A 71,122-nucleotide genomic window follows, 5' to 3' on the forward strand; every position below is an offset into this window, starting at 1 on the left:
CCCTTTATGCCTGAGGAGCTTCCTCCAAACATGGCACTTTCTGTGCTAAAACTGGGTGAGTTTCAGGCCAGTTGAGCTAGTGGGTCACCCGTGCTAGGTTCTGCCCTGGGTTGCTCATCCTGAGGAGGGAGATTGGAGTCATCTCTCTGCCTGTTAATACCTCATAAGGCTGGTGTGGGGACTAAGCAAGACAACGCATGCAAAAGAGCTCAGCATTATTGCCAATTGTAGTATAAAGAGCAGTGAAAATTGAGCCAATTCATTGGAAAAGACCGTGATGCTGCAAAGATGGAAGGCAAAAGGAAAAGGGGGTTGCAGAAGTTGAGATGGTAAGATAGCGTCACTGACTCAATGGACATGAATTTGGGCGAACTCCAGGAGATGGTGAAGGCCAGGGAAGCCTGGCGTGCTGCAGTCCATGAGGTTGCAAAGAGTCAGACACACTTAGGGACTGACCACCACCACCACCACCATCATTGGAAATATTCAGCCGTGTAATCAACTGCAGAGTCTTGATAATATTGTTGATAGTACCAAAGGGGATTTAAGATAACATATTTTATTAATTAATTTTTGGCTGCACCGAATGGCTTGTGGGATCTTAGTTCCCCATCAGGGACTGAACCCATGCCCTTGGCAGTGAAAGTACAGAGTCCTAACCTCTGAATTGCTAGGGAGTTTCCAGATATATATTTAAACACTTGGCATAATCTTTCGCGTACAATAGGCACAACCACAAATGGCGGTTATTATCAATAGATACATATGCAAAATAGGAGAGAACCCCTTTCCCCACAAAAAAGGCAAGGAAATAAATGTGAATAAATGTATTTCAGTTTAGATAGAATGGTGTTGATACAAATTTTTCATCATCTATTTGCAGAGCGGGGATTATAAAATTAAATAAAAAAGTAATATTCCTTTCTCTACTACTGTAACTGAAAATCTATTTCCTTGAGCAGGCTATGCAAAGACATTTGACCTTGAGACCTCGCCCAATTTAGAACTCTGTTGAAAAGCCTTTCACTTAAATGTAACATCAGTGACAAAGAAAGGAAGAGAATTAGTGGAATTCATAACAGATGATAAAAGAAACGTAGGTTGTGACCTGTTAAGAGACAGATGAAAGGAAATTATTGTGAAAGGAAATTATTGTGAAAGGAAATTATTTCTTTCTAGAGAAAAAAATAGAAGAGATTCATTATGTGAAAAACCCAAAATAAACATTGATTTTGAGAACAGGAGGCCGGAATCCTGATCTTATCATTATCCTGGTCCTTTAGCCTGCCTTTGAACCTCCTTGGATTGGTCATAGGAACTTGTTGAAGAATGTGAAAAATATGAGGATAAATAACAAATAATTAAAATGGTCATGATTTTATTTCTTCAAAATAGTTCTAAAGAAACATTGTAAATCTTTCTCAGTTACTTCCTGCAGAAGACTCTGAGCAATGAAACAACTCAAGGGTGATTAGTTTTTTCCATCTGGGTTTCTGGGATTTCCTTTATTGCTCATTCATATGCACATCATCACTGATATTAATTATTAGCTTTTCTTGGTAATAGTTTTACCATGACACAAGGAGAGAAAGGGGGTTGCTGATGCTGGGACCACTATCTTGGTGGGTGAGTCAGTTCAGATTGCTGTGTGTTTGCAGAATGTTACTAGAGTAATAAGGAACATCTTTTATTGGGAGAACCTGTTAGAGTTTTCAGTTTACTTTCACACATGTAAATGCATGTGGCTGTGGTTCCAGGGTCACAGTACAAGGGCCTGAAGCTCTGTGGTCTCAGCACTCAGCAGGTCACTCTGTGCCTCTCTTTTCCAGTTTATGAAATGGAGGTAACACTACTGTGTTCATCTATTGCATGGAGTTGCTCTGTTAGCTCAAATGAAAATATATGCCTTGCCAACTATATAGTACTGTGTCAATACAAACTATCACGTTAAAGATGAGGAAATCCAGGCTGTGAAACGTCCTTGCACTTGCTAAAGGTGTCTGGGTAGGTGATGGTGATGTTGGACTCCACCATTCCTCTTAAAAAAAAAAAAAAAACCATCGGGAGGGGCAGGCTGTTATTTTTTTGGCCACCCAGCAGCTGAACCCTCTTGCCTATGTTTTGAAAACACCCTCCCTCTCAGAGGCATACCCCTCCTCCCATTATTTAAATGCTCACTGATTAAACTGGAAATGCTACTGCTTTACCTGGCCTCACTTAAACTGGGTGGCAGACTGTGATCTGGGCCCCAAGGAAGCTGTCTTCACTGAGCCCTTCTGAGAACTGACTTGGGTTTTGCTCCTGATGTTAACATTCCAAATTTGGCTCTTCTGAAGGAGAGTCTGTGAACTACCCAGTATCTTTATTTATTTAAATATTACATATTAATATTAATTATGTATTAAATAATAATTTATTCATTTTAAAAAATGTATTTAGCTGCACCAGGTCTTATTTGTGGCACACGGGATCGTTCATCTAGTTCCCCCATAGCACTGGGATCTTAGTTTGCTGACCACTAATCAAACCCATGTTCCCTGGGTTGCAAGGAAGAATCTTGACCACTGGACCACCAAGGAAATCCCACACCTAGTATCTTTAAAACCAGTGAACCTCAAAGTGTAAAATGCACACAAATCTCCGTAGGTGTGTGCGCTCAGTTGTGTCTGACTCTTGGTGGGCCCATGGACTGTATGTAGCTCACCAAGCTCTTCTGATCATGGAATTTTCCAGGCAAGAATACCGGAGTGAGTTGCCGTTTCCTCCTCCAGGGGATCTTTCCAACCCGGGCATCAGACCATATCTCTTGAGTCTCCTGCATTGGCAGGAGGATTCTTTACCACTGTGCCTATCTGGGAAGCCCTACAAATCACTAGATTATATTAAAATGTAGAATGGGACTCAAGAGCTCTAGATGGAACTGAGATTCTGCATTTCTAACAAGCTCCCAGGTGATGCTGCAGCTGCTGAGGACCCCACTTTGTGCAGCATGCTTTTTCTATTTGTTTTCAGCTTAACAAATATCTTGACTAATACTTGTAGATTCTGTCATCAATAATGGGTGGAGGGGGCATGGTTTATATACAAATCAATACTGAAACACACAAAAAGGAAAATTTTCAATTTTTCTTGGATAACAGTTATTCTATTTATTCTATTGTTTTCTAGGGAAAAGGCTGGATGATGCTTAATTTCTAAAATTAAGGTGAGTCAAAATTGTGTTGAGTGATATTTTATTGTTCTGTAATAGCCTTTAGAATTAATTGAAGTGATGTATCCTAAAACTTGATTTGGAAACCATTCTGTGAGGTATTTACATCTTCAGGTGCATGATTAGAGTGGGGGTGTAAGGGGTGTAGGAGGCAGGAATGATAACTTCCTGACTAAATTCACTTTCCCAGAATCTTTTCCTCATGCACTGTCTCTTTAAATACTGAGACAAAGAGAGTTCAGCTAGATAAAGGCAGAAGCAGAGTGTGTGTATGCTGAGTCGCTTTAGTTGTGTCCGACTCTTTGTGACCCCGTGGACTGTAGCCCACCAAGCTCCTCTGTCCATGGGATTCTCCAGGCAAGACTACTGGAGTGGATTGCCAGGCCCTCCTCCAGGGGATCTTCCTGACCCAGGGATCAAACCCACATCTCTTGTGTCTCCTGCATTGGCAGGCAGGTTCTTTAGCACTAGCACCACTTGGGAAGCCAAGAAGCAGAGTAGCCCTCCCCAAATTATGGTAACAGGTATGGACAATAGAGGCCTAAAGACTACTGTCTAAGTCATCTCAAGCTGCCATAACAAAACACCGTAGCCTGGGTGACAGACAGACATATTTCTCACAATTGTAGAGACCAGCTGATTTGGACTTTGGTGAGGGACAGATGGCTGACGTCTTGCTATTTTTTCACATGATGGAGAACGACAGCTTTGGTGTCTCTCTTCTTATAAGGACATGAATCTCATTTTGGAGGCCTCACTATCATGACCTCATCTAAATCTAATTACCTCCTAAAGGTCCCCACCACTTAATGCCATCACATCAGCCGGGTTAGAGTTTCAACATGTGAATTTGTAGGGGGTGGGGAAACAGACATTTGGTCCACTACAACTAGATTAAGACTCTTCTAGATGAATGATTTAGCTTCGGTGCTAGGAGTCTGTCAGTTCTGGGCAGAGTTCCCTGTTACCAGCGGTGGCGTGTTTCTGCTGTAATGAACGTGCACCCTTGGTGAGCTCTGATCGGCAGCAGATCTGGGCAACACCTGCGTTCCTGTGGCGCCTGGAGGATGGCAACCTTCTGCCAGTTGGAGAAGGAGATGCATAACAAGCCCTGGGAGGCCATGAAGAGTATCTTAAACAGCAAACTGATGCTCTTGTTCTAGAAAACAAAGAAGGCAAGCTCCAAGGTAGCTCAGAACACAAAAGAGTGTATCAAAAGGACTTTAGGAAGAAAACCAGGAGTTGTGTGAACACATCGAGATTTCCCCTGGCTCATGCCAGCATCCAAAGAACATCTCACTGTTGGTTTCTTGGCTGCACATGCCTTTCCAAGGCAGAAACAGAAAGACAAAAATCTACAACACAGAGAAAACAGACATGGACAGAAAACTGAGTAGTTTTTGCAATAATTAAGTCAGAAAATGGCTAGTCTTCCCTTATTCACAGCTTCCATGAGCAATTCTCACTCTAGTATTGTAGTATTTAAGGAATTCTCCAAGATGTCTTCAGGAAATCTTTTCTCTTCAGATCTTTCTCCACTAACACCCCTTCTACAAAATTTAACGTAAATAAACTTGCATTTTAAATCTGAAAACATGCATGACTCACATACAAATTTCATATAGGTATCAAAATGATAATTTATCTTTAATGGAATAGAGCTAAAAAATAAATAATAGTGCTAATAATAAATAAATTAACAGCAAAATTTGTAGCTAAGGTGGATAGATCTTTGAGATATATTGTAGCATAAAAACAAATGGAAAAATAGTGCACATCATACAATTTTGAGGCAAACACACATACAATTTTTTTTTAAAATATATATGAAGATGTAAGGAAAATGGTCTGGAAGGGACATTTCCATCTGAGATGAGTAATTATCCTAGGCAAAGTATTAAACAATAACAACTAACACACAAAAATCCAAGCATGGACCTTACCTAGAGAGACCCCATTTGGGCCTCAGAGAGAGAAGACACCCCATCTTTGTGGATTTAACCAACTGTGTTAGGCAAAATCATACACCAATATCTTTATTTATTCTTAAAATTTTGAAAGCATCATACTTTTATTTCTATATATTTGGCTGTGTCAGGAGCAGCATGCAGGATCTTAGTTCCCCCACCAGGGATCAAACCTGTTCCCCTTGCAGTGGAAGCACAGAGTCTTAACCACTGGACCACCAGGGAAGTCCCACACCAATGTACTTAAATAACAGCAGAAGGAGGATTATCTCATTGCCTTCCTCCCCACTCATAATGCCTTGGATTCCACTCTCTCAGGCAAAAAGAGGCCAGAAGTAAAAAAGTGAAACAAAATAAAGATGAAGTTAGTTCTGGGCCGGGTCATCCCAGTCATTTGTGGGACCCGAGGCCCAAATACACATGGACATCCATGTGTAATATGTCTAAACATGTAAGTTATATGTCAAGCAAACATGCTGTTTGTTACATGAAATATACCATGTCTTCCTGCTTTGACAAATATTCCTGCCAAATGAATAACTGACAGGAGGGACGGGTCAAGCGAGAGCTGTCAGAGTCGTACACCCCGCAAGAGGCAGCATTTGGAGAGCCAGCTCGTGGTCCGTGGGTCTTGTTCTAGGTTTTCTGCTGCTGGCCTGGGTGGCGAGGGGCTCTGTGCATGTGTGGACCACTAGGCTTGCACAGACAATCTCCATCCACATCCCTTTAGACAGCTACATCTGGTCTCCCCTGGCCCTTCTATGTCCCAGCCTTGGAGAGCTGGAGCTGGTGAAGGTTGGACTGGGGAAAGGCCTGTTGTGGGCCCTGGAAGTGAGCTTAGGGCATTTGAAGAGGAATGTGGGATCTCTCCTCCCTTGAGCTTGGTTTAGAAGTGGAGACAGGACAAAAGCTATGGAAGGGCACATCCCTTGGGCCTCATGGACTCCTTAGCCCGTGGGAAGTGTGATTGGATGAGAGCTGTGGAAGGGTCCTCTGAAGCCAGGGTCCTGGGTTTGGGTCCCCTCTTATACTGGTCTAAAGTCAGTGCTATTCTTGATTTGGGGATGTTCTGGGCTCAGGTCCTGATGAGTTAAGGGGTTTCAAGTGTCATTTTGATTATCTTATATATATATATAATCTAAGTCAGTGAATTAACCTCATTCTTTCCACTTTGTGCAAAACATGGATATTTAAAAATACAGGCAACATAGCCAGTATCAAGACTTTGATCTCTGTGAGAGATACCCAGGAGTGAATCAGAGACTGACTGATAAAACCTGACCCACCTCTCTCATTCCCTCATTTCACTGGAGTAACAGGCAGAATTATTGACACTGAATTGTTTTCTCTCCCGCTTTTGCAGAGTGAATATAGTTAAATGTACCTTAAAGTGCAAATAGTGTGATTCTACTGCACTAACTATGGGATCTTATTTCCTTTGTATTATTTTTTTGCTGCATAACAAATTACCCCCCGATATAACAGCTTAAAACAAAAATATTTATTATTTCAGAGTTTGTGTGGGTCAGAAATCGGTAAATGGCTTAGCTGGGTGGTTGTGGCTCAAGGTCTGTCATGAGATTGTAGGCAAGCCGTCCACCAGGGCTTCGGGGGTCCAAAGACTCAGGTGAGGCTGAAGGATCCAATACAAGTTCACTCACATGGTTTTTTCAGGCTTTACTTCATTTGCTTGTCATATTATATGGGCCTCCTGGAAGCCAAAAAACTTCTGGAAGGTGAGAAGAGTCAAGTGACATAGTAACATTTGGAAAAGGGGACTTCAGATCTGGCAGATGCAAGGTAACTTCCAAAACCAGGATCTGCCAACAGGTGCTGTGTCAGGCCTCCTGGGGAGTTTATGAAAAATATACCAGTAGTATACACATCCTTATAGTTAATAATACTGTATTATATATTTGAAAGTTGTTTATAGAATATATCTTAAAAGTTCTTGGCATAAGAACAAAATTTTTGTAACTAGGTGTGGTGATGGATATGAACTAGACTTATTATGGTGAGCATTTCACATATATATACCTACCAAATCATTATATGGTACCCCTGAAACTAATAAAATGGTGTCTATCTAAATAAAAAAATACCTGTTTCTAGGTCTACTTTTTTTTTTTCTTTTGCAAGGAAGGTGAACTCAAGAGAGTTAAATGACTTGCTCAAATGTCCATAGCTAGAAAAGAACTGAGCTGGGGCTGGAACTCAGGCTCATCTGGAAGTGAGAGTTACTGTGAAAAGGTAGCATGCTGGCCTGACTCCCCTCAAACCCACGTGAACATGAAGCCTGCCTCTCTACTGACAGCAGGCAGCCCTGTGTGTTTGTTACATGATCTGTATGAACTCCAGTTAGCTTATATGTGAAGAGAGTGTAATAGTTACCTTGTGCTGTTATTGTGATGACTGAGATGTTTTTTAACGCTCCCTTGCCAAAGAACACTAGGAATATTTCCTATCGTTTAAAGAGTTGAATTTATTACTCATTGCACTGAGGGAAATGCATACCATGGGAAACCCTGGAGGTGTGTCAGTGAGAAGGTATTAGAAAATATTATTAAAGGATTTGTTTTTTTGTAAGCTGAGTGCAGGGGCGCTCAGGACACCAGAGTTCATTCTACAAATGTGTATCTTTGTAAATCTTATTCATAGTAGGGCAGACCAGAGGGAGACTAAGGCTGTAATTGGCAAAGAAGCTCTAACTGGCCAGAATGGCTGTGTGTCCACTGTGGTTTGGATGATGTTCATATTTTGTCTGTGTTTAGACATAATAAGGAGTCTTGCTCTTGTCTATATACATCGTGGTCATAGAGGGGCCTTGTTGGATGCTGATGTTCTGAGAACTTGTTCATGTTTATGTTCAACAGAAGAACCCCAAGGCCCAGTGATAGTACCAAGGCCATCTCTTTCCTAGGTATAAACCATCTAGTCATAGCGCTGGACTCAACTGGTGTTCCAGTCCCTGAGCCATGCCTCTTATTGTGCGCTCCCAGTCAGCACCGAGCCTCTGAGTCACAGTGAGACAGACAGGGGTCTTCTCAGGTGGAGACGTTTGGAGGAAATGAAAAGACAGATGTCCCTTCAAGCGCAATGATTCCTTTTCTTCCCCAGCTTCAGGCATGCTGCTGCTGCTAAGTCGCTTCGGTCGTGTCCGACTGTGCGACCCCATAGACAGCAGCCCACCAGGCTCCCCCGTCCCTGGGGTGCTCCAGGCAAGAACCCTGGAGTGGGTTGCCATTTCCTTCTCCAATGCATGAAAGTGAAACGTGAAAGTGAAGTCGCTCAGTCGAGGCTGACTCCTAGCCACCCCATGGACCGCAGCCTACCAGGCTCCTCTGTCCATGGGATTTTCCAGGCAAGAGTACTGGAGTGGGCTGCCATTGCCTTCTACGGCTTCAGGCATGATGCGAAGTCAATTCCATGAGGTCAAGGGTATTTCAGCCTGTGGACAATTTCAGAAAGAGCAAAGGGGGGGCTGCAAGGTAGAGGGCCCATCCTGGACTCTGCCTTTGCGTCCTTCCTGCAGTAGAGGTGTACTCCGCACTTCCTGTGAGCCAGACCTGGGCTTGATACTGTGTGACGCCCATCACTACATGGAAAATAGACAAGCAAAGGGTCACGCTGAGAATCGGGGTAAAAGAAAACGGTACCACGAGGACCACTGGCCGTCTAAGCAGTGGTTCCTATACTTTTCTGAATGTTGGAATCACCTGGATCTTTAAGAAATATGACTGACTGGATCCCACTGCACTGATCTAATTCATCTGGGATACCACTCGGAGCATCACAATTTAAAAACTCCTTGGGTAATCAAATGTGCAGTAAAGTTGGGAAACCACTGGTTTAGTCCATCCACCCTTACAGATTAGGGTTGGGGGGGCGGGGGTCACAAGGCTGTTTAACCGTATGAAAGCTGCGGTCCCTCATTCTAGACACTTGGGTTTAGATATAAAATCTGAAAATCAATTTCAGACCCTAGGAAGAGAATCTGGGAATTCTCGAGGGAGGCGGGTTGTCCCGTGAAAACCCCCCAATGGGGGTGATATGAGCTCCCTGCAGAATGGCGCTGGCCCTGCTCTTTCACAGAAGCCCCGGCATTAGTGACACCAAACCTAGCTCCCACAGAGAGGTAAGCAGCCCCCGAGCGGCCGGTGTGCGCACGTGTGAGTATGCCCGCCGGCGTGCACGCGCGGGCCCGCCGGCGAGCGTTCGTTTCCGTTCGGGAGCCCGGGCGGCCTCCGGCTGCGGCTGCAGCAGCGCGCCCGGCGCCCCCTCCCGCCCAGTCCCCTCCCCCGGCGGCTCTCGCTCGCCCTCGTCCCTCCCCCGGCAGCGTCCGCCGCCTCCGGGTGCGCAGGGCAGCGCGCGGCACGCGAACCCCTCCTGCAGGCGCCCGGGCGCTAGTTGAGCGCCGAGCCTCGGGCGCGCGTGGCGCCGCCTCCCAGACGCCTAACGACGATGAGCCAAGACGCGGGGGTCGCGGAGAGCAGGTGAGCGCAGCCGCGGGGCTGGGCGGGGGTCGGGGTTTGGGAAGGAGGACGGGCAGAGCGGGGGTGGGGTGCGGCTGGCCCCGACATCGCCTCGTGGAGAAGGGCTTTGCGGTCTTCAGCACCCTCCACCGCGGGCTCTGCTTTTCCCGTTTTCCGGACGGGGCGGGGGCTGCACTCCCGCCCCGGCATCCCCGCTCGAGCCGCACAAACAAAGCACCCTTCGGTGGCGGCGCCTGCCTGGCGAGGGCGCGGAGCTTGGGGGTGGCGACTCGCCCTCCAGCCCGGACTCCGATCCCCTACCGCCGGGAGGCCCAGGGCGGCTGCACCTGGGTCAGGCGGGCTGCGCCGGGGTCGCGCGCAGGTGCTCGCGCGGGAGGCGGTGGCGCGCGGCTCCGAGGCCCCGGGCGCTCGGCCCGGAGGCGGGGCTACGGCCGGCGCTGCTGCCCTCTGTCGTCGCGGCTTGCAGGCGCCCGCAACCCGGCCCCTCGGGAACCGCGGCGCAAAGGCGGCGGCAGGTGGGCCCGATTGGTCCACATCCACCCGGCGGCAGCGGCGCGCCGGCGTGGAGGGGGCTGGTCGCCCGGTGGCATCCGCTGTGCTCCCAGCGCGAGTGGACTCGCGCCCTTCCCGCCTCCGCGCTGACTCCCCGCCCCCCAGGCCGGCTTCTGCTGTCCTCGTGTGCTCCCGTCTCTCGAGCTTCAGCTCCCCGGATCCCCTGCGCCCACTGCACCCGGGTCGGGGAGGACTTGGGAAGTTTTTCTGAACACCACTGGCGTTTTGGCCCCTTGACTTGCAAATGGTTTGAGCCGAGAGCGGGATTATTCCCCTAATCCCCTTTTGCCCATGCGTGGAACACCCCCATCACCCCCCTGCGCCAGTCATCCCTTCTGCGCTTCCATGGGGCCCTACCAGTGTCTTTAGCACGGAAGGCACGAGATCAGCATTGCTTTTAGGATATCTGCTTTTACTGTAAAGGTACCAATGCCTCCGTTTGTCATCAGCGTCCCACAGACCTTTAAAGGCAGCCTCTTTTTACGTGGGAATGTGTATTCAGAGCTGGTTTGGGCTGTGGTGGTCGAGTTCTTCAGAGCTCTCATCTGCAGAAGCAGACTTTTGGCATTGGATGCAGTTTCAGCGCAAGACACGTGACGGCTTGTTTGTGAAATGTATCCTTTAGGTAATCCTCTCATTGCTGTAAGCACACGCAGGAAGCCCGCCCAAAGCAGTGCAGAAACGCTGGGCAAAGATTCAGACTCTGCAGAGAACTTGCTTATGGGACAGTCCCTGCCACATAACAGTTTCTGCACGATCAACTAGAGAATACGGAGCTTTAAAGTGTTCACGACTTAAGTGTTTCGTGGATTATTCGTTGAACATTAGGCTCATATTCTTTTAGGAAGGAGGGAAGGATTTTTTTGTTTAGTTTTATGTGTGATTTTTTCTTTTCTCCTCTGTTCTTTATAACACTGTTGCAATCAGGAAGACAGTGTCAAAAGGTTTGTTGTGGTTAGGTTCTGCTGTTGAATTTCTTGACATTAGCATTAATAAAGCCCCACTAGGACAAGAACTGGGTCCACTTGGGTCATCAAAAACACTTCCTTAGAGGTGGTCAGTTAGCAGGAAGACGTGCAAATAGTGGTTACAGTGAATTTTGAATCAATCAAATACAGCAAAAGTAAAGTTTTGTTCCAAAAGAAAAGGGAAGTGAATTGAAGTATAGTGTGTGAAATTAACATGCACTGTTACTTACACAAAGCAGAGCTAACTCAACTACTCCCTACCTACTCCTTCCTAGTTCAGTTCAGTTGCTCAGTCGTGTTTGACTCTTTGTGACCCTATTACTCTGAAATGTGGGTCCTCCCTACCTCTTCACATGAAAGTTTGCTAGCCCGCAATTACTGATCTTTCTGGTCTCTTCAGGAAGACTTGTTAATGAGTCATTTGCACATTTCGGTGTGGCAGCAAAGTCTGTATAATTGTGTGTCAAACAAGGGGGAGGTGTAATTCTCAGAAAACCCTAAAGCACCCTACAGATGTTTGCTACTGTTACTTGTAATTTTTAGTAGTTGCACAGTATGCCACTCTGATTCCCACATTTTTGGCCATTTAAAATGTTATTACTGATTTTTAAATACTAAGGGGGGCGAGGTCTCTATATCTAGGGACTTCCCAGATGTCTCAGTGGTAAAGAATCTGCCTGCCAATGCAGGAGGTGTGGGTTCAATCCCTGGTCCAGGAGAATCCCATGGAGAAGGAAATGGCAACCCACTCCAGTATTCTTGCTTGGAAAATCCCACGGACAGAGGAACCTGGTGGGCTACAGTCCGTGGGGTCGAAAAAGAGTTGGATATGACTTAGTGACTCAGCAACAGCAACTTTATATCTAATTACCACATTGTTTCTGTCATTTACCCAGTGAACCTTTTTTTTTTTTAATAGTGCAAACTATACGCCAAACAATGTGTTAGATGCTGAGGATGTGGAATCCTTTGCTACACACACACACACACACACACACACACACACACTTCTCTTATTCTTCAGTTCCCAGGAGTTATAAAGGACTTACAGAGTACAACGTGCATGCACGCTCAGTTGTGTCCAACTCTTTGCAACCCTGTGGACTGTAGCCTGCCAGTCTCCTCTGTCCGTGGAATTTTCCAGGCAAGAATACTGGAGTGGGTTGCCATTTCCTGCTCCAGGGGATCTTCACTATCCAGAGATTGAACCTGTGTCTCTTGCATCTCTTGAGCAGCACAATAAAGCCATTAATTTAGGTGTGCATCAGAGCAGGGATCAGGGAGGGGAGTAGAGAAGGGATCCCTTCAATTGGGCTGACTAATGGTAATCACCCCACCCCATCCATTCTCAGTCAGGCCAGCTCTCCTTCTTGCCTGCCCTGGGCACTAATGATTTCATTCTTTTCCCTCTTCTTCCTCCTCCCCTCCTTGACCCCTCACTGATAGAAGTGTTCCAGTTGCCTCCCTTCTCCCTTAAGCCAGCTCAGTTCCAACTGTTTTTCCTCCTGGTCCCACTTCCCTTTGGAGTACAGTATGCAGAGATTTCATTGACAGTTAGTTATAGGAGAAAGAAGGAAGTAAACCTTGAAACTGTTCACCCTAGTTCCTGTCACCCACAGTTGCCATTTGGGCCATATCCCAAATGCAGTCATGTCTTCACTTTTATCCCCCACCACCCGGGGTCATTCTCCATCCATAAATGTGGCCTGCAAAGCTAAAGTCCTATGTACTTTTCCTTTCCTAAGATGCTGAAAACCCTTCCCTGAAGTGTGTATGTACAGTCATACAGAAAACACAGCATCTTAAGTGTACAGCTGATAAATTATCACCAGGTGAACACATCTGTGTAACCACCACCCAGGTCAAGAAATAGAACATGGCATCCTAAAAGCCCCGTTCCTTTTCCTCCTACTTTCCTACCCCTGCATCCCAGAGGGACCAGAGATAGTGTTTCTAGTTTGTAAACTTTATAAAAATAGAATCACACAGCATATGCCCTTTTGTGTCTGACTTCTTTTGTGCTGTTAGGTCTGTGCTATTCATCCTCTCAGTCGTGTGTAAGCACTTTTTCATCCTCGTGGCTTACAGGACTCCATTTTATGACGGAATCACATTTTGATCATCCATTTTTCTCTTGATGAACATGGCAGTTGTTTCCAGGTTTGCCTGTTACAACTAATGATGTGTGAATCCTTTAGCTTTTTGATATCCAAAAACCTACCTGTTTGACCACTATTTTTTTTTTTCCTGCTGGTGTAACTGAAGAAAAGGAAGGGAGGGAATAGATGAAGGAGCCAGCCTGGAGAGCTAGGCCTGGGGATTTTTCACCGTTGCTGGCACTAAATGTTTTCCAAAGCATTTAAAGCTGTGCTCTCATTCTGGGACCTGAACGTAGAAGAAAAAGGTGATGGGATGGCTTACATCCCAGGTGAGCTGATTATAGGTGGTGGTCATGAGATGCTTAGAATAAAGGAAACTGGGTGATGATGGGAAACCTGCCTAGCTTGGGACGTGTCCCTTGGGAGAACTGACAGCTGCTGGCTCATGATGCCCACATCTCTCCTCCGCCTTCCCCCATCTGCCTGTCACTTTCCCCTATGGAGTCCTTGACCCCCCTTCCCCGACCCCATCCTCCCCCCACCCTCCCCACCCCCCTGCCCCAGGCTGGTCCCAGAGGGCTTGGAGTTCAGGAAATCCTTCTGTCCCTATGCAAGGGGCTGTGTAGTTGGCTTCCAGACCTCAAGTCTGTGAAGACAGTTTCCTTGGAATATGCTTTAAAGTTTCCTAGCCTCCTGAGGGGTGTTTGTCCTCTGGTACTACAACTTCTTGGGCAGGGAGGCCTGGCTTTTGTGGCCTGGACTGAGATTTTCTTTGGGGAAATGCTTGGACCTTTTGGGCTCAACGCAGGCAGTGTCTGAGCCTGTAGGCTGTCAGGGTTGCCCAGGGTCAGACACTCCCCATGAGAGATGTTGACGACAGCAGATTCTGGAACCCTGCGTTGTTTACTTCCTTCTTTGCACTCAAACGTCAGATCTTCCCAAGAGGAAGGATTTAGAGACCACTCGGTGGACCAGATGATCTGCATTTAGCATCCTGGGGTTGCCATCGGCTTGGTTACAGAGTTGGAGTTTCTCCACCTCCCTGTCTTTCCTCATCTCTCCCTTTCTCCCTCTGATGACACTTGCTTTCCTCCTGTTCCTGGATCTTGATCAGTTCCTTCCTGCCTCAGACAGAAGCTGTGTGACCTCAACTCTCCCTGCCCCCAATTCTTCTTTGGCCTATTCCTGCTTGTCCTTTGTGGCTGAGTTTAAAGGTCAGTTCCTCAGGAAGCTGCCTCCCCCCCCCCCCCCCCCCCCCGCCAATTCTTCAATCTTAGACAGCACTTCCTTTCTCAGATGCAAGTAGACAGTCCTCCCCATCAGGCTGATGGGTTCTTGAAGCCACAGCACCAGTTGCTTTATTCACTCATGCCTGGCACATAGTCCATCTGTGTTTGTTAAATGGATGAATTGATGGGTAAACTAGAGGACCTGAGACAGGTTGTAAGATTGTCTCTGCTTCTAACTTGCTGTGTGATCTTGGGTGTGTATTAGTTTCACCTCTCCTAGAGTGCATCTCTTCCTCTGTAAAATAATGCCTCAGACTGGAAGATCTTTATAGGTTCCTTTCCGTTTCAGTTTTTCCTGAGTCTAACAGTGCGAGGATCCTGTTTGAGGGGTGGTAGCTTTCTCTGAACCCACTCCAGTGTTCTTGCCTGGAGAATCCCAGGGACGGTGGAGCCTGGTGGGCTGCTGTCTATGGGGTCGCACAGAGTTGGACACGACTGAAGCGACTTAGCAGCAGCAGCCACAGCAGCTTTCTCTGAAAATGCAAAAGCTGACTTTAGCTCTGAGGTTTAAGTGGTCTTAAGTTTCATGCCTGTGTTCTTCGCGTGAGAGCTGCATTCTTCCCAGGTCACCATGGCCTGCTCTGGGCTAAAATGATAGCTTATATTGTTTTCATTGTGTTCGTCCCACATCACATACGTTTTATTTCCTGATCTGTCTTCTCTTCGGTTAGTGTGCCCCTGGGGACCAGGTTCCTGAGTCACGTGTCACTTTTATATCCCCTCCGCTTATCACAGCAACTGTGAGTTGATTTCAGTTGATGAAAAGAGATCTGTATTATAGGGAATAGTATTTTCATCGAGTTTATTCTCTGGAAAGTATAACTATTTTATGATTATGCAGATTAACTTCAGTTTGTGACTAACATTAACTCTTTTCCACTTTCTTAACCCATTTAACTGTTTTTGACCTATTTCCTGAAGGTTGATAGGGGCTAAAAGAAGTAAAACACTAGTTGGTTTCATTCTGGTGAAGAGTCAGAGGAGGATTTGGGTCTCATTACAGGTTTGTGCACATGCGTGCTCGGTCACTTCAGGCGTGTCTGACTCTTTGCGACCCTGTGCAGTGTAGCCTGCCAGACTCCTCTGTCCATGGGTTTCTCCTGGCAAGAGAATTGCAGCGAGTTGCCGTGTCCTCCTCCAGGGGATCTTCCTGACCCAGCGACTGAACCTGTATCTCTTGTGGCTCCTGCATTGCAGGTCAATTCTTTACCTGAATCGACCCATTATGGGTTTAATTATGCCTAATAACTTTTTATTATTTACTAAAAGGTGACTCTAGTTGAGAATTATCTTCACAGACAGTGGTACCTTAGGACCAGAGACTAGAAAGTATCAAGTGTTTTGTCTTTACCTGCTTGGCAGAATTTTAGGCTTTTTGTTGTGAAATGTACTGATAAAAGCTTGGGCTCTGGGTTTGTGGATAAGTTACCCAAGCCTTATTTCCTCATCTGTGAAATGGGGATGATACTAGTTCAGCATCAGGCACTAAAACGTTTGTTGCAAGGAGCCCATTGATGCCTGCCAGGTCCTTGGCTCGGGTTCAGGCACACAGTAAATATTAAAAAAAATTAGCTATTATATTATGGTTTAAATATAATAAAATACCATATTAATAATTATATTGATATATAATAATATATATATTATATGGTGTGCTGCAGTCCATGGGGTCGTGAAGAGTTGGACACAACTTGGCAACTGAACAACAACAACAATTATAGTTTTATTTTCATTTTAAGGACTGTTGAAATCTTTAGCTGGAGAATCATTACTCGTGGAGCCAGATTTGATTGAAACCCTTCTGGTGCCTACTATGCACCTGTCCACTGGCGCCTACTATGCACCTGTCCAGTCTGCAGTCAGGCCTCGGTGCAGAGGTGGGAGAAAGGCTCCCTCGGGTTGGGTGTGACAGCGCCAAGATGCAGCGTTTTTCTCCTCCCACTAAGGCAAAGAGACCTGTTCTAGGCAGGGCCTGGGAGCTGGTAGGCGCAAGGCAGCATTGACATTACACCTCGTCATCACGATTGAGTCGGGATGAAAATGTAAGGAATTTTAAGTGATTAAGTAAATGTCCACTTCCATTCCCTACTGATCTTCAGCTCCTAAATTACACTGGGAACATTTGGAAGGGGTCCTCCCTCTACATGATTACTTTCGTTTTTCCTTTTAACAAACCACATGGAAAAGCAGAAAGGAAGAAGATGTGGGGCACTTGCATCCATGTGGCATGTCAGAGAGGAAGAAAATCTTCCTCCACCCTTCTGGGTTCTTCTGGTCTAAGGATTAAATTGACACCTGTCAGATTAACAGGAGAAAATCATACATAACTGGTGTACATGGAAGAGGGGCTTCCCAGGTGGTGCTAGTGGTAAAGAATTCACCTACCAGCGCTGGAGATCTGAGAGAGCCGAGTTCGATCCCTGGGTTGGGCAGATCCCCTGGAGGAGGAAATGGAATATCTCCAGAGTTCTTGCCTGGAGAATCCCATGGACAGAGGAGTCTGGCTACAGTCCACGAAGTTGCGAAAGAGTCACACATGACTTAGGGACAACAGCCATACATGGGAGATACCAAGGAAAACTTGAGTAACTCTCCAAAATGGCCAAAGCCTTCACCTTCAATACCGTCCTCAGCAGGCAGACAAGGATGTTGAGGGTGGGGAGCGTCAGTTCTGGGAGGTTCCCAGGAAGACCACAGTAAACCTGGGTGAGGTTGTCCTGAGATTTCAGTCTGGGAGGTTCCCAGGAAGACCACAGTAAACCTGGGTGAGGTTGTCCTGAGATTTCAGTCCCTGCCCTTTCACTGATAAGGTACAGATTTGGACACCCTTACACATGGAGATTTCCCTTACAAATGTTAATGTTTCTTCCAAAAGGCCAACTCCTCCTGGGTTTTCAGTGTTTTTCCTTTGCCTGCTCTTTCTTAGAGAATAACCAGTTTGAAATAATTAATATGCCAAAGCGACATATTTTAGGGGAGCAGATTCTGCTGCTTCTAAAGCAGATTCCTACACAGCACAAGGGCCCTGTGGGTCCCCTGGGCTGCTTCCTCCACCGGGCTGTCTTTGGTGTTGCCCAGTGGGCGGCTCCTTCGCCGTGGCCTGAGCCCCTTCTCCCATAACTGTTGGTGTTTTGATACAGAGAGCTGACCCTCTACCCTGCAGCCTCACTACATGGTAAAAATAAAGGTTTTCCATAAAGGTTTTCTGGTTTTAGCAGAAGTTCTGATATCTATGCACATGCATACACGTCTGGAAATGAAGATTAACAGCTGTAGAAAGGGGACTGTGAAAGGGACAGTCAGAAGTTTGTCACTGTTTTAGCAGATATATTTTGTACAATAAGAATGTCTAACTCTTAATACATGTTCTCATCAGTCCAGAGCAGTTGCTCAGTCATGTCCAACTCTTTGCAACCCCACAGACTGCAGCATGCCAGGATTCCCTGTCCATCACCAACTCCTGGAGTTTGCTCAAAATCATGTCCATTGAGTCGGTGATGCCATCCAACCATCTCATCCTCTTTTGTCTCCTTCTCCTCCTGACTTCAATGTTTCCCAGCATCAGGGTCTTTTCCAATGAGTCAGTTCTTTACATCAGGTGGCCCAAATATTGGAATCAGCATCAGTCCTTCCAGTGAATATTCAGGATTGCTTTCCTTCAGGATTGACTAGTTTGATCTCCTTGCAGTCCAAGGGGCTCTCAAGAGTCTTCTCCAAATCACAGTTCAAAAACATCATTCTTCGGTGCTCAGCTTTCTTTATAGGTCAGTTCTACATCCATACATGACTATTGGAAAAAGCATAGCTTTGACTACATGAACCTTTGTTGGCAAAGTAATGTCTCTGCTTTTTAATATGCTGTCTAGGTTGGTCAGATTTTCTTCCAAGGAGCAAGTGTCTTTTAATTTCATGGCTGCAGTCACCATCTGCAGTGATTTCGGAGCCCAAGAAAATAAAGTCTCTCACTGTTTCCATTGTTTCCCCATCTATTTGCCATGAAGTGTCAGGCTTCAACAGTACATGAACTCTCAACTTCCAGATGTTCAATCTGGATTTAGAAAAGGCAGAGGAACCAGAGATCAAATTGCCAACATCTGTTGGATCATTGAGAAAGCAAGAGAGTTCCAGAAAAATATCTACTTCTGCTTTACTGACTATGCCACAGCCTTTGTGTGGATCACAACAACCTGGAAAATTCTTAAAGAGATAGGAATACCAGACCACCTTACCTGCCTCCTCAGAAATCTGTATGCAACAGTTAGAACCAGACATGGAACAACAGACTCGTTCCAAATTGGGAAAGGAAAATACGTCAAGGCTGTATATTGTCACCCTGCTTATTTATCTTATATGCAGAGTACATCGTGCAAAATGCCGGGCTGGATGAAGCACAAACTGGAATCAAGATTGCTAGGAGAAATAGCAATAACCTCAGATACGCTGAAAACACCACCCTTATGGCAGAAAGAGAAGAACTAAAGAGCCTCTTGATAAAAGTGAAAGAGGAGAGTAAAAAAGCTGGCTTAAAACTCAACTTTCAAAAAACTAAGATCGTGACATCCGGTCCTATTATATGTTCTCATAATTACTTTTAAAAGGCACAATGACTGCATTATAAGGGTATGAGTCTGGAGGAAAACGATGCAATGGCTGGCTTGTTCTTGTATGCATTTCATTGGGAACCATGTTTTAGTCTTTCTTAATGTCTTGAAACATTTCCTAATTTCAGGCTTACCACCACTGTCTGATCTGAGCCAGAAGTTAAGATTAAAAAATAAAAGGACTTGGGTCTGAAAATGAAAATGCATAGTTTTCCTAGGACATGGAGCTTGGGAAATACCAAATACTTGGGAATGTTTATCAGAAAAAACCGTGAGTCAAGGAGGTTTTCAAAATCGCGAGGCTCCTGACTAACTTGACTGAAGAAGAGAAAGGAAGGGACCAGCAGTTGCTCTGCTGCTTTCACTCTTTGCTTCCTCAGTTCACTGTCACTGCCAGGATTGGGGTCAGCCGGGGAAGTGGTGGGGAGTGGGGCTTTGAAGTCCCAGTGGCCTAGGGTCAAGCTCCTTTTCTGTTAGCTGTGTGACCTCAAGCAAGTTAATGAACCTCTCTTGAGTCCCAGTGTCTGCATTTGTCAAATGGCCTTCATAGGCTTATTGGGATGATTCAATGAGAAGATCCAGAAAGATTTTAAACACCCATAACTGCAAATAACACCATTGTTTTCTTCCTGGTTTTTCATTTATTCATCCAAGATTCTGATTTGATGGGCCCAGAAAAATGGTTTTTAGAAGGCACTCTGAGAGTTCTAATGTCAAGTCCACACCTTGTGAAATGCTGTTCCTGGGAGATCAGGAGCAGTTTGGGCATCATGGTGGAGGGCAGGGCTGCCACTTATATGCACAAAGTCTGCGTGTCGGTGGGGCACGCATAGCTGAGCTCCAGACCTGCAAGGCTCCCGGCAGTGACTGTTTTCGGGGGAGGGTGCAGAGGGTGGTGTGTATGTGTTTGTATGTTGGTGTTACGCAGGGTGTGCTTGGACACTGAAGAACATTCCCTCTGGGGGAGCACGAAAGGTGGGGGACAAGGGAGCAGGGTGGGGGTCCATGTGTGCGGTGCCAGGGAGCTCAGCCCAGGAAGTAGTGAGAAGCCCCGGAAGGGCAAAGACATGATAAGGTCCTGCAGAGGGGCAGACCAAGAGGGTGAGACAGTGATTGTGAGAGTGTGAGAACCAGTGAGAGAGCGAGCTTGCAGGCAGGCAAAAGCCGTGTGCGCTGAGGAGGGGAGAAGTTTGAGAGAGGGGTTGGAGGATGCGTGGAAGGAGTCTGATTGTGCTGCTTGCTGAGAAAGAGGCAGCAAGAGTTAGTGATGACTTGGAGGTTCCAGTTAGGTGACCTGATGATTCTCTGCAGAGACAGGTCAGGAGGAGCAGGTTTTCTTGGAGAGAAGAAGGCAAGGACTAGCTCCCGCTGACTGTATGTAAAGTGCTGAAGTGACCCTCGGGCCTTAAGTACCTGGAAGTCAGGGAGGAGGCCTGCGAAGGGGTCAGAGATCTAGGATCTGAAGCTTCGGCCTGAACGCGGGCCTGAGGCAGTGTGTGGAGGGCACACCGAGGTGGTCCTAGGAAAAGCCAATGATGAAGCTGGGAGATGAAGCACCTGGAGCGGGGAGAGGCCCCCTGAGACGAGAGGAGGGCGGAGACCAGGTGAGGGACACTGGAAGCCACCGCTGAGCCTGTCACCTGCTTCATCTAGAGGTGGTCCCTGAGGACGGAGCGGGCCCCTTGGGCTTGTTGGGCGGGGGTCCTCGGTGCCTCTAGCTCCAGTGGTTTCTATACGTGGGAAAAAGCAGAAGGCTGGTGGCTTTGAGTCTGGGAGAGGACGGGGAGTGGGAGGCTGAGATGGGGAGTTCTCCCTTGAGACCTCCCGTGAGGCTGAACAGGGCAGAGCAGGGGTGGGGATGCAAACACCAGGTCAGGAAAGTGGAGGACCAGTGAATTGAATGGGGGAGCTGTCCAGGCCCTTCATTTCCCGGAAGTGCTCTATCTGAGGGAGGAGGCTGGAGAAGCAGGTGAGAAGACCTTGGAGTGAGGGGGCGAGCAGCCTCTGTGGGAACCAGGAGGAGGGACGGGAGGCCAGCATGGCGGGGCGCGGTGGACGGACGGGCTGGAGACGTGCGGCGTGGGGATTCGGCGCGATGACCCTGTGCGCGGTGGACGGATGCGCTGGAGACGTGGGGCGTGGGGATATGGCGCGGTGACCCTGTGCGCGGTGGACGGATGCGCTGGAGACGTGGGGCGTGGGGATTCGGCGCGGTGACCCTGTGCGCGGTGGACGGATGCGCTGGAGACGTGGGGCGTGGGGATTCGGCGCGGTGACCCTGTGCGCGGTGGACGGATGCGCTGGAGACGTGGGGCGTGGGGATTCGGCGCGGTGACCCTGTGCGCGGTGGACGGATGCGCTGGAGACGTGGGGCGTGGGGATTCGGCGCGGTGACCCTGTGCGCGGTGGACGGATGCGCTGGAGAAGTGGGGCGTGGGGATTCGGCGTGGTGACCCTGTGCGCGGTGGACGGATGTGCTGGAGACGTGCGGCGTGGGGATTCGGCACGGTGACCCTGTGCGCGGTGGACGGATTTGCTGGAGACGTGCGGCGTGGGGATTCGGCACGGTGACCCTGTGCGCGGTGGACGGATGCGCTGGAGATGTGGGGCGTGGGGATTCGGCGCGGTGACCCTGTGCGCGGTGGACGGATGCGCTGGAGACGTGGGGCGTGGGGATTCGGCGCGGTGACCCTGTGCGCGGTGGACGGATGCGCTGGAGAAGTGGGGCGTGGGGATTCGGCGTGGTGACCCTGTGCGCGGTGGACGGATGTGCTGGAGACGTGGGGCGTGGGGATTCGGCGTAGTGACCCTGTGCGCAGTGGACGGATGCGCTGGAGACGTGGGGCGTGGGGATTCGGCGCGGTGACCCTGTGCGCGGTGGACGGATGCGCTGGAGACATGGGGCGTGGGGATATGGCGCGGTGACCCTGTGCGCGGTGGACGGATGCGCTGGAGACGTGGGGCGTGGGGATTCGGCACGGTGACCCTGTGCGCTGTGGACGGATGCGCTGGAGACGTGGGGCGTGGGGATTCGGCGCGGTGACCCATGGCGGGGCGCGGTGGACGGATGGCCTGGAGTTGTGGGGCGTGGAGATTCAGCACGGTGACCCTGTGCGCGGTGCTGCTGGTACCCGGGGTGTGAGCTGACCGGCAGGGCTTCACCTGCACACTCCAAAGTCCCCTCTATCCCTGTGGTTTTGAGTCCGGCTGGACTGGGGAGCGAGGGGGCAAGAATAGCCTTGAGAAGGGAGAGTTATCCCACCTGTCAACGTTTCTGGAGAAACATAGTATGATCATTTTGAAGACTTTCATAATTATTTGTATAAAATTATATGTTTATAAAACTGTTTTTCTTTTCTTGTTCTAGTGATGATCACAATGCCTCTTCAGAAGAAAAAGGTATGTACTCTAAGTCAACATTGAGTAATCGAAAAACTCAAGCTGCACTGTGTGGAAATTTGCACTTTTAGAAAATGATTTCTTTATTCATTTTATTTATTGGCTGCAACTGCTCATTACATTCATGCAGTCACCAACTTACAGAAATGGTGTTGAAATAATCAGTAGGTTAGGATGATGGGATAGTGACAGTTTTTCAGAATGTTCCTTAAGATTATTTGTCAACAGATATTTAAAACAATGAAATGTAAAGAATTCATACCTTTGTGGTTTTTATAACTTAAGAACAGAAAACAAATGCTCTTACATCTCTTTCCTTTTAAACTCTTGCTCTAATGTTCTTTTAACCTTATTTTAAATTCAGTAGAGTAAGAATGGAGAAGCATTGTCAACGGAATTCTCTAATTGTTCTATGCACGAGTAGATATTTTCTTTAATACTTGAGTGTTATCATCAATTATAGATACTTAATGAAAATAGCAACACCTAATTCTATCCCTGAAACTGGGTCAAGTAAAACCTCTGCTATTCAAAGAAGGTCATGGTCTAGGTTTAGGGGTTGCTGAGGCTTGAGTCCCTTCTCTCAATTTCTCTCTCTGACCAGCAAAGTACCGGCGCCTTCCTTACTTTCATATTGTCCTGATTTCATTTGTGTACTGCATGGTCCTTCCCTGTCCTCACACATGCTATTGGCTAGGACTTGGATTTCTCCTAATTTTTGCAGACTGCCCATCACACAGTGGACAGCAAGTCAGTGAAGGGACAGTAGTCTCTGCCTGCGCCAAGGGAAAGCAGTCAACCAGCAATCGAGCCCCTTCTGTTCACCAGCCTGGCGTGGGTGAATGTTCCAGACAGATGAAACGGAAGAGTGCTAGGTGCTGTTCCATGAGCCATCTGATTGAGCGTGGCATAAATACAGATGAGGGGCCTGGTAACTAAGTGGCCGTCCTTCCCTACACAGAAATACTCTTGCTCTAGTTGATATTGTTGGTAACTTCTGCAACAGTTACCCCTTCTTCTCGTTTTCTATAATATTTACTATAATATCTCCATTCCCATGCACCTACACTGGCCTTGGCTCTTATCACTTCGTAGCTGAATCTCTGCAGCGGGGTTTTAGACTCTCTGGAGTCTAATGCATCTTGAACAACAGTACCCACCGCCCCTGTCACCAAAGTCCACCAGCATCTAGGGGAACACCAAGGCCCATTTCAGCTGGAAGTACTCATGTAATTCTGCATCTCTGTGTCATTCCCTGTAGGAGAACCATCCCCCAAGGCCAGTTCTTCTCAATTTGCATTTGAGGCCCTCCCTAGTCTGGTGCCGACTTCTCTGGATCCTCACCTCCAACCTGTCTGTGTCATTTCACTAAATCGGTGGTGGTGGTTTGCATGAATTGACTGTTCAGTGGGAAAGGACTCTGACTCTTGTATAATAACACCATTGTCTGCTCTTCAGTTACAAAATCTAAAACCAGGTGTTTTTTTTCCTTTTCTGGTGTCAAGTTACTTAATCACCAGGGGTGTTTTTAGGGAGCGGCTAAGTTGATCAAACAAAGAGACAGTGCCACTCCTTTGGCACAGAACTGAGAGGTTGCCAGGGACCCAACCAAAGGTCGTTATAAAGTTTATTGGCTTTCTGTTTGCACTCTTGGAAAAGGCTTAAGGTTGCTTGGTCTAAATCTTTTTTCCTTTGAGAATATGGCCTTACTTACCATTTGTAACTGGGTTTTAATTTGACTTGCAATGCCGCTTTGGGTTTAAAGAGGTGATTCAGTTTATAGAAGAGGAAACTGCTGTTATTTTTGGTTTAGCAATTTTTTACAAAAATGAACACAATCTTCTATTTTATCCTTGTATTTATACTACTAAACTTGATTTCTTTCTCAAAATTTAGATTGCCCCAGCTCCAACCTAGATACTTCAGGGGACTCTAAATCAGGTAAGAGATATGATTAACATTGGTAAATGTCCAAATGAAATTTTTATGAAATAACCAATTCATCACAAGATAAATAACAATTTATTCTTCTGTTTTACTTCAAGCAATCTTCATGAAAGATAGGAGCTTTCATCTTTCTACTTGAAAGAGCTGATTAAGTTTTAAACTTTCATGGTTACCTAGCCTAGTGAAATCAGTAACTTAAACTTCAGTGATGAAGCTGTGCTTAATGAAACTGAGAATTTATCTGATGAGGCAACTGGACCATTTTCTAGATTGGTTTTGCTAACCTAATACAGGGTCCTGTACGAGTCCAGCCAGGTGGTGGATACTTGGCTGGGGTAGTCCTGGGAGGTTTTCCTGAGGAGGTGATGGTTGACTTGAACTCTGAAGGATGCATTGCAGTAACAGGGCAAAGGTGGGGACAAGGGTTATATACTTGCAGGTGTAAATGTCCCCATGTGGGGAAGTGCACAGTGCTTGTTTGCAGAGACTGAAGAAGGTCAGATGACTGGAATCAGCGAGGAGAGAGGTGGCAGGGCCAAAGTGCGTCTGTAGAGCAGGTGGGGCTAGATTGCATAGGACCTTTGGATTACAAAATCTTTACTCCAGAGTGGATGTACAAATGACCAATAAGTACTTGAAAGATGCTCAGTATTATTTCAGGGAAATACAATTCAAACCCACAGAAAGATGCCACTTCACAGCCACTGGGGTGACATGAAAAAGATCATAGCAAGAATTGTCAAGGATGCGGAGAAATTGGAAGCCTCATACACTGCTGATAGAGGGCTTCCCCGGTGGCTCAGTAATAAAGAATCCTCCTGCAGTGTAGGGGATGCAGAAGATGTGGGTTCAGTCCCTGGGGTGGGAAGATCCCTGGAAATGGCAGCCCACTCTAGTATTCTTGCCTGGAGAATCCCACCAGAGGAGCCTGGTGGGCTACAGTCCATGGGGTCCCAGGAAGTCAGACACGACTGAACACCCACACCCACCCACCGCTGATAGGAATGGAGATTGACACAGCCACCTGGGAGAAGAGTTTGGTAGTCCTCAAAGAGTTAAATATAATTGCCTCTTGACCCAGGAACTTCTCTCCCGTGTGTATAGCCAAGAGAAATGGAATCGTATGTCTCCCAAAGAACCTGTGCATGAATGTTCACAGCGGCATTATTCATGCTATTCAAAAGTTGGAAGCAACCCAAAAGTCCATCAAGTTTTAAACGCGTAAACAAAATGTGGTGTGCCCATTTGTTTGCTGCGACTGCTGTGAGAAAGTGCCCTAGACTGGGGAGCTTAACCAGCAGAAGTATGTTGTCTCACATTCTGGGGGCTAGATGTCTGAGTCAGGGTGTTGGCAGGGTTGGTTCTCTCGGAGGACTAGGAGGGAGGGTCTGTTCCAGATCTCTTTCCTGGCTTTGTAGGTAGCCATCACCGTGATCTCATGATGTTCTCCCTGTGGTGTGTCTCTGGGTCTGAATTTCCCCTTTTGGTAAGGACACCAGTCATCTTGGATTAGTGTCCACCCTGATGACCTCATTTTACTTAAAGGTAAATACTTCTATGAAGACTGTATCTACACATAAGGTCATGTTCTAAGGTACTGTGGGTTAGGACTTAAAACATGAAGTTTTTGTGGGGGGACACAATTCAATATTATAACACCACACAGTGGAATATTATTCAGCCATAAAAAAGAACGAAGTGGTGATAACATGCTACAACATGGTGGAACCTTGGAAACATGCTCAGTGAGAAAAGCCAGGTACAAAAGCCCATCTCTTATGTAATTCCATTTATGGAATTTATCTGGACATTTATGGAATGTCTAGAATATGCGAATCTATTCAGGCAAGAGATAAGAGTATTGGTTATCTAGGTCTAGGGGGAATGGGGAGATTGGAAGTGATAGTTAAAATGTACAGGGGATTTTAGGGGATGTTGAAAATGAAAAACTGATTGTTGTGATGGATGTACAGTTGTTGTTGCTTAGTCGCGTCCGACTCTTTGCGAACCCATGGACTGTAGCCCACCAGGCTCCTCTGTCCATGGTGCTTCTCCAGGCAAGCATACTGGACTGGGTTGCCAGGCCCTCCTCCAGGGGATCTTCCCAACCCAGGGATTGAACCCAGTTCTCCTTCATTGTAGGTGGATCCTTTACCGTCGAAGCCACCAGGGAACTGTGAATACATGAAAAGCCATTGAATTGTACACTTTGAATTATGTAGTGTGTGAATTAGATCTCAACGCGGGAGGCCTGGGTTTGGTCCCTGGGTTGGAAAGATCCTCTGGAGAAGGAAATGGCAACCCACTCCAGTACTCTTGTCTGGAAAATCCCATGGACAGAGGAGCATGGTAGGCTACAGTCCATAGGATGGCAGAGTTGGAAACGACTGAGCGACTTCACTCACTCAAGGTTGTTATAGAAAAATAAAAAAAGTTATATCAGAAGAAAAATACCTGAAGCTTGTCATCCAGAAAAAAAAAAATCCATGTCTTCTTGAAAAAACTTAAGCTCAATCATTTCTGTGCCCAGGGCCGTTCGTCCTGAACCATTTTCTGGGACTGTGGTTTTTGCATGCTTGATTTACTGCTGTGATTAGGTTTATGTGCAACAGAATATATTTAGGACAGACAAGTAGCGAAAGTTGTCCCTCTAGTTTGTTTTCTTGCCCTTGTCATTTCTGAAAACAGGGCCACTTGGCAATCTTGTTGCCAGGTGGGAGTTTTTATCTTTATATCTGGAAGTTTAAGTATATTTTCCCCTTTTTCATCAAGGTGATTTTGTGCTGGTTTGGTGATTACATCAGTTATCTTTATGAGTTTTCTGTGTTCCTAGTGACTAAAGAAGAATGGTCCCTAAAGTTGTGCTAAGTACCCTTTGGTTTTAACGTCCAGTAAAAAAGTAGGAGAACGATGGTTTCATAATATGCAACCAAAATGAAGATTAGAAGGAGATTATGCAAGGACCGCTGTCTACGAAAGGAGGAGAAAGCCTGCTGCTGCCAACAGTGTCTGAAATTGAGAGTTAAAAATGTTCGAATGCAGAGTATAGTAGATAATTCAGATTCTCGAGTGAGGGGAGAGACACTTCAGGTCAGAGTGGGGTGAAGCCTTCTCAGCTGGCTGAAGGGAGGCTGGTTAGGAGGTGTAGGTGGGAATCCCCTGGAGGTCCGGTGGTTAGGACTCCACACTTTGACTGCTGCGGACCGGGCTTCTCGACCGGATAAGGCATGGGACTTGGGATTTCAGTTTGCCTGCTGTCACATTCCTGCTGTTCCCCTTCTCACCTTTTTGTCCTTCCTTTCAATTTTTTTTTTTTTTTTAAGATTTATTTTAAAAAGTTTAGCCTATTTTTAGTGGAATAAAATGGGTCAAAGAAAGGGGTGTAGGTTTTCTCTGCATCTAGGCTGGCATTCAGGACAGCTGGGTGTGGTGAAGGTGGAACCCATCAGGATGAGAAAATGAGAGAAAAGAAACTCAGAGTCGGGGACTGTTTGCATGCTAGCTTCCCCAAACAGGGATCCTGCTGCTAGAACTCTAACCTATGCAAATGTGGGGAGGGTTTAGTGCTGGTGGTAGCATGCTTGGGCTGGCCTGTCACTGGAGTTTAGGGGTGTGACCTGTTAGTAAAAATCACTACCTCTTAAAAATCGTGACTACTGTGTATGAGGCCCCGGGCTGGTCACTCTTCACAGACTTCTTATTTAGTTCTCAAATAATGTGCCATGAGAAAGAAAAATGGTCCTGGGGGCTTGAGGGGGCTTGCAGGGCAGGGAAGCAGAAATAGAAATCAGGAGTCTTAGGCCCCAGACCAGAGGGAAGGTGAATTGAAGGGATGGCCCAGACTCCACTTCCCAGGGACCTGGAGCAGAAGGTGGGCCTCACCTGGGTCTGGTCCAGGCAGAATTACATCCCTGCAGAGATCCCAGGGGCTTCCTAGGTGGCGCTAGTGGTAAAGAGCCCGCCTGTCAATGCAGGAGACGTGAGAGGCAGGTTCGATCCCTGGGTCAGGAAGATCCCCTGGAGGATGGCACAGCAGCCCACTGCTCTGTTCTTGCCTGGAGAATCCCATGGACTGAGGAGCCTGGTGGGCTACAGCCCATGGGGTCTCAAAGAGTTGGACACGACTTGGCACGCATGCGCGCACACACAGACACGCAGAAGTCCCAGACTGCTAGAGGGAACTGGCAGAATAAAGACATGGTCGGGGCGGCTCGGTTCTTTAAGGCGGGGCAGAGCATTTGTCCGTTCACACATTCATCGTTCATGGAGCATCTATAGCAATGGGTGCCAGGGGGATCAGGGCGGTGAGACATGGCCTCAGCCCTGCAGGGTTCATCCACCAACAGCTCAGCAAGCAGCCACTGCTTGACAGGGGTAAACGGATGGACTGGAGAGAGGCATGGCTCATCTGACTTGGTGGGGCAGAGGGAGTCGGTCCGCAGAAGTGACTTTGGGCTGGCTTCTCATGGATACCTTGGGGTCTGGAGGTGGGGTCTGGGGAAGGGCTATCCAGGCAGTGGAATGGTGTGTCTGGGGACTTGGAGGAAGGAGTGGTAATCACGCTGGGGTGCAGCTTGGGGAATGAGGAAGTGATTACAGTGGGTTGGTTTTCAGCCATGGTTCTCAGCCCTGGTTGTACATTCCAGTTATCTGGGGACCTTTACCAAAAATGCTACCCCCGATTAGTCAGTACCCCCTAAGGAAGGGCAGAATCCCCGGCATGGGTGTGTGTGTGTGTGTGTGGGTGTGGGAAGCTCCCTCGGTGGTATCAGTGTGCATCAAGGTTGAGAACCACTGCTCTGTGCTTTGAGCCCTGGAGGACCAAGGCCACGTCTTATCACTTTTGATTTCCCAGCCCCTGTCTCAGTGCCTCGCCTTTCACTCAGGCATCATCTCATGTAGGAACCGCCTCCTGCTCCCCTTCTTCCCACTCATCCTGTCGATCACCAGCTCCTGGGTGTTAAACTGCTGAAGCAATAAGAAGCATGCTTGCAAGTGAAGCAACATGGTAAAGAATGCAAATTCAAGCTGGACTACCCAAGTTGATATCTTGGCTTCAGACTCCCTGGGTGGAGAATAGGAGGTATTGGGGTGGGTGGTAGTGGTGGTCTTACATAAGGAAATTAACTGACCTCAGCCTACCTCATCGGGCAGTTGTGAGGGCTAATGTGTTAACATATATAAAGCTCTTACATAAATATATGTAGATACATGTATGCACAATGAGTAATAAATGTAATTAATGAATACGTGTAAATGAGTAAGTATATATACTGTATAGTGCCTGGGACATAGTGAACACCCCAGAAAAACTGCTCTTAGCTGCTATATGATTGTTCTCATCTTTATTCTCAAATCTTTTTTTTCCTCCGTATGGCTATTGCCCATCTTTAGTTTTGGTTGTTAGTGTGTGTGTATGGAGGGAAGATCTGAGAATCGTATTAATAGCTTTCCATGTACTTATTCAAGGGATCCCAAGCAGGGTGAAGCAGGAGGAGCACTTGAAGGTGGTGGATGAGGGAGAGAGCGGTGCCTTGTTGCTTGTCTGCTCTGTCAGGAACAGGTCAGGGTGCCCTGGGAGCTGGGGGTTGGAATCTGCTTTGGGAGTAGGTGATAGGTTGTTGCAGGGCTCTCGAGATAGAAAGAAAGCTGGGTGTGTGTGGGAAGTAGGGCCTGGGTATTAGTGGTTGGGTGGGCTTCCCTGGTAGCTCTGATGGTGAAGAATCCCCCTGCAGTGCAGCAGACCGGGGTTTGATCCCTGGGTGGGAAGATCCCCTGGAGGAGGGCCTGGCAACCTGCTCCAGTATTCTTGCCTGGAGAATCCCCGTGGACAGAGGAGCCTGGCGGGCTGCGGTCCACGGTGGCAAACAGCCGGACACGGCCGAGCACCGAACACACACACAGGCAAGAGGGAAGGCACGCAGAGGTCGGTAGAGAGCCAGGATAGATGGGAGAGCTGTGTGGACAGGAAGGGCTGGTAGGTGCCTTTACCTGTGGGAACCATGGGTCTGTCCCATGGGTCTGGGGTTAGTGGGCCTTTGGGGACATCAGGGAAAGAATTCCAAGCTAACTGTGGGAACAGAAGCCTGCTTGCAGTGGACAGAGTTGGGGATGAGGAAAGGGAGGGGGGGCCACTCTTTGCAGAAGTAGTTGAATCGTGTAGACTCTCTGTCCTGTGGTTCAGGGAAACGGCACGTGGCATTACAGAATGCTGCACTGTTGTGTCATTGAACTTGGGTATGGAACCTTCTAGATGCACAAGTGCAGAGGCAAGATGGGAGCAGTAAGGCAGGTCAGGCTGGGCGAGACTTGGATGGCACCCAAATGAAGTGGTTACTGCAGCCAGAGTGTGATTTGGGCTCAAATTTAAGTAATTAAAGTGTATCTCATCCAGCTCCAAAGGATAAAGCCTTCTTTTTTCGTAAATCAGACTAGTTTGGGACTCAGTGAGAATGCAGTCAAAGGAGGAAATTAGTTGAGTTTGGGTCTGTTTTATTATATTTATAATTTTTAAAAATAGTTCCTACTTTCTTATTCATTGTGTGCTTCTCCTGTGTATCTTTTTTTTTTTTTTTTTTTTAAGGCGAGGACAGCAGTTCTGAGAGCGGTTCTGAATCTGGTGAGTTATCTGTGTATGTGTTTCTTTAATAACAGAATTCTAGTTAAACATGGACACCTTTATTTTTCTTTTAGTGTAAAGCCCATATCACTGATGTTGTTTAAGGACATAGTAGTTACAAGTGTCCTTTTTGTGAAGTACCGAAAAGTACTTACATGGTAAATAATTTCTAGTTGGCAAGTAAAGTGGCAAAACAGGATGAGCTGAGGAAGAAAGACAGGAAATGGTTGCTATTGGTGAGAGGCAAACACTTTACCTATTCCATTTGCCTGTGTGTTTTTTTCTTAGTTGTCATATGAATTTCATATGATATATGATTTCAACCTTTTTTTTTCCCCGTAGATAATGAGGAGGCAAAACCAGAAAAAACAAGTGAGTATATCCTTCCTTCTTCTGACTTTCTTTTTTGTTACTGAAAGGAAGAAAGAAGGATAGGCTTTGAGATTTTTAAGTTGCAAGTTGCTTGCTCATGATCTTTTTCTGTGTCAGATTGGGCTCAACACTGGGAAATGAATAAGCATTTTGAAAATTTGAGCTCAGTGCACTTGGAATACAAGGGGCGTGTTCCTGGTCTGCACTGATGCCGAGACTGCATGTGCGGCTTTGCTCTGCGGTTCCCAGCGGAGAAGAGATTGAGGGGCTGACCGAAACCTACAGCCACAGCCTCGGCTTCCTCTCGTGGTGGGCGCTGCTCACAGTTAATCACAGAGCAGACTGTTCACTGCTGAAAATGTGGTACCATTTGTGGTTTAAAGTTTCTGGCTTGCCGTTCTGGTTGTTGATGAACAACTTGAGTCATGAAACCACTGTAAAGATATAGATTCTAAATATAAAATTTGCTTTTGGTCTAAAGTTTTGTGAAGAACTTAAGTTGCATGACTAAGCTTTTATTTTAACTGGTTTTATTATTCTTTAGGATTTTTTTCCCCCTCCCAGTTCTTAGAATATAATCTGCTTATGAACACAAATACTATGACAAGGCAGTCAGGGGGTTTCTTTATAATATTTTAAAATAAATGAAGTCTTTTCACTCAGAAGTCCTGTATTTAATCTAATTCTCTCTGCAGTTTCCCAGTGGGGAACCCATGAAGGTAATCGTAAGCTCCTTGTGGTCATGTTGTGTATAGATAAGAACCTGTAGTTATTTTTGTATCACACGTGGAGTAGATGTCACCATCTGATACCCATAAGGAATAATGTATACTAGCCTTCCTACTTCCAATCCTCCTTATTCATAATAAGGATTATTTCATCCAATTAAATGCAATCAGAAGTCCAGCCTCCATAGATTGGACTGGAATAGAAATGAAGTCAGAGGCTGTGTCTTGGATCTGTTCTTTGTTGTCACTGGTTAATAACTGAGTAAATGGCCCTGGAGACATGGGCTCCAGAGACAGGGCCCCCAGGGTCCAGGCAGCCAGGCTTGGCCCAGGGCCTTGCCAGGGTGGCAACCAGGTGGAAGGCATTTGGAATCTGTGAGGCTCGATATAGGCTCGGACTTGAATGGGAAGCTGGAGTCAGTGCCATCAGACAGGGCACGTGTAGGAGATGGAGCTGCTGGACCTGGCCCTCGGCCATATGAGACACCTGGATGTCCAGGGCTATCCACAGGGCCCTGCCTTTCCCAAGGTTCTTCTCTTTGTTAAAAGACCTTTTATCCTCCACCTTGGGGAAGAGGTCAAAAAGATACCCCCCATTCACCTCCATTCTCAGGTCAGATGGGAGGACCAAATAGTCTACCCTGGGATGCTGGCTTCTCTGTGGATGGGCCAACTGGCCGTGCAGGCTCACCCATCATCCTTCTGATTGGATATACCTTCTGAGCTCCAGAGTCACCTGAATCGCATGGATTAAAGAGAAGCCGAGGGTTTTGTGTTAGAGAGAAGTGCGTCAGTTTCTCTGCTTTCGCTGGGAAGACCTAGTGGAAGACTGTGTGCTAGGCTTCTCTAACAACTTTCATTTTCTCAGCTCCCCAGGCAAATAGCAAGACACAAAAAACATGGGATGTGAATGAAATGCAGTGTAGATGATAGTCATTAAATATTTAGAATTTTATGATGCTTTTTAGGATAGCGACTGTGGAATGGGATTGAAATATTTTCCGGTGCAGGACTTGAATCGGTGTTTCAGAACCTTCAGATCTATGGTATTCTGAGTCCAGAATTCTGAATATGTTTAGTCTCTATTTTCTAGTTCATTTTAATGCTGTTTTTAAAGTCTGGTTCTGTCTTGCAACCCCTGGTCCCCGTGTAATGTCCTGAGAGCAGGCAGCTTATGTAGCAAGGACTGGAGCCAGGGTCCTGGGGCAACAGAGAGGGGGTCCACTCCTGGGCATTGGTGGTGGCCTGGACCTTCCACATGTGCTCAAAATGCCTGTCTTATTAATGGGACTCATCCTCCCAAAGGTTGTTCAGATCTTTCAAATCTAAAAGCAAGTATTCAACACATTAGGTCGTCTCCCAAGTGAAAGGTTATTGTCTGCTTCAGAATTATTAATGTTTTTGAGTTTCACACATCACCATAGCAAAATAACAGCTAGCACTCGCTGACTGCTTGCTGAGTGCCAGGCGCAATCCCTACCTATAATTTAATATTCTGTCTTTCTGGGCGGTGGTATTACATTAATTCTCATTTAACAGATGAGGAAAGTAATAGACAAAGATTTCATACATAACTAAAGAGCCTAAACTCATGCAACTAGTAGCCAGTGTAGATAATAGAAAAATTCACCACTGTTCCCCTTCATAATGTATTTTTGTATTCTGGGATTCTAGTCTTTTAGAAAATGAACATTTACCAGGCCCTGGGATTACAGTCCTTGTGAAACTTGCATTCTAATGGGGAGAGAGACAGGAAGCAGAAACATTGAGCTGATCATGTGTGAGGTGGTGAGCAGTGCCCTGATGAAAATGAAAGGGGGAAGAGATGTGTCAGGCAGGCCCTTGCTTTGGGAGAGGGGTGGAACATCAGGAAAGCCTCTCTGATAAGGTGACATTTGAGCAGAGACGGCAGGGATGTGACCGGGTAAGCAATGTGAATATTCAGCCCGGGAGACAGAGAGTGCAAAGGCCCTGAGGCAGGAACTTGCTTTGGTGTGGAGAGTGGTTCCGAGTGACTGGAGGGCAGTAAACGCAGGGAGGCTGGCCAGGGACGAGTAGTGGGGAGCCAATGGAAAGAGTCTCATGCTAAATCAGAGACTCTTAGACAATTCCACCATCAGTTCAGTTCAGTTCAGTCGCTCAGTCGTGTCCGACTCTGTGACCCCATAAATCGCAGCGCGCCAGGCCTCCCTGTCCATCACCAACTCCCGGAGTTTACTCAAACTCATGCCCATCGAGTTGGTGATGCCATCCAGCCATCTAATCCTCTGTCGTCCCCTTCTCCTCCTGCCCCCAATCCCTCCCAGCATCAGGGTCTTTTCCAATGAGTCAACTCTTCGCGTGAGGTGGCCAAAGTACTGGAGTTTCAGCTTCAGCATCAGTCCTTCCAATGAACACCCAGGACTGATCTCCTTTAGGATGGACTGGTTGGATCTCCTTGCAGTCCAAGGGACTCTCAAGAGTCTTCTCCAACACCACAGTTCAAAAGCACCAATTTTTCAGTGCTCAGCTTTCTTCACCGTCCAACTCTGACATCCATACATGACCACTGGAAAAACCATAGCCTTGACCAGATGGACCTTTGTTGGCAAAGTAATGTCTCTTCTTTTTAATATGCTATCCAGGTTGGTCATAACTTTCCTTCCAAGGAGTAAGCGTCTTAATTTAATGGCCGCAGTCACCATCTACAGTGATTTTGGAGCCCCCAAAAATGAAGTCTGACACTGTTTCCACTGTCTCCCCATCTATTTCCCATGAGATGATGGGACCAGATGCCATGATCTTAGTTTTCTGAATGTTAAGCTTTAAGCCAACTTTTTCACTCTCCTCTTTCACTTTCATCAAGAGGCTTTCCTTAAACATGCCTAAAACAGGCGTCAGTTCCTCTCTCACTGCTCCACTAATCTCTAACTATGCTAAGCTGAAGGGCTGATGCCAGTCAGGCTCTGTCTTGGGGATAACAGCTCCAGTTTAGTTCCCGACTTCTGGCCCCTCTGAGGGACTTTGCACTGGGGCCTGTAGCTGCCCTGCTGAGACACTGGTCTAGCTGAGGAGTGACTGGTGAGGAGCTCGTTCCTGACCACCTGTGCCCTGAGCTCGTTTTGTCTCCACAGATGGGGAGCTAGGAGAGTCTTCCGCCGAGGAAGCATCTGCTCAGGGTAAGAGCGAGGCGGTGCCCTTGCCCTCCTGTGTCCCCTAAGGTATCCTGTTCACCCTGCGCCCGTGCTATGAGACGAGGGGGGTGCGAGAGCTGTTTGCTTCAGCGTCCAAAGATCAGCTAAAGACTTAATGTGCCAAAGTGGGGTGCATGGAAGCTTTCACATTCAAGCTTATTTTCCTGCTTTATACCAGGGGTCCCCAACCCCTGGGCGACTGTCTGGTACCATTAGGAACCGGGCTACGCAGCAGGATGTGAGTGGTGGGCTAGCGAGCGCAGCCTCATCTGTACTTCCAGCCACTCCCCGTCGCTTGCATCACCGCCCGAGTGCCTCCTCCTGTCAGATCAGCGGTGGGACAAGATTCTCATGGGAGTACAGACCCTACTGTGAACTGCCCAGTCCTTATGAGACTTTAATGCCTGATGGTCTGATTCTGCCTTCTGATGTGTTGTATAATTATTTCATTATATATCACAATGTCATAAAAATAGAAATGAGGTGCACAGTAAATCTAATGCACTTGAATAATCCCAAAACACCCCCGCTCTCACCGCCCCCCGAGTCCATGGGAAAATTGTCTTCTGTGAATCCAGTCCCTGGTGCCAAAAAGTTTGGGGACTGCTGCCTTATACCTACAGCAAGACTCACAAACAGAATGTGTCATGTATCACCAAATCCACTCAACGAGATGTTTAATATACGTTTAAGGTTCCGGTTGGGCTTGCCCGGTGGCTCAGTGGTAAAGAGTCCGCCTGCAATGCAGGAGACACAGGTTCAATCCCTGGGTCGGGACAATCTTCTGGAGCAGGAAATGGCAACCCACTCCAGTATTCTTGCCTGGAGAATCCCACGGACAGCGAACCTGGCAAGCCTCAGTCCATAGGGCTGCAAAGAGTCAGACACGACTGAAGTGATTTAGCACGAAGTTCTTATTGGTTGTGAAGCTGGGTGTGGGGGGTGAGGTTAACTGATTTACCCTGTGACTGACTTATGCCAATACATATGTGACAATATCTTTTACAGTTGAAGAATGGGAGGTTAAAGAATTGCCCGCACAGCATTTTAATTCAGGTATGAACTTACATTCTCCAGAATAGTCTCATTATTGCTGAGGGGGCCTATGTCTTTGAATTTTGTAATATGGTCGTGTCATATATATTTGTCAAAAAAATTTTGCCTGAAAATGCCAGTCACATTCCTGTAAGTAAAATTTTTTCTCTATCATTTAGAATCTAATAAAATCCAGTCTCACTGTGAACACTGTAATGCTGAAAATGTAAGTATGTTTTTAATTATAAAGGATGACTCTTTAATTTGCTTTATTTAAGAAAATGACATTTACTTATATGTTATATCTGTGCTTTTTCTCCAGAAACACAATGAACTGGTGACTCCCAGGCTTCTTTCCCGAGGACAGTTTTTGTGAGTCATTGGGAATACGGGAGACATGATACCGTTAGTAATTTATCTGTCTATGTAAAAATAACCCCAAGTTGGGGAAACACAAAACAGCATAACTGCACACATTTTATGTACTTTCTTGGATTGTTTTCTTTTTGTATATATATATCATTTTATTTATTGTTTTGGCTGTGCCGAGTCTCTGTTGCCATGCGAGCTTTTCTCTAGTTGCGGGGAGTGGGGGCTGCTCTCTGTGGCACACGGGCTTAGTTGCTCCGAGGTAGGCGGGATCTTCCCGGATCAGAAATCAAACCCGTGTCTCCGGCATGGGCAGGAGAATTCTTTACTACCGAGCCACCAGGGAAGGCCTTAGATTGTTTCCTTTGAGTGTGATGCTGCTTCAAAATGTTGTGGAGTTCCCTCAGTGCTTTTGAGTGAAATTAAATAAACAAAAAAATGAGTTAAAAAAATTTTTTTTAAAGAAATCCTCTCCTAAACAGACAGCAGGACTTGACAGGTGTTCTTATCTGTCCAATGCAGGCTGAAGGTGGATGGAGAGGGAACTTACCAGTGCATGGAGACTGGTCTGATATTTGAGGTTAACAGGAAAGTTGATATCAAGTATTGCGTCTTGTCCTGGAGCAAATACTCAGACCTCATTGTGAAGCCCTGGGCCGTCGGTGGACCCTTGTTTGATGTTAAATGTGACCCGCTCTGTCTTACCTCCATTCAGTTTCCACATTCCCTCTGCTTGGGTCGTGAGTACTTGTTTGCTAAAAGTTTAATTGGCATGTGCATGTGTGGACGTGTGGGTATGTGTGCAATGCATGCAATGCCCAGGACACTAATTCACCTTCATGTGTTAACAGACCGAGATGCCAGCATGACGTTCAAAGTCTTCCACGTTAAAAGTACTGGGGCCTCATTAGAATATACTGTGGACCATTCTGCCACCCACGTCAAATGGCGTGTGAGCTCTCTTTCTCCTGTGGGACCCGTTATTCAAAGCGAAGAGACGGTATTCCACCACGGGGCGGTGATCCTGTACAAAGCCATCGACCATAACCCGTCCTTGTCTTTTCGAGTGTACGTAGCAACCAATAATGAATCCTTCATCAAGGTAAAGTCAATGAAAGTGAATACTAAATGTTGAATACTGTGTGTTCAGACTTTAATGCAAGGTCTGGGTGATGTCTGTTGATTTAAGATCTGTGTGTCTCTGTTGATTTAATTGTCTCCCCATGGTGGGTCTGATGTCATGCTCACTCACCAACATTATAAGATCAGTGCCAGGTCCTCAGATCCTTGGGGCATGGGTGTTTATACACATGAACAGCTTCGGGAGGAGAGCAGATAGGAATATAGCTCTCTAGAGGTGGGTGTGGCACAATCAAGCAGGCCTGGCCTCGGAGAGGGTTGCCTAGAGAACAGCCAAGGCCATCTATTCTTTACAGCCTTGCTGCTGAACATGTGATTTGGGGACCAGGGAACCAGGAGTGGCTGGTTGCTGTCAGCAGGGTGCTCCTTAAAATGCCAAATCTCAGCACCACCCAGACCTGCCTGCCCTGCTCAGAATTCCCAGGTGACTGGGACATTACAGTTGGCGAGACACCTGCTCTGGATTCACTGGGGGGGCCGTTTCGGGTCTTTGGGTCAAATGTAGGGAGGCTGGAGATTCCTCCTTGGCTTAACGCTCTGCCAGTAAGACACACCTCATAGGGTAACTCATTCCAGAGTAATTTTTGGATAAAAGTTGACGTTTGGTTCGTGGGTTCAACATTCTAGGTTTTGTAGCAGTAGATATTTTATGAAGCACCCAATACGTTTAAGGTATAATGACCTGAGGGGAAGGGTTTGAATATTCATAATGGAACCCGTTTGCCAGAATGCAGAATAAATCTATGTTGTTTAGCCCATTTTCTGAACTATATCATTGAGAACAGAGGATTGAATCTCCTTTTATACCCTGGCCCATTCTAAATACAGTTATAGTGACTTAGAGGTGGGTGGAGCACTGACAAAAGATAAAGCAGTGCTCAAAATTATCCTTTCAGATTCAAAATCAGGGTTTGACAGATGTGAAAAAAAAAATAAGCGTTTGGTTCAGTTCAGTTGCTCAGTCATGTCTGACTCTTTGGACCCCCTGAACCGCAGCACGCCAGGCCTCCCTGTCCATCACCAACTCCTGGAGTCCACCCAAACCCATGTCCTTTGAGTCGGCGATGCCATCCAACCATCTCATCCTCCGTCGTCCCCTTCTCCTCCTGCCCTCAATCTTTCCCAGCGTCAGGGTCTTTTCAAATGAGTCATCTCTTCGCATCAGGTGGCCAAAGTATTGGAATTTCAGCTTCAACATAAGTCCTTCCAATGAACACCCAGGACTGATCTCCTTTAGGATGGACTGGTTGGATCTCCTTGCAGTCCAAGGGACTCTCAAGAGTCTTCTCCAACACCACAGTTCAAAAGCATCAATTCTTCGGCGCTCAGCCTTCTTTATAGTCCAACTCTCACATCTATACATGACCACTGGAAAAACCATAGCCTTGACTAGACAGACCTTTGTTGACAAAGTAATGTCTCTTCTTTTTAATATGCTGTCTAGGTTGGTTATAACTTTCCTTCCAAGGAGTAAGCGTCTTTTAATTTCATGGCTGCAGTCACCATCTGCAGTGATTTTGGAGCCCCCCAAAATAAAGTCAGCCACTGTTTCCCCTGTTTCCCCACCTATTTGCCATGAAGTGATGGGACCGGATGCCATGATCTTAGTTTTCTGAATGTTAAGCTTTAAGCCAACTTTTTCACTCTCCTCCTTCACTTTTATCAAGAGGCTCTTTAGTTCTTCTTCACTTTCTGCCATAAGGGTGGTGTCATCTGCATATCTGAGGTTATTGATATTTCTCCCGGCAATCTTGATTCCAGCTTGTGCTTCCTCCAGTCCAGCATTTCTCATGATGTACTCTGCATATAAATTAAATAAGCAGTGTGACAATATACAGCCTTGATGTACTCCTTTTCCTATTTGGAACCAGTCTGTTGTTCCATGTCCAGTTCTAACTGTTGCTTCCTGACCTGCATACAGGTTTCTCAAGAGGCAGGTCAGGTGGTTTGGTATTCCCATCTCCTTCAGAATTTTCCACAGTTTACTGTGATCCACACAGCCATGATAAAGTATACTACTTTGTGAATTATAATTTGAGTTATAGAATTTATATCAAGCTACCCACTCCCAGTGGTTTTAGGTTGTAGTATTTGCATGCTTTAAAAATGTTATACAGATTATAACTAGCAATACGTATTAAAGTGTAAAAACTTTAAGTAACAGATTTTTTTGTTTCCTCCTAAGAAAGTAAAATATGCTTTCTGTAATCTCACTAAAGATAATACTTTCAGTTGGGAAAGTAGTCTTCAAAGTGGTATAAAAATAACTGCATCTAAAGTATAATTCCTAGAGGAGGAAATGGCAACCCACTCCAGTATTCTTGCTTAGAAAATCCAATGGACAGAGGAGCCTGGTGGGCTATAGCCCATGAGGTCACAAAGAGTTGGATATGACTGAGCGACTGAACACACATACCTATAAAGTAGAATTAGCATAGATTTGGAAAAAGCACTATTATTTAATGAACCTTATATTTTAAAAGTAAATTCAGTTAACTGAAAGAGCATGATCCAGACTTCCTGGGAAGCTGGGGTCAGGAGCTGATTACATCAGCAGATGTGGAGAAGGCTGCCGTCAGGACAATGGAGAGCGTGGCATGGGGAAGGCAGGATATCCTTCCTGGCTGATGTTTTATTTTTACACCTTCTCCAGTTAATTTTTTTTTTTTCCTGTGTAGGAAAGGATTTCCTTGAACTCTGTCTCAAAAAACCTAAATTTTATATTCAGCCATACAACTACTTTACCAAGGGAGCTTGGGCCAGAGATTACATTCACCTCTTGGGAGGGCCTTGGAACAATACATGTAAAATCGGTGTCCCCTCTAGGGCCACGTCAGAAAGAGAGTTGTGCTAGCAGGATGGGAACATATCCAGTGTGGTGCAGACACACACTGGGAGTCAGCTGGACCCACTGCCAGTAAAGAGGTGCTCTCTTTTCAAGTGATGGGCATGGAATCAGTCTGCATGTGTCATGCATGTGCTCATGTAACGTGCTCAGACCCTTCAGAGGCAAATTGGTGCCACAGAGGGTATAGGTGACCCTTTTGGCTGTAGTGCTTTTGTGGGGAGATGTTTGGCTGTGTGAGAGATGCGTAGGACAAAGGTGCCTCCACTTCTGGGCCTTTTTCCCCTTGTGATCACTGTGGGACATCCTCCCTGGCCGTCACTTCTGTAGGAGGACATGAAAATAATGCGACCGGCACATACACTGCCCGGCTCTTGAGTTTGACTCTCACAGTTGTTGCTGATGGATTTCAAAACCCAACCTATTTCCACCTTTAGGATATTTCCAAGTCTGTAAAGCACTCCTCTAAGAAATTCATGAAAATCGACAAGCCTCCGGTTTGCCAGAAGTTGCTGCAGAATGGGAAGAAGTACAGGCTGATCAGTGAGCCAGAAGCTGAGATCACCCCAGAGGTAGACACTGTAGAAAATCAGCTTGGAGTAGCAGTGGGGGGAGTGTGTAGATTTCTTAGATACAGCATCTTGAGGATATTTAAAAATAATGCATTTTGTTCTCCTTTTTTATTTCCCAGTGTCTAAGAAAGCAGTTGTTTTGTTAAACTTGCATTTTATTCCAAAGGTGCTGTTGAATTTCAGGGTTCATCTGCAGTCATCAAAAATATAGACTCTCCATTTCTCTTTCCCCTTGAAAAGGTTTTCGGTTTTCTTGCATTTTAAATTAAGTTATTCAAATAATTTTAGCTTCAAAGGAATACAAAACTTAAGTTTAAGTCATGCAAAGCATTAAAGGTTAATGGAAAAGAGTTGCTAACAAAGGATATTGGGCTTTTTCTACTGGAAGGCATTTGAAAAATAGTTATGGGAATAAATTGTTAGATTTGAAGCATTCACAGTACACACCACAACACTTGTGATTTTGGCTTCTCGGAAATGACTTAGTTATTTTTAAAGTTTATTTTCATTATGTGCCCTGGGTGTATGCCATAGCTTATCTAGTCTGGACATCTGTGTGGAAATTCCTTTTGTCTACCTCCTTTGTCTGTTTTACAGTTTATGAAAAGTTGAAAACATGTTTTGATTCCATTTTAAAAGTGGGAGGCAAGAGAGCTAATTGCAGTGGTCCATGTTGCATTGTTGCATTGGTATTATCAAGGCCTTGCACCTTATAGAAGCAGTCAGGTTGGTCAGGACAGTCTTCCTTCCTGTTTTGTTTCAAAGCATCTCTGCACATGCTTTGAACCATTTGAGTGATACAATAACACGGCTGAGGAAGCCAATGTGCAAAGCAGGTGGGCGCTCTGCCCAGCCCACACAGGCGAGCATTGCCCACGGCCCCGACTGCCTTGGCTCCTGAATCTACCGTCTCCCCACTGGGATCTGAGGTTGATTTTCGTCCCTTCCATACCGATCAGGCCCCAGCAGATGGCACATCAAGAGAATCACGAGAATCAAACTGCAGCCTTGTCTGGGCAGTGGAACTAAATGAGAAGGGTGTGCTTTTCAGTGGCCTGTGCAGCATAATGGATTTCCCTGGGAAGCTTTAAAAAAAAAATTCGGAGGCCTGGGTCCCACCTCCAGAGATGCTGACTTAATTGGTTTGGGAATGACCCAGGCATTGGACTTGTTGAAGCTCCCAGGGTGACTATAATGTGCTGCCAAGGTTAAGAACCACTAGGAGAGGGAAGAATACATATTGAATGGGTGGATGTTCCCAGAAAGAGACCGAGGGGATCTCAGGAGTTGTTTCTTACAAAAGATGTTGATAGCTAGAGGGCTTTAAATAGTCTGCATTCTGGTGCATAGTCAGTCACATAGTGAGTGCATAGTCTGTCACTAACTGTGTGCTCTCTCTTAACCAAATTTCTGGTCTATAAAATGGGGATAATCTCCCAAGATTACTGTAAGGATCATATAAAGTAATGGTTTGGGGCACTCCTGAGAGTTGTAAAACTCCGTGTAAATATAAGGTGCTCTTATTAGTTTTATACCATTAATGATTTGCTTAACTGACATCAGATGTGCCTATTACCAGCCCGCCTGATAAAAGCTAAGAATTAAAAAATAGGTAAGTCACAGTCTTTTCCCTCAAAGACGCCAGTGTAGTGAGGGAAATGCTCCATTCATGTAGAGAAATAATTTTACTATAACGTGGTGTTCCTTTAGAGACGAGTACAAATGCAGTGGGTTTCCAGGAAGGCTTTCTCATGGGTGATGTTGGCTCTGGGATTGAAGGGTGAGGGATTCCCTGGGAGAGACAAGCTTTCCCGGGCTGTCCTGGGAGAGGTGGCCACAGGTGCCTAAGGAGGGCACGGAACTGTGCAGCTGGACTGAGCCCCAGGAGAGTTCTGGGGAAATGAACCTGGAAGGATTTAGGAGAGGGGGGTTAGGGGAGGTGCTGTCTCAGCTTTGTAGAGCTCGGTGACTGACCCTTGGAAGGTTAGGAGGATAATACTAGTGACTTGGAACAGAAAGGAAGAGGAACAGATTAAGAGCATTAGTTTGTGATGGTGACACCCGGTGCAGTTCACTGATGTTTTTTCAAAGATGTATTTCTTGCTAGCCAGTCTGGAGAGAAGCAGAGGCATGAGAAGCCAGGAGACAGTCTGAATAGTGGTTAAGAGCTCAGACTTTGGAGTCACAGGCGTGTATTCCAATTCCAGTTCCACCACTTAGATGTGGACTTGGGCAAATTCATTCACTTCTCTGGGATCGTTTACTTATAAAATAGTGATAAAAGGATTTGTTGGGGGAAGGTGGTGGTCAATGAGGGAATGTGGACACAACACTGCACATGGTTCTGTAAATGTGAAATTAGTTGGACAGGTCAGAGAATGATCTAAGAGAAAAGTGGTAAGGGGCTTAAAGCACCTGGGAGAGGGTGGCTGATGGTTGAGCACAGGTTCTATTTGGGGAACATGAAATACTGGAAGTCAGGAAAGGGCTGAAAAGTTACACTTTGGAAAACAAGGGCCATAGGACTAGAAGCTTCAGTGAGGTGGAAAACAGTTCTGAGTAAGAGTAAGGAGGGGCTGAAAGCGGGAGAGAGAGAGGAGGTGTGGTTAAGGAGTGGATTTACAAGGTCAGAACTTCAACGGGCGTCCACTGAAGCACTGACCCTTCTCATTGCCTTTATTCCTTATCTGACATTTTATGTTGTTAATTAATGCAACTTTTAAATTTATGAAAACCACCTTTTTTTTTTTTTTTTGAAGGAAATTGAATTTGTGGATGGTTCACTTTTAAAATTGAAAAGTTATATTGAAGTGTATCTGGAGCAACCAGTGGAGTTTAAATTACTCTTGGTTGAAATGGATTCCGAGGAAATTGTATGGAAGGCAAAACTGAGAGAGTGTGAGTATCTTGTATCTTGAATTAAAACTGTTTGGCAGGTGGGGGGTTGGGGAGGGTTGGGGGGAGTGGCTCGGGTGGAAAGCAAATAGAGTACTCGTCTGTTCCATCACCATAACATCAAAAAATTCGATTAAGAGAAGCAGAGGCCCCAGTTCTTGGGACAAAAGTGCTGGCTCTGGTTCTCAGGCCCCCACCGTCAAATCCCCACATTCAGCAAATGCACAGAGCCCATATTTGCTATTGAGACTTTATACTCCAGAAACAAAACCCAATCTAATCCATTTGGGATTCTGTCCTAGTTTAAGCCAGAAGCTTTTGTATAGGTGTGACTCCTGTTCTCAATATTATACCCTTAAATTAGCCAGTTTGAAACAGGCCCTTTTATCCAAACTACCGTTACTTACCCCAGAGGAGTCCTAGTTTTGGGATTCTGTATTGGAGATTGTATTATTTAATTTGTTCAAATAAATGAACCTGAAAGATGTTACTTTTTAATCATAGCGAATGCCACAGTAATAAAGGTATTTAATATGTAGAAACCTGAATAACAGATGTTCTTTCAGACTAAGTCTCTTGGCAGTTTTAAAGACCACTTTTTAAGACTTCTTTTTAAAACTTTACTTAATAATATTCTGCCTCATAAGATGGTTCTGCTTTCTATTATTTTGGGGAGGCCTATCCTAACGATGAACAGAAATTGCCCATCACTCATAAGATGTCTTCACTCAAGGGACCTGTGGAAGGCCTGCCCAACATAAAGGCATCTGTTAGAGCAGGGCTGAACTCATGGGGCAGGTGGTGTTAAATCATAATGAAGTTTCTGCAAAGAACCCACCAAGTATACATGATGATAATACATATATGAGATTCTTTTACGTGTGTGTATTTGTGGGTGTGTGGGTGTGTGTGAGTCACTTAGCCATGTCCGACTTTTTGCGACCCCACGGACTGTAGCCCACCAGACTGCTCTGTCCATGGAATTCTCCAGTCAAGAATACTGGAGTGGAGTACATATAAATATACTTAAAATTTAAAGATGTTATTTATTTTTAAAAAATGTTTATGGCTTCCTTCTCCATATGCCACATGATGTTCTATTTACAGTAGTTTTAGGTTTAGAGAAATACGGAAGGAATGATATTTCACCTGGCCTCTGGGTGTGGCAGATACTATGCCAGCAGTGTGCAGATGACTGAAATATGGGAAATGCTGGTCCCACCAGACATGTTGGAAGGAGTTCAAGCTCAGGATATTTGCATACATACCAAGTTAAAACCCACATTTGAATTTGAGAGAGATTACCAAAACCCTAGAGCTTCACGTGCTTTCACACATCGATGCTTTAATTCCAATTTCATACCACTTTTCCAACTGCTGCTTATTGTACCTTAACAGGTGACTGGGTTCAGCAAAATCGGAACCAGAACATTTCAAAAAGCAGCACAAGTGGTAAGTGCTTGTAAGTGGACATTAAACTCGTCTCTTCCTTCCATACACTAGAATTTTAATTCTGCTTTGCAAATCCAGTAACGTTCAGGATCTGTTAAGTGTTCCCTAACTCTTAATCATCTGAATGAGCTTTGAATCCTTTTTTAACTTGCTGTCAGAATGATGATTTCAAAATGATTTTTGAAAAGTCCAGCTTGAAGATGGGTGGATAATAAAACCATAAGGGAAAGCCAATTTGTTGTTATTTTTTTAAAGGTAACAGGCGACGAAAAAGGAGTAACAGCGTACCCGATGAGATGGTCTATGATAAAAGAATGAAGCAGATTGACAGTTCAGGTTTGTAAAAATGTCCTCTGTGGCTGTCAGTCACTTCCTCTGGTCTCCCCCAGGACATTCATCTGACACATGTTCTTCTTGGGTCAGTCTCCCTGGAGTCATATCTAGGTGTGCCTGCCCTCCCAGCTACCTTCCCCCTGTGTCCAAGCTTCTCAGGCCTGGATAAAGGTCCTAGGTGGTCTGCCCCAGCCTCCTTTTCCACCCTGGCTGCCCAGTCCTACCCTGCACTTGGTGAAAGTAGAATTGGGGGCCAGGGGAAGGTCTTGCAGCCTGTAGGCTCAGTGGCCACGGCCTGTCCATCTGTGCATTTCCTATAGCACTGAGCCTGCAGCCTCTAATGTAGAAGATAATGAGCGTTCACTGAAGAAGTGAATAGTGAATGTCCGTGTGTGCATTCACTGGCTTCACAGTTATTAACTATATTTGGGGGTAGGGAGCCACCAGCTCAATTATTAGAGATAAAGGTCAAGTTAATTTCTTCCATTTAAATGGCAGAGACCAAGGCTTGATAGCTGTGAAAATACAGTAGAGATTTAAGCACTTAACAACAGTACTCCAAGGAACCAGAAGATGGAGTATGTACCTCAAAATCAAGTCCAGCCAGGATTCATAAATCGAAGTTTAAAAACCCAGGCTCAAATTACACAAGACAAGATCTTAAGGCTTTGGGGGCCTCATGTAGATGAACCCTTTCATCAAAATACCTTTTATTATTGTAAGAAGGTGTGAATCTAAAAGCAGATAAACTCTATAGACTAAAATAAGATGTTATTCGCTTGGAGTTGAAGAGGATGATGTATGTCTGATTTTACTGTATATCACTAGAGAATTGTTTATCATTTCTATTAAATGAACATCAAAATAAATGAGGCTCTGGGATTATTTTTAAAACCTAACCAAATTGGAATACATATTTCTTTCAGTTTTATTGAAATATAGTTGACAAAAATTGTATATAAGTACACAATGGGATGCTTTGATGTATGCATACATTGTGAAATATTTACCAATTGCATTAATTAGCACATCTATCACCTCACACAGTCACCTTTTTTTTTTTTTTTTGGTGGTAGAACTCATAAGACCTTCTCTTAGCCAATCTCAAAGAGTACAGCATAATATTTATTATTAACTGTAGTCATCATGCTGTATATTAGATCCTCAAAAATTATTCACTTATAACTGAATGGGACACATAGGAAAATTTTTTCCTTTTTTGAAGTTATTTGGCTATTTAAAATTAGCTCCAACAACAAGTAGCTAGACATAGAATAAAATGATCAAATACTACCTAGAAAATTAAGGATTTCCAGCCTTTTTAGAGTTGACAATGTGGTAGCAAATAAATTAATAATGATTTACTTTTGTTTAGGTATTTTCACATTTTTTAAGATACTGAGTGTCTATCCTGATAGTTTGAGGCTCAGCATATCACCATATTGCTTTTTAAAATATAGTCATCTCTTAACTCTGAGTCACTTTGAGATCTTGTTAAACTTTAGATACAGCATCTGACATGGTAGGTTTGGGGATTACCCCGAGAACTTGCGTCTTTGATGGATGGGTTCTCTGTGTGGTTTCTCTTGCCGCAGTTTGAGAGGAACACGAATCTCGTGTGTTAGGAGACCACTAGGGGGCAGTGGCCATCTTTTAGAAACCATTCTTGAGTAAAGAGGGTTAGGGTTCAATATAAATGTTAGGTTCCCTTCATTAGACTATTGGCTCTAGATGAGCGAAGTGTTACGGTTCTGGAGGACGGGCAGGAAGGATTCTTCCTCTCACCCTCTTATGGCAGCTCCAGGGTTTGTAAGGCCTGGAGGGTCCTTAACGAGACTCTACCCCTGGTGAGCTTTGCTGTGTCATAGCACAGCCGTCTGAAAAGTGTGAACATAGAAGACCCAGCTGGGGCTGGTATTTTGTATTGGGGCACTTGTTTGCATTGGCAAACATAATCCCTTCCAGAATGGTGACATGGTTTCTTAGTGAACAACAGATACTAATATTACAGACGCTGTGCCCTGACTTTTCTGTGGAATATGCTCTTCCCCCTAATGCCAGGAGATGGCAGAATGGAGACTGCAGTTCATATCTCTTGCTACCCTCTTTAAGTTAGTGCTTTGTATGTGAAGATTCAGAGATGGGCAAGGGGAAGAGTTGTATAATTTTCTTTTTGAGCCACATAAAGTATTTTTGGTGCCTGATTTTTTTTTCCCCTCCAGCCTAATTTGTGCAGTTTTGCAAAGCAATTTCATTCCCTGAATCATTGAATTATCCTTGTGAGCATTATACCCCAGTTCAACCTTATGTGTAATCATTCCCTTCGGTTCTTCTAATAGTTTGGAAAGCAGGGATTTTTTTGGCACTTAAATTTATTTTAAAAGCAGTTAAAGTTTCAAATCATGGTATCTATCCTTTTTTATATAAAGAGAATACATTTTCATTGTCAATGACTATAAATGAAGTGTTGAGAGAAACTACTGAATTCTTCGTGTGCTTTTAGATGGGGTGAAGACTAAAACCCTGTTAACAGACACTCAGTTGTTTAACCTTGCTGAGAAGCTGGGGAAGGAGTGGTTAAAGATTGCCATTGCCAACCTGAAGCTGAATATTAGCGAAATCGATGCTATCCGGGAGAAGGAAGACAATGTTACAATCAGTAAGTTTAAGATGCTGAAGAAGTGGCAAGAGAAGGAGCAGAGTAATGCCACAGCTCAGAATTTATGTAACTGCTTAAAAAATGTTGATTCAGTTGAAGTCCAAGATGTGCTGAGAGGTAAGCAAAAAATTATCTTAGTCATTTACTTGGGGTCAAGCTGGGTCTTTGCAAATAGCAAATCTGTACTCTAGAATGTGTTAGTCACGTCTAAGCGCGGGTTCAGAAGATTGTGCAAATGCTCCGCAGTAAGCACGTCGGTCATAATCTTAAGTAAAGGTGATTCATGTGTGACATCAGAGGAAGTATTTGAATACCATCTCAAGTGCTGGCTAGGTTTGTGACCAAGCAGGTTTGTTTTTTTTTTTTTTAATTGAAGTATACTTGATGTACAGTAAGGGACAGGTGTACAATGTAGTGTTTCACAATTTTTATAGGTTATATTCTGTTTACAGTTATAAAGTATTGGCTATATTCCCTGTGTTGTGCAATATATCTATGACTAAGCAAATTCCTTACCTCGCCTAAAGCCTCTGTATTCTCATCTGTCAAATGGATGCAAAACTCCCAATGTCCTAGGTCTCTTGTGAGAATGAAAAGAGATGATGCATATAAAAGCTCCAGGTTCAGGCAGTGAGACTCAGGCAGGAGTAGATAATGTCCTTTCTTGTTGTTCAGTTGCTCAGTCATGTCTGACTTTTGCAGACCCCATGAGCGGCTGCACGCCAGGCTTCCCTGTCTTTCACTGTCGCCTGGAGTCTGCTCAAACTCATGTCCATTGATAGTCTGTAACTGGAGACCTAGCTGGGAGCCTTGAGCCTTCCAGACTTTCTGTGGTGTTGATGCAGTGCCCCACTTGGTGGCACTAGTGAGCCTCCAGCAGCAAAGATGGGAACGGAGCGCTAAAGGGAGTTGTTTCTGGTCTCAGTCCAGAAAACCACAGGGTTCCTTCCTTTGTGTTGAAGCACTTCTTTTTTTGTGTGGCTTGACTTAGCATATTGTTAGACCCAAGGTCAAACCAATTCACAGCTTGGATTTTTATTAATATGTATTGTTACCATGATTAACAAATGCTGTGTTACTTCTCAGAAGCAAGTCAGAGAGAGATTTTTATTTGGAATTCTATGCGGACTTTTTGTTCCTTAAAGAATGTAAAAGTGTGTCAGCCACCCCAAAAGTTTATATGAAAAGTTAAAGTCTGGGGTGACCTCTCAGGATGCAGTCAGGTGTGGAGCGTGAGCTTTCTGAACGCCCCCACCAGTTTGGATGCAAGAGCTGCAAGCCAATAGAATAGGCAGTTTCAACATCAAATTTCTTTTCCTTGAATATGTTGAAATTATGTAAATCACTGAGGCCCACATGTGGAAATCTCCTTATTTGCATATAGGCATTTCTGCCTATTGACAGTAGTGGCCCCTGCTGTGTTAAGGAAACAATCATAGCCTCTTCCATCAAAGGAAGGCTTGGAAGTCTGACCGTCTCACAGATCCTGTAGAATGGGTGGTTATTTGTCGTTTTGTTTTTATCTGCTCTTGACTTCACTAGATGCTTGACTTGTTGCCACATAAAGCTGAATAAGGATTTGTGACATTTTTTTGGCAGTGAAATGGATCATAAAAGCTTATCAGTCCAATTTGTCACTGAATAGGAGAAAAATCTTCAGTGAGTTACAAACGAACAAAAAGCCAGAAATTTTCCAGTGTTTTCTGCCCTCCTGTAGCCAAAATATCTGGGTGATTGGCTGACTTTTGTGTCTTTATCAGGGCATTTTAGTGTCTTATAACTGCAGCCTTCAAAAATTGCACTGGTTTATCTTCATCTCAGGAAAACCCAGCCACTCCAGCAGTTCCTTTTTGAAACGGACAAGTGAAACGGCCGTTTGAAACGGCCTTTCTTTAAACACATGTGCTCTTTCCCCACAACAATGAATCCCTGAATTCGTTTCTCTCCCTTGTTAGGCTTCTTACAGGAAACGTGAGGTTTGAAAGATGAACTGGAAAAGGAAGCCTCAGGAACTTCCGCCTTCAAAGACTGTCTCCGTGGTAATGAGGCACAGACTTCGGGACCCAGAGCTACACAACCTGTGGAAGCAGCTCCTTTCACAGACCGCTTGCAGCTCACATTATTCAGGGGCAAAGGGAATGTGAAATATTTGGAAACCTTGAGGAGGAAAAAAAAGCCTCTATAATATCAAGAATTTTTTTTTTGTACCTCCCACTCTCACCATCCCACCCGGCTTCCCCACCCAAACACATCCACTTATAAAGGGTGCCTGAAATGACTCAACAGCAGTCAGGCGAGAAATGTGGTAATTTTCCTACTGGAGTCTGTGAACTATGAAATTCCTATCAAGCGTTTGGAACATTTTTTTTTAGCAATTAAGTGGCGGAGTACTTAAATTGCACCAATTTCACCTAGCTTTTTTGCCTCGTGTTATTAATGATGAAGAGAGGCTCCTGTTCTTTTAGCTCCCACACAGTCAGACACTCATGTGCTGCCGGGTCTAGTACGTCTTTTTATGTGAGGTGTGATTTCCGTGTCTCACATTACTAACCAGTCTGGCTGGTGGTCTGTTAGACCATTAAATCAATCATGTTACCTGGCCCTAGGGTCATTAGAAAGGATTATAATCCTCTCCCCATCCGGGCTGGTGCAAAACGCTCACAGGTGGTGGCCTCATCTTAACTGGGGAAGTTCACCTGGATCCATCGTTAAGAGTCCCTGCAGATTTCGTCAACCTTCTGAAATCACCAAACACTGCATTTCTTGACCTTGACCCTGGATTGTTTACTTCTGGGAGGGTTGTGGGGGGCGGGCAGTGCAGGAATGCCACTTAGAAATAGCCTTAGTCAGGACCAAGGAACATTGTCGTCTCTTCTCGAAGAGGACTTGCCCCAGGGAATCATGGGCCATATTGGCTCTTGTTAATGGGTGAAATCTTTCTTTTTTTTAATATGTCTTAATATGTAATAGATATTGTCACTCTCCCAGAATCATGCGTGTGGTGATTAACATTTTGGATATGTTTTGTTAACTTATTTGAAGAAACTATAAATTACCATTAGTCCCCTGTAGACAGTAGCTGGAGAGTAAATTCAATCTTAATGAATTAATCAGAGGAACATACTTTATAGCTTTGCCTGTGAAGAACAAATTCATTTTATAGGGAAGAACGTATTGATATTACTAATGATCAGGGATCCAGTGGAATTCAAATCAGTGTCACTTTATGAGTTTTTTTTTTTAATTCTATATTTCAGGAAACACATGGAGTTTTAACATTCAGAAGTGTAAAATACTTAAAGGTCTTGAATTTTTTAAGTGTTTATTATTTTTTGTAAGTTGTTTTCCAAAGAAAATCGTAATTTCAGAGGTGCTTTGTATATAAGCTGGTTTCCTAACAATTTCCAGCCTTTTTCCTACTGTGGATAAAGGGAAGAACAATAAATCTGCATCTGTACAGTGCAAATATGTCTTCTTTGTTTTATTATTTACTTACAGATTACTTTTTAAAGCATCATCTTCCTTGATTGTTGTTATCTTGGCTGTTTGGGCATTAGTTGATTTTGCTCCCAGACCCAGTTCTTGGAGTAAAGTTGAGTGAGGGTAAAGCAGGGGCAACTAACCCAGGAGTTTTCACGGATTCAGGAGCACCCCCACACCCCCTAACCCTTCTCCCTCCAGGAATGTCCAGGAATGAGTGTTCTCCCACCTGTGCATGGGAAGGTATGTTTTTATTTAAAACCAGGTGTACTCATAATGAGCTCCTTACCTGTGTGTCTCTGTAACAGGATTTTCCTGCACATTTGCAACGTGTTTTGTTATTTTGGGGGTGGCTTTAGGGGACAGGCTTTCTCCCCTGCCTTGTCAAATGGAAGTGTTTTCACTCCGTTTTCTAAAGAGGACACTGTCTTTGCTGAATTGAAGTGTGTTCTCATGAGGATGGTTGTTTTCAGCAGGCGGTCCAGCCTGTTGCCATTGCTGGAAGTCCTCAGGGTGAAGCAGCCTGCTTCTGGCTGAAGGCGGAGATCCCGACTGCTGGGCGTGCATCCTTCCAGCCTACACACCGGGGTTTGAGCATTTCTGATAATGGCTCTGTGGCTGCTACTTAACAGAGGCCCCGGGGTGGAATTCTGAGTGCAGAGTTCTGAAGTTCGTCCTGCTTTTTTAAGCTGAGACCTCCAGCCTGGAGCCTCCAGAGAACTCAGATCCAATTTACTCCAATCATGTTGTAAATTCCTAGTTAAGCAGCCTGGAGTTAGGCTGCCATCTTTATTCTGCAGAAGTCCATTCTTACTGTGTGCTTTAACCTTTAGCATGAGTTTCCTTTTTAGAAGGGGGTCTTATCTGTGCATTTATAGCAGTGTTTTGTTTTCAAGCAAGTTGGGAAATCTAAAAGATGGTTTTGTGACATAAACACTGCAGGGAAGGGCTTGGATGAGTTCCATGTTTTTAGCTGGAGGAGCCTTTTGTGAAAGGAAGTCTCACCTGGAAGCTGTGTTGGTGAAGCATTCAGAAGTGGCGCTGCTCTGGTTCGGGGGGTTACTGAGGGCTGATGCGGGGTTGTTGAGGCGCCCTGCTGGTCCCCTGACTTTCTCCGTTGAGCAGTGTGTGAACCAGCCATTGAGGTGACTGCCGCTGAGAAGACTGGTCTCTTGTAGCTTGTATCTGTGACATCTGCAGTGGGAAATGACCCCAGTTCCAGTTCACTGGTGATCCTTCGGTGGCACATTGCTCCTCATAGGCCACATAATCCCAGGCCATAGATATGCTAACTGCCCAGATCATCCACCCTGTCGAGGCCTTCCAGCCTGCCATTCCCTCTGTAGTGATGAGAGCACGTGGCGGCTGATACTCCATCAGCCCGGGTTCTGGAAGAGAACAGCAGAGCAGAGCCCCCAGCCGATCCCCAGTGAGCCTGTTCCTCAGGCAAGAAATGGACCTTTGTTTTAAGCCAGGAAACCAACACTCTGGAGCAACCTTGGTGACTTTCACGGGTGTTCCCCCATTCTGAGCAGGTGCAGTTGTTTTGAGCCAGGGGAACATATGCATTCTGTAATTTTTTTGTGTGATTGGAAATGATTTGGTTTTTTAAAGACTTTCTTATTTATCCTTAGGTTAAAAATGAGAACCATGGGAACTTGTGAAGATTTGCCTTTTTTTCTCTACCATTTTTAAGTACTAGGGCCTAAGTCCACAAGTACATGAGTGACATGACTTTGCCTGTACTTGCATCTCTCACAGTGCAGTGAGGGAGAGGGGAGAAGCTTAAGTAGATTTGATGTTGTTTGCATGGTTATGATGACTCACTGTGACCCGAATTATGGTTTAGTTGCTAAGTCGTGTCCAGCTCTTTTGCGACCCTATGGACGGTAGCCCACCGGACTCCTCTGTCCAGGGGATCTTCCAGGCCCAGGGATCGAACCCATGTCTCCTGTGGCTTCTGCACTGCAGACAAATTCTTTACCACTGAGTCACGGGGGAAACCTGTGACCTGCAATTGAGAAGCCAAGGGTACGGGTTGCAAGCACAGGGCAGAACCAGGCCGCCTGGGCTCAGATCCCAGCGTCTACTACTTCCGGTATAAGCCTCTATGGTCTCTCTTTATTTCCTCATCCATAAAAAGGGGAAGGCAATGGTGCCTCCTCACAGGGTTTTTGAGAGGATTCTGTGCATTTGTGGTATAAGCACTTGCAGAAACATGCTTGGTACTTAGTAAGCACGGGGTAAGCATTAGTTCCTGTTGCTTCTAGAAAAAGGTTACTAGAGTGTATTGTCTCTGATGTTACATTGATGTCATAATTTACACTCATAATTTTAATATCATACTAAAAGATACATACAAATAACTAAAAGTTTTGAGTTGTTGACCTAATACATGTCAACCAAAAAGTTGATAAAATTCAATTTTTGAAAAATATGTTTGGACTTTCTTCCTTATTTAAACGTTTTCTCAGTCAGCCCAGACTGCTACAACAAAATACCACAGGTTGAATGGCTTAAACAACAGAAGTGTGTTCTTCAAAGTTCTGGAAGTTGGGAAGTCCAATATCAGGGTACTGGTGGATTTGGTGTCTGGTGAAAATTCCCAGGTTTGCAGCAAGTCACCTTATTACTGTGTCCTCACATTGGGGTTGGGGGAGACTTCTTCAAGTCTCTCTCTCTCTCTTTTTTTTTTTTTACTTTATTAACACAAGCTTTTTTTTTTTTTCCTTTTGCCACACTGCAAGTCATGTGGGATCTTAATTCCCTGACTAGGGATCCAGCCTGTGCCCTCTGCATTGGAAGGCAGAGTCTTAACCACTGGCCCACTAGGGAAGTCCCCTCCAGGTCTCTTCTGACAAGGGCACTAGTCCCACGAGGACCTAACCTCCTAAAGGCCCCACCCGTCATACTGTCACACTGGGGATCAGGGATTCCATGTGTGACTTTTAAAGGAACACAGACGTTCAGTCCATGGCTGTATTGTAGATGCACTTTGCCTTAAAACAGGAAGCCACAGTTGTGCTAGCCAGAGCCAACCGTTTAGCCCTCAAGCAGGGAAACTGCGTGGTCCAGGCGACACAGCCACGGGGACTCCTGGCCTCCGTCCCTTCTGGCTTCAGACAAAGCCCGTGTTCCCCCCTTTTGACTCCCAGGCTTTCTTTCCGCATTAGGGTGTCTGAGGCCCTTGTGCATCTCTTGAGTTGTAACGTACCCACCTGTGGCTATCTGGCCAGATCACTCCGCAGAGCTGACCCCTTTTCCCCAAAGCTCTGGGCCTTCGGTGGGGCCACTGTCAGCTGTTTTTTTTTTATGTTAATTCTGGGACTCAGTCATTCTTATTTCCTTTTAAAAAAGTGATCTGTTATCAAATTTCCCTAGTAGGCTAGATCTGAGGCCTCTTTTTAGGAGGGACCTCAGTCTTCCTGTTCCCTTGTTCCCCACCCTCTGCTCTGGGAAGGTAGGACCCTGCTTGTTTGACACTGTGTCTTGGGCCAGACAGTCCTCTGCTGAATGCCCCTAGTAGGCGACTGCCCTGGCAGGACAAGGCATCACTGAGGTCTTCAAGCAAATGATCTAAAAATTTTAAAACCTTGATGTTGAGTGTGGACTAGAGGCCAGCACTGTACTGAGTCATTCAGCCCTCACAATAGCGCTGTGAAATAGGGCTACAGTTTTCTGAATTTCACAGATGAAAATAGCGGCAAAGAGCAAACCCATCTGGCCCATCACCAAACCCAAGGGCTAATAATCATGATCAAAAATTGCTTCATTTGTTGTGTACATATTACATGCCAGGTGCACTGGTAACGCTTTGTAGGAGTTGCTCCATGTAACCCTTGATCTGATCCTTTGAGGTAGGTTCTAGTATTATCTTCATTTTTTAGGGGGGCGTGTGCCACACAGCTTGCAGGATCTTAGTTCCCTGACCGGGGACTGAACTGGTAGCCCCGGCAGTGGATGCACAGAGCCCTAACCATTGGATCACCAGAGAAGTCCCTATCTTCACTTTTTAGACGAGAAAATGGACAGGGAGAGGTCAGAACAACATGGTCATGTCATACAAGTTGTAAACGGCAGACTAGGTTTAAATGAGAAAACCCAGAAAACTAGTCAAGTAGTGAAGGATGAACTTTGTTGTGAAGATCTTTCTTGGGCTAGTAATGTTTTTGAAGGATATGTCATGGCAATTTCTGGAACCAAGGAGACACCTGTGATCATTTGTTTAAACCCAGTCTATAGCACAGTCGACAGTCTTGCCTGTCCTCATTTCTGGGCACAGACAACCGGCCAGACAACCAGCCAGACAACCTTGCCATTCCAAGGAGGGGCTGGGGTGGGATGCCAGCAACTCAGCGGCGCCAGTCCATCAAAGCCCCTGAGTTCTTGCCGTGATCAGAGCCAGCTGCCCAAACCCTGTACTCAAAGGCAAGAAACTCCTATCTGTGAATCACCTGCTGGCCATCCAAGCTTAAGGAGGAGTCCCTAAAGACGAGGAGGCATGTGATGGGATCTTAGCTTGATGATTTCTATCCACTTGCACATCAATTTGGCAGGAGGAGACTGAAAAACGAGTATGTCTCTCCACAGATGAGGACCTGGTGTGGCCATATACACTCTCTGTTCACTGGGATATAAATTGAGTTCTGAGGGGAGGACTCACCTGAGAAAGGGTAGGGGAAACAGGGATGGACTCTGAATAGTCCATTCCTTGTGGCCTTTTCATATTAAGGAGGAATGTGATTAACAGAGTTTGAAAATTGCATGGTATTCCATCAGGTAAATCTTTTAAAATTCTCATTGTTTAAAGAATTAAAAAGCACATCTCTCAAGCCAGAGAGCAAGGCTATTATCCATGCGGTTTGGGCAGGAGTTCTATATAATTTAAAGCAAAGGGAGAGTTTTTCTTATTGTAATTTAGAAACAATTCTCCCCTGAGAGACCAAGAGGTCACAGAAATTAGAATAATGTAACTAGAAAGCCTCTTAATGATGTTTTTCCCAGTTGGAGGATGTTATTATGTATTTGGCTAATGCACAGTATGTTACTGGGCTGTGGTTAATAGGAAAAAGCATTTTTATGTGTTTTACTTTTAGATTCAGATGTTGAACAAAAATAATAAAGTATATTCTCACAGGCTGTAATTTCACTCAAACGGCCTCAGTATTAAAGTAGATCAGTCTTATGAAGCTCCCTTTAAAATATGAGATTAAAGGACTTCCCTGGTGGTTCAGTTGTTAAGAATCTGCCTGTCAATGCATGGGACATGGGTTCAATCCCTGGGTCTGGAAAGATTCAGATGACATGCCACAGAGCAACTAAGCCCGTCTACCCCAACTACTGAGCCCGCGCTTTAAGCCTATGCTCCACAACAAGAGAAGCCTGTGCGCCGCAACTAGAGAATAGCCCGGTCACTTGCTGCAACTAGAGAAAACTCATGCAGAAACAAAGACCCAGCAGAGCCGACAGATAAATAATAAAAAATTTTAGAGATGTTAAAAAAAATAAGATATGGGATTAAAGGAACTAGTAAATGGGCAAGAATATCGTGGCATTCTTTCCAAGGTGATTTTTTTCAAATTTCACCAGTTTTCAGTTTTCCCACAATGTGTATTTTAGCACTCAAAGCATTCCAATCACATTAGAAAAACAATTACTTTTTTTTTAATTAATTCATTTTATTTTTAGAACAACATAAGATACAGCTCAAATCCACTTGGCAATAAATATCTTAATAAATATAACATAAATAAATATAAGTTAGTTCACACGCTTTCATGAACACAAAATTATATAAATAAATACTTTAAAATAAATTATGTTTGAGTGTTTGTTTCTACAAACACTTTGGTACTAAAATAGCTTATAATTCCTTGCTCTTCTTTTAAAGGGAAAAAAAAGAAAACACGTTCTGTGAGGACATTTTCCCTCATCAATTTTCTCATGAAAACTTATAAAAATAACTTATCCCTAGTAAATATGAAATAGACTTGATCAAAAGAATCATGTGGATAGAACAGTCACATTCTGCAAGTCTGGAAAGATGACTCATGGAAACAAGCATGAGAATTCTGTACCAGCTTCAGTAGGGACAGGTCCAGCCACCCCCTCCCCAGTTCTTAACCCATGCCCGATTACAATCTCTTTGGTTCCAATTTTTCTAAAAATGATTTTAAGGTTAGGAGAGACCTCAGCATTCTAGGAAGAACTCAGATAGCTCATCATTCTGTCGATGGTCACCGCACGAATTCTGAAGGCATGAAGAAGGATGCAGAGCTTGACTTTTGTCTTGTAAAAATCCATTTCTTCCAGAGAGGGTTTCTGTGGCACAGTCTCACTGTTGAAATTCAGGGCCTAGGAGAATAAATATTGAGCATGACATAGACGGTATTCCAAAATTAAAACGTTCATCTGTAAAAACGGGTGAAGCTGATACATGTCTCAGAGCCTGCAACCTACTCCCACATTCCCTCTCCTAAACCCAACGCAAATCCACTCCCAGCCAGATGGGCAGGCAGAACCTGAGGGAAGAAGTGCTCATTATCCAAGCACATGGATCTTCAGTGAGCTCTGAAAAGAGCCTGAAAGCTATTTAGAAAATCATCAGTGGGAGTTGCATTTTAGAAAGGAACAATTCTGTTAAGAGACATCTGCTATGATATCCAATTAATTTTTGTCTGTTACATTAAGAAGCTATGTCCTTTTCAGAAGAGGGAGGTGATGCATTGCTACTGATCGGAAACTGTCTGTCAGTATCAGACCTGCTGGCTCCAGATGCTCAGTCATGTGAGCTAAATCAACCTGGTACTGGGTCTCCCAGTTTGAGCCCTTTAATTTGATAACACAACGCAAGACTGTGTGCTCAGTTGTGTCTGACTCTTTGTGACTCCATGGACTCTAGCCATCAGGCTCCTCTGTCCATGGGATTATCCAGGCAAGAAGACTGGAGTGGGTAACTATTTCCTCTGCCAGGGGATCTTCCCGACTCAGGGATAGAACTTGGGTCTCCTGCATTGGCAGGCAGGTTCTTTACTGCTGTGCCACCTGGGAAGCCTGTATATTTGCACAATGATTGGCATTTTTGCTTGTACTTCCTCACAAAAAGCCCAAAAGAAATGGAGAGTGGGTCATCACCCCATTTCACAGAGGAAGAAACTGAGGCACAGAGGTACAGAATGTCTGGGCATAGTTGTCTGATTACTGGTGGAACTGACTCCATTCTTGGTCCTGAAAATAAAATGTCATCTACAACTGTCTAGATGGTAACATTCTTTGATACTTGCATGATGTCCACTGCCTTTCAAACAAGTAATTTGGCACCAAAAAAAGAAAAAAAAAGAATGAATGAAATAAAAATAAATTTCTTTTCAGATAATCATTCTTGACGCTGTATTTATCCCATGCCCTGGTCACCACAGCAGCACCCTGCTCTTTATTAAGTGGTTATTTCTGTGTTTCACATTAGCATCATGTGCTCTGGTGATTCAGGAAATAACAAGGCAAGTTCTTGTCTCTGAGTTACACTGTGGACATCCCCAGGTGATAAGTCATTTCTCTCTTTCACCCTCATTTCGGTTCCGGATGGGTCCTATCCGGGCACTAGACTAGTGTGTCTTTACTAACAGTATTTGCAGATATGCATGGCCCCCGCCATGAGCATTGCAGAGGTTTTAGAGATGTGTGAGATGAGTGGAGCGGAATCCCTTTTTGGAGGTTTAAATCCTACCTCTGCCATTTCCACGCTGTGTGACCTCGGACAAGTGAACAACCCTCTAAGCACGGGATTCCTCCTTTCCACAGACCCCATGTGGTTGCTGTGGGGACAGCCCGCGTCCGAACATCTTTGCCCAGAGCCTGGGGCACACCACATGATCCACAAACAGTAGGCAGCTCTCCTAACGTGATCGGCTCATGTTGCCCACTCACTAGAGGGCGCCCTCGAGGCTGTCTCCCCTACAGCTGGCTTTTGAAGGTGGCATTTCGGGCCTCCCCCAATACAGGAAGGGCTGATGAGCCCTTCATCAGGGACCCTGGCTGGCTGTCTCAGCATGATGGATGGGAGGTCTTACCTGCATCAGCTCAGCAATAGCTGCCAGCATGTTCTGGTCTAGAAAGATCTGCCTCTTAGGATCCATCAGAAGCTTTGCATTCATGGCCTGGAACTCCATGTGGTACATCTTCAAGTCCTCGTAGATACTTTTAAGGCACAGGGTCTGGGTGATACAACGAAGTGGGGAAAGAACCATTGAAATGGGCTAAAAACATCCCCCAACCCCAATGTTGCATTTGAAGAAAGAATCTTGTGTCTTACTGTCATAAAAGAGGTCTTTCCAGAAGCCAGACAACTCCCATGCTATAAGAAAAAAATAATGAGATATCAATGATATGAATTCATAATATGAGCTGAAACCTTCAATTTTCTGACTTACAGTTATTAAAGATGTCTCTCTGGAAACCAGGCAACTCTCATTCTAGAGCAAAAAAAAAAAAAAAAAAAAATCACACATTGAAAAGATACTAATTCTTAATATAAATTTTTTTGACTCCTCAAACATCAAATTTTTTCACTTTGGTAAAAAACACACATAAAATTTATCATCTTAACTATTTTAAAGTGTATAGTTCAGTAGTGTTATGTATATTTTACACTGTTGTAAAAAACCACATATTTTTACACATTTTTGTTTCAAGTTGAACTTCAACAATGGGGCCTGTTAACATCCCATGACGATGGAGCCCAGAAGCATGCACATTTTTGGAAGAAGATGAGACCTGATGCACAGCCCTTAACCATGTTATAAGCTTTGGAAGGAAAATCCTCTATACCGTGGCTAATTCCAGGGGTAAACAGGCCTCCACTGTGCTGGTTTTATCTTTGGTGATATCTTCATGATCGATCTCCTCAGAAGTGCAGGAGTAAAATTCTAGGGTTTGTCTGGCCTGTAAAATATAAAAAAATCTCAGCTTATGATATTAGTAAGGCACCAGGCTCCCCATAATGCTGGCACCAAAGCAAGAGTTGGCTGCCTTTGACCGCCATCTCTGACCTGTAGAAAATTCAAGGTCTTCATAAGACCAAAGAAACAGGTCATTGACACTCTCTCCCATTCCCTCCTCTCCTTTTGCTTACGACATGTTTCTCCGGATGATATCTTTTTCCGTTATGTAAATACCATAAATCATTTCAACAGGCCGTGCTAATCAGCCTCTACACCATGCTGGGACACTTGCTTCTGGTGAAAACAGTTTTTTTTTTCCTTTTGCCAAAGCATCTGTGTTTTATGAATATCTTTTTCAAATATAGCTTCTAGAGGGGGATTGTTAAGGTCACCACTTGATGGATATAACCAACATGCAACCATGAAAACAAGTGGAGATTTAATGTGTAGTATATACACACACACATCATCTTACCAGCATGCTGAACACATTTATGAAATTTAGTTTAAGAAGTCAATGATTTGTTGATTAAAGATTGAGATCATTTTTCCATTCAACAAGCCTGATATATTCTATGCTAGGTACTAAGGAACGTGACAAAGAAGGGGCTTGTATTATTCCCGCCAGGATTCCCAGTTCAGCTGTGGAGACAGGCCAGTGCCCAAATGACCAGGGGACATGCCAGCAGGTGAGAAGGGCTGAATTGAAGGGTCAGAAGGCTCTGAAAAGGGAGTGGAAAGAGATGAAAAGGTGCCCCAGGGATGGGACATCCTCAGAGGAGGGGGATCGTCAGGCAGAGGGAACAGCATGGGGCATGAATCAAAGCTTGAGACTACAGGACACGTGTGGCAACAAGTAGTAAAGCTTGCTACCCTGTCTGCGGTAGGAAGAAAAATGCCCCCGCCAGAGATATCCACCTCCCAACCCCTAGAACCTGAGACTATGTCACATTATGTGGCAAGGGGGAATTAAGGTTGCAGATGAAATTAAGGTTGCTAATCAGCTGACTCTGAAATAGATTATCCTGGAGTGTCTGGGTGGGTCTAGTGTAATCTCTGGGGCCTTGTAAATGGAAGAGAGAGGCTGGAGAGTCAAGGTCAGAGAGATGAAGCATGAGAAAGACTCATTTGTTGGCTTTGAGGATGGAAGAGGGCCACCAAGGAATGTGGGCTGCTTCTAGACGTTGGAAAAGGCAAGAAAAGGAATTCTTCTCTAGAGTCTCCAGAAAGAGATACAGCTCTGCTGACACCTTGATTTTAGACCAGTGAGACCCATTTCGGATTTCTGACCTCCAGGGCTGTATGATAATAAGTTTGTGTTGCTTAAAGCCATTAAGTTTGCGGTAATTTGTTACAGCAGCAATAGAAAATGAATACACTGCTCCTGGAGGCCTGAGCAGGTTGTAAAAACTTAGATTTGCAACTACACTGCAACAAGAAAAAGAAAAAAATCTCCAAATAAGTTATTTCTGTGATAACTGCTTCCCTTTATTCCAAAATGAAACAGTGACTATCTATATTATTATGGCATTGTTAAAAAAGATGAATCTATGAAATAGTGCCTGGCATACAGTAGGCACTCAATAAGTACTTTTTAAATGAAAAAATGAATAAATAGAGCAAAAAAAAATTATATATATATATATTTGGAAATGTGGGTCCAACTGCTATAGTTCTTCAAATCTTTTCAGGAGAAGCTAGAAATCTGGATTCTTATATGAACGGTCTACTTTTTCAATGACATCAAACTCAAAAATTAAAATAAACTATAAAAGACACTGGCCAAACTTGACAGATCTGTGGACTGGATATGGCCTCTGAATCACATGCATTTGCCACCTCTGTTTTCTCCACAAGTAGCCAGCTGATTTGTTCTGGCAAACTCGACACAGGAATCCTATTAAAAAATCAAATTGAGTTCTGTGATCTTCTAAACTTTGGTGCTACCTCTGGGGAGTAGAAGAGTCAAATTTTTCACATGAAGCATCTATTTAAATCAGAGCTCCTAAATTTTACCCATACCAAACTTTTCTTTAGGAATCAAAGGACTTATCTCTGCAGTTTTCACTTGGTGAGCTGCCTTTTTAATTAAGATGGATTGAACTGTAAGGAAAAATGGGCAGCCCATTATGAAAGGTTGCGGGGGCAGGGGGTGGGAAGAGTTCCTTAAGAAGAACTCGTGGCACTGAGCTTACTTTAAGACATTCATAAAGCAACAAGCTAGAAATATTCCCGAAAGATTTACTAGAGAGCAGGAAGGTCAAAGGACATCTTTAAAAACATCAGTTTAGGCTGTTGCAGCCAAAGCAATAGATGTTGGAGTGTTTTTAAAGGAAGAAGAAAAAAAATTTTTTTGCATTAAAATGTGAAAGCTAAAAAAAAAAAATGAAGCTTTAAATAAAATTAGATAATTCACCCCCTAGAAAAGGAAGTCTGGACATGCACTTTCACAAGCCCCCTGAAATGTGTTACTCTGACAACAAACAGAGCCACCAGCCTGGAAGCTGGCGAGGAGCGTGAAGGGGCAGGGCTGATTCATCTTTGTAGCCCCCGGAGCACAGAGGCTGCCCCTAATAACAGTTTCCTGGATTGATAAGTTGTCAGAGGAACAGTGTGGGCCTGACACAATTCCATCTCTGTTGGCAGGCTACAGGGAACACTGTAAATATCCACTTTCCTCTGTGTAGGCACAGCCAAAACGAATGCCATTGTAATTTATGACCTCTCCTGCCTTCTCTGGAGACACAATTTCATTGAGACTCTTAAGCTAATAGTTGGGCCATTTGTAAAGTTCCCTCTTTCTCTCTTGACAGCTCCTGATTAACTTCCACAATTTCCCCGCAGTTCCTTCAGGTGACCAGGGGTTCAGAGGTGTCCCTTCACTAGAGAGACTGCTGTGGAAACAAGGTGGGAACAAGGACAATGAAAAGCTCACCTTCTGCAGCGTGTCACTGACGGCCCTCAGCAGGTTTTGGGAGTAGTTGAGGCAACTCCTTCCTGGGCCTGCTGTGGTCGGGGGGAGGCTCCTGCCCAAACTGAGGTGGGGCAGGTGGTGGAGGAGGACCAGGGTGGACAGGAGGAGGAGGCCTGCAATGGAATCCAGGGCAAGAATGAGCAGGCCGACCTCCACCTTCCATCTCCTCTGGCCATCTCCGCCGATCTCCTTCCTGGGCACCAGCCTCCCACTGATCTTTCAGAAACTGAGAGATGATGAATCAAGCTCTTGAAGGGCAGTGCTCTGTTCTAGGGCTGAAAGCCAACTCACAGACACTATTGCCTTGTGAGTTCAGACCAGGGCGCAGGGCAGAGTTCACCCAGAAAAAGTCTCCGTTTCAGGAAGAGGGAAAGCGAGGCCAGGTGGGGAAGCCACCCAGTGTTTTGGAAACAGTGGTGAGACATAGACTTGCTTTGAAGCCAACTGGCTGGGATCTGTCCTCTTAATGGGGTCGCCAAGGGAGCCTGGGCAAGAAATTATCCTGCGGGGCCTCAGTTTCTCTTCTGCGAAGTGGGCATAATACTTAGCTCCTGGGGCTGTTCCACGGTTAAGAGAGAGGATGTCTTATCGGGCGCAGGATAAGCCCGCAGTGTCTCCCTGCATCCTTCCTCCTCTGCACGAAATTGCCATCTTCCAGTCTCCACGTAGCCCATCCCAAGTTTCTGCCGCCCGGCCGCGGTCCCCCAACCCGAGGGCAAGGCTGGTTACTCACTGCGAAGCGGGCACATGCTGAGCGGAGCGGCGGGGACGCGGAACCGAGCCGGCAGCTGGATGCAGACGGGTGCACGCGGCAGGTGAGGGTGGTGGTTGGGAGGCCAAGCCAGGGGTCACATTTTTATAATTGCCCGAGGCGCGGTAGGACTTTCCCGGGACTCTGATCTCTTGCTTGCTTTCTCTCTCTGTCTCTCTCTACATCAGCTTCTCGATGACACGTGGAGTCTAGCCCGCGGGGCTGGAGCGCTTTCGGATTAACTCCCCGTGCGCCCGGCCGCAGTCGTTCCGGGACGGCCCCGCCGCCTCCGGCCTGGCCCAAAACGAAAGTGAAATTCGGCGCAGCGTCGCGGCGCAGGGTCCCCGGGCAAGCCCGACCCCTGGCTCGCCCCCCTCGGACGCCCCCCGCCCCCAGCTCCCCAGCCCTGGCCCCGCCGCTCCGCAGCGCCCCCTCCCGACGGAACGCCGAGTAAGGCCATCCCCCGTCCATCCAAATCTAGGATGAGATCTGACCTCTCGCCTAGGTCTGGATGGGGGTAGGCAAATCATTCAATCATCATTCATTTTTTTCAGATAGTCCACGGTGCGCCAGGGCGACACTGACGGGCACCCAGCAGTGACCTGGTCACTTTCGGCTCACTCCCACACCAAATCTGACTTAATGTGTTTTATTCCTGGGTACCATCTTAAATACCAAAAGGGATGAAACTCTTAGAGAATCCAGTTTCTTACAGCGTCCAGGAGAGAACCGTTAGAATTTAGTGGGATGGATGTACAGAGTCCTGGGAGGAGAGGTCGGAGAAAGGTTATCAAGGAGCCATGGCGTTGAGGAGGCAGCAAAAGCGCCCAGAAGGAGGGAGCCGCGACTTGATTGTTGACAGGGCAGTAGACATTAGATGGGATGCGAGTTCTAGGTCGAGGGAGCAGGGATCAGACACACAGTTGGGGAAGGTAAAGGGAGGGGGTGATCTGGCAGTCCTGTACTGGGTGTGAGGGTGGAAAGGGTGAGGGTGCTGCGCTGTGAGGGTAGGGTCTGTGCTGGGAAGTGTACATTCTGCTGAGAATAGTGGGAAGCCTTCTAGGGTTTTAGGCAGGAGATGCGGTTGCATTTGCATGATGGGAAAATCAGCAGTAGTGTGGAGGATGGGGGCTTCCCTGGGGGCTCAAAGGTAAAGAATCTGCCTGCAGTGGAGGAAACCTGGGTTCAATCCCTGGGTTGGGAAGATCCCCTGCAGGAGGAAGGCATGGCAACCCACTCCAGGATTCTTGCCTGGAGAGTTCCATGGACAGAGGAGCCTGGTGGGCTACAGTCCATGGGGTCACAAGGAGTCGGACACAACTGAGTGACTAACACACAAATGCGGGGGATGGGTCCCAGGGGTCAGGAGTGGAGGGCATGACCAAGCCCTATTCAGATTGGAGACTCAAGGGTGGGCAATGGAATCCTTAGGGTGGGGAGGGGCCAAGACTTGGTAACTCCTCAGGTGAGCAGGATAGGAAGGTGCCGAGGATGGCTGAAGAGAGGTTGTTCTGGTTCCTGCACAGGGGTTACTGTAAGAGGGGAGTGAGTTTGGAGGAGACACTGAGAAGTTCCACTTTGGATGTGTTGGTTTGAGGTTCCTGTGGGACTTTTCAGTTCACTCATTTCTACCATGAGTGTTAGTCACCCTGGGTATGTATGAAAGGGAAGGGTGTGTTTGGTCATCCACTCAGAGCCTCCAATGGATCTGACTGCACTATGGCCCCAGGACTTCAGTGTTCAGTGTCCAGTGTCCACCTTTGGGCAGATGCACTCATCTTGTAGAGGGATAAGCCTTTTGGAATACAGGAGAGAAGAGTGGTGCTTCCTCTGGATCCCTGTTGAAGTCTGGATGGATGAGCTCATAGTAGGCCTTGAGATGTTACCCTGAATGCATGGCAGGGCAACCTTTACTAAAGATGTGGTGATGAAACCAATTAGGAGAAAGCTGTGTTAACCCCTCCTCTGATTCCAGCTCTCTCTTTTGTTGGTATCAGTCCCCTTAGCAGATCATCTACTATGAGGTACCCACCACAGGGACTTTTAGATGTGTGTAAAATGAGACCAACAGTTGATCTCTAAGGCTCCTTCCAATGTGGTCTATGAGTTACCCCCTTGGGGATGGAGAGCAATGCATTGTCAGAAACGGTTGCATCTGCAGGTTGTGTGAAGCAAATAAGGGGTGCTGAGCTATACTGTTGCCATGGGGATTTAGGATGGAGTTACGTGTACTTAAAGTCAGAGTGAAATCAAGTTTAGCAGAGCCACTTCTCCCTTGGAAAGGCTGTCTCCTGTGATAAAGAATTTCTGCAGCGTAAATGAGCATAGGGCCTCTGCTCAGAATGGATTCTTGGCCGCTGGACATGGTTGCTAACCTGTACTTTAGTGAAACAGTTCTCTGATGTGCTGCACATTCTGTAGCCAGGGTCAAAGGACAGCCTTCTTCTGAGATAACATCACTTTTCTATAAGAGGCATTCTTTGCCCATGATCGCTACTACATGATGTCTAGCACTATACTGGAAGTCTTGGCCAATGAGATAAGGAAGGAAAAAGAAATGAGAGATTTAAAATTGGAAAGTAAAAGACAAAACTCTTGTTATTTACAGTTGATATATAAAAAAGCAACAGAAAGAATAGATCAAATACTAAACTAATAAGAGAATTAGTCTGTATGGATTCTATCTTCATTGAATACAAATACTAACTTTCAAAAATCAACCAAATTTCTCTATATCTGTAACAACCTTTCAGAAAATATGATAAAAATAATGTACCAGATAGTAAATAGACAGTAATAAAAAGAAGATACCATTCACAATAGCAGCCAAACTATAAAGTAACTGCCTGTTGATGGAGAGCAGTACAGTGGTTAAGAATATGGACTCTAAACTTTTTGAATCCAGGTTCTGTTAGTTACTTGCTGTGTGTTCTTGTGCAAATTACTTATCTGTCCAAGCTCAGTTTCCTTATCTGAAAAATGATGCTAATAAATGTACTGTAGGGTGGTTGTGATTATTACATGAGTTAATGTAAGCATAAAATCATCTTTGGGGAAAATTCAGTCAAAAACATAGAGTGATTTAATTTAAATGGAAACACATAACCTTGGAAGATCTTAAGATATAAATAGCCCAAGTCTCTTTTAGTTAATTCACATATTCAATGCAATCCCAATACAAATTACAAATAACTTTTCTGAGGAACTTAATAATAAGCCTAATCTAAAATATAAAAGAATAAAAACACATGAATATCTAAGTTAAACCTGTAAAGAAATAATAGAGATAGGCAAATAGCCCTACCAGATATAAAGATATAGTTCAGAGCAATAGTAATAAAAATAACATTTGGCAATAGGACAATCAAATGCACCTTTCAAAAAAAAATAGAAAATTATAGACAGACTCATATGTATGTATATTTAGTATAAAGGTATGATGACACTTAGATCAATCTGGGAAGCATGGATTGTTTAGTAGAAAATATTATCATACAAAATTGGAGCCACTTAGAAGGAGGTTAAAGACTAAATGTGAAAAGTAAAATTAGTACAGTAGTAGAAGAAAATGTAGGACACTACCTTCATCATTCAAGAGTGGGAAGGACTTCTTAAAAACATGAAAGCCCCAAGCCATAAGTGAAATACTCATATATTTGATTACATAAAATTAAAAATTTCTGTAGTATGATTTCCTGTTAACTATGGACAAAGTTAACAGATAGCTGACAGACTGGGAGAAAATATTGTGCAATGTCTAAAACCAACAGGAAAGTATAGAAGGAACTCCTAAAAGTCAGTAAGAAAAAGAAACCCCAATGACAATGGGCAAAGCTTATGAACAGGCAACAATATACAGAGAAGAAACCTCAAAGGCTAACCAGAACAGCAAAGAAGAATAATATATCACTTTGACCTTTTAGACCACCAAAAAAATGAGTACACTGGGCACTGACAATTGTTGGTGAAAATGTAGGATCCTAGGTTCTTTTTATGTAATACAAGTAGATTGATGCAGCTATACTGGAGGGCATTTGGCATCTGGCTTGAAGTTGGATTAAGTATATGCATACCGATTATCCAGTGTTCTAGCTTGGATATATATCCTAAAGAGATATAGATCCCAAGTCCATAAAATGGCATGTATGAAGATGTTCATACATGTTAAGTCATTGGTTGTAGTGGAGGGAGTTGGAGACCATCTAGTTGCCCACCAGTGGGGAAATGAATAGAGTGTGAGGGATCCACTTCCTGGAGTATTCTGCAGCATTTAGAAGTAGCGGACTAGAGGTATACACATCAATATGAGTAGATCTTTAAAACATAATACTAGGTAAAAACATAAAGATAAAACCAGAATAAGATCTGTGTATAATACTAGACACAGACAGTTCAATCTCTTGCAGTCAGGTTTGTTTAGGAGTACAAAAAAATTGGATTTTAGAAAAAGAAAAGGCAGTATCTCATGATTGAACACAATATTTCTGCAGCAAAATGTAGGAACGTGGTACATTAAGTAACAGGATAAAGGTTACAAATAACCTTATGTCCTTACAAGTAACCTTACAATAACCTTACAAATAACAGGATAAAGGTTACAAATAACCTCATGTCCCATGTATCAGATTTTACTAAGTGAGTGTAAGGAAAAGCTTTTGGGGTCCAGAACTGTGAGGTTTCAGAATTGCGGATAAGCAATTGCAGACTTACGTTTACTTTAATGAGAAGAATATATTCAAAATGGTACATGTTATACAAGGACACTCACAAACAAATGAAATGAGTTAAACATACTAGGATAGATCCCCCTGAGGAGTGATGGGATGAGAATGAGAAATGCGGATTAAAAAAATATATATAAATATAAGTGTGTGTGTGTGTTTTAGTCTCAGTCGAGTCCAAACCTTTGCAGCCCCATAGATTGTAGCCTGCCAGGCTTCTCTGTCCATGGAATTTTCCAGGCAAGAATACTGGAGTGGGTTGTTTGCAAACTTTAATTGTAGTTTGGTACATTCAGATAGTTTTTCTATTAGTCATGCTTTTCCCATTGAGTTTGAGCAGTGGGCCGATCTGAGATCTCATCTAATAGATCCATCACTGGTAATCAGAAGTCTTTTCAGATATTTGGCAGAGTGTTTTAAGGTCTTGTATCACAGTTTCTCAGCTGGACGTGGCCTTGTGCCCCAGAGGACATTTGGCAATGTCTGGAACAATTTTTGATTGTCATAATGGGGACAGGAATTGCTACTGACATCTAGTGGGTGGAGAAATGATGCCATGTGCTACTCAACATCCTATAGTACCCAGGATGGCTGCTCCCACCCCCAAACTGAAATAAGTTACACCGTCCAAATTATCAGTAGTGCTGGATACCGGCAGCTGTATCAGATATCAGTAGTTGCTTAGACTGCCTGCCATTGTTGTTATTCTCCTTGGGAGGCAAGTTGACGGTCATAGGCTCTGAACTGAAGACTTAGCACTGTATCTTTGGTGCCATGATTTAGAGTGGCAGCCCATTCTTGGAAGAAGTGAGGTTCCAAAGAGGTTTGTGATCAGTTGAAACTGTCAGTGTGAGTCTATAGGTGGATATTGTAAACGCCAGGGTCCTTCACAACACAGCAAGGATTCTGCTGTCAGTTTTCCTGCGGTTCTCTTCTATAGGGATCATTGAATTTGAGCATAAATCAACTGGTATTCTCATGCCAGACACCTGACAGAGTGGGGTCCAGTACAGCTCTGCTCCTGAAAGGTGACCTGTCAGGGTAAGAAGCACAGCCTTACATTCCTGTTACGTGCCGAAGAATTGATGCTTTTGAACTGTGATGTTGGAGAAGACTCTTGAGAGTCCCTCGGACTGCAAGGAGATCCAACCAGTCCATCCTAAAGGAAATCAGTCCTAAATATTCATTGGATGGACTGATGCCAAAGCTGAAGCTCCAGTACTTTGGCCATCTGATGTTAAGAACCAACTTATTGGAAAAGACGCTGATGCTGGGAAAGATTGAAGGCAGGAGGAGAAGGGGGATGACAGGGTGAGATGGTTTGGCATCACCAACTCGATGGACATGAGTCTGAGCGAACTCCAGGAGCTGGTGATTGACAGGAAAGCCTGGCGTGCTGCAGTCCATGGGGTCACAGAGTCTGACACAACTGAGCGACTGAACTGAACTGAGCTGAATAGACAAGTCTCAGGCATGACATGTTAATGAGGCTGGTTCCATGGAGCAATTTTGTTTTTGGTGGTGAAGTGTTTCAGCAGC

The 71,122-nt window shown here is 45.1% G+C and overlaps 2 protein-coding genes across 3 annotated transcripts; one reads left to right on the forward strand and one right to left on the reverse strand.

The window, feature by feature from the left end:
- Positions 1-9,541: 9,541 nt before the first annotated feature.
- Positions 9,542-52,184, forward strand: LOC110151704 (NACHT, LRR and PYD domains-containing protein 1b allele 5-like). 2 transcript variants are annotated; one of them, XM_020915153.2, is made up of 17 exons: positions 9,542-9,671; positions 22,548-22,579; positions 24,476-24,520; positions 31,110-31,145; positions 31,488-31,517; positions 35,359-35,403; positions 36,427-36,474; positions 36,633-36,679; positions 36,776-36,825; positions 37,345-37,562; positions 37,674-37,924; positions 41,245-41,379; positions 44,139-44,277; positions 45,673-45,726; positions 45,982-46,062; positions 48,563-48,835; positions 50,674-52,184. In XM_020915153.2, exons 1-17 carry the CDS (start codon positions 9,640-9,642, stop codon positions 50,691-50,693), a joined length of 1,536 nt encoding a protein of 511 aa, XP_020770812.2. In that variant the 5' UTR covers positions 9,542-9,639; the 3' UTR covers positions 50,694-52,184. The 2 variants fall into 2 exon arrangements, with proteins under 2 accessions (XP_020770812.2, XP_070322607.1); XM_070466506.1 differs by lacking the exon at positions 45,982-46,062.
- A 5,687-nt stretch (positions 52,185-57,871) lies between these two features.
- IL12A (interleukin 12A) lies at positions 57,872-65,179 on the reverse strand. The gene is made up of 7 exons (XM_020915586.2): positions 64,845-65,179; positions 64,073-64,224; positions 61,025-61,138; positions 60,628-60,669; positions 60,510-60,551; positions 60,268-60,411; positions 57,872-58,552 (listed from the first exon to the last, which is right to left on the reverse strand). Exons 1-7 carry the CDS (start codon positions 64,858-64,860, stop codon positions 58,397-58,399), a joined length of 666 nt encoding a protein of 221 aa, XP_020771245.2. The 5' UTR covers positions 64,861-65,179; the 3' UTR covers positions 57,872-58,396.
- Positions 65,180-71,122: the final 5,943 nt, after the last annotated feature.

The sequence above is a fragment of the Odocoileus virginianus genome, chromosome 4, assembly GCF_023699985.2.
Source record: "Odocoileus virginianus isolate 20LAN1187 ecotype Illinois chromosome 4, Ovbor_1.2, whole genome shotgun sequence".
NCBI lineage: Eukaryota > Metazoa > Chordata > Mammalia > Artiodactyla > Cervidae > Odocoileus > Odocoileus virginianus.

Coding starts and splice junctions, on each gene's coding strand:
- LOC110151704 (XM_020915153.2), top strand. CDS start 9,640: ATGAGCCAAGACGCGGGGGTCGCGGAGAGCAG. Junction 9,672..22,547: donor GCGGGGGTCGCGGAGAGCAG/GTGAGCGCAGCC, acceptor TTCTTGTTCTAG/TGATGATCACAATGCCTCTT. Junction 35,404..36,426: donor CGAGGAAGCATCTGCTCAGG/GTAAGAGCGAGG, acceptor TATCTTTTACAG/TTGAAGAATGGGAGGTTAAA.
- IL12A (XM_020915586.2), bottom strand. Junction 60,552..60,627: donor GAGAGACATCTTTAATAACT/GTAAGTCAGAAA, acceptor TTTTTCTTATAG/CATGGGAGTTGTCTGGCTTC. Junction 60,412..60,509: donor GAAAGACCTCTTTTATGACA/GTAAGACACAAG, acceptor TGTATCACCCAG/ACCCTGTGCCTTAAAAGTAT.